The sequence below is a fragment of the Bufo bufo genome, chromosome 2 (assembly GCF_905171765.1).
Source record: "Bufo bufo chromosome 2, aBufBuf1.1, whole genome shotgun sequence".
In the NCBI taxonomy this organism is placed as follows: Eukaryota; Metazoa; Chordata; class Amphibia; order Anura; family Bufonidae; genus Bufo; species Bufo bufo.
Genome location: NC_053390.1, coordinates 101,750,821 through 101,822,909, shown reverse-complemented (window position 1 = coordinate 101,822,909; position 72,089 = coordinate 101,750,821). Strand labels below are relative to the sequence as shown.

The window sequence follows — 72,089 nt, the reverse complement described above, 5'->3', positions numbered from 1 at the left end:
GGGTGGATAAATGACATTATCCTTAATTTTTCATCACCAATACGCATGATTGTCTTGCTGGTCAGGCCTCTTGGTCTTGCCTGTAGCTGAGCTGTAGCTCCTCAAAATCTTTTTATACCTTGCTGTCTTGTTTTATTTATAGCGACCTTAAAGGGAATCTGTCATCAGTTTTTACAATGCTAAACTGTTGACAGGCTGGGGAAGGGAGTGCAAACATAACTTTATGGAGCTTTTATTATCATGAGTGATGTGAATATGAACTTTTATTCTGACATATTCTACTACTTAAGTGTACTGGAGGTGGAGTTTCACTGTGAAGTACTCTCTGCATTAAAGTGGTTATCCAAGACCTATAACGCCCCTCGAAATGCCCGGGCCCCTCACAGATAGTACTTACCCTGCTCTGCGGAACCCACGTTGCTTCTGATGCCCACATGGCCGCCGTTGCATCTCTCCATCGCGCGGATGAAACATCAGGTGACGAGTGGATGGGAGGTTTCTGTATTTGGTTGGGGCTAGCCAATAGCAGGCCATGACGGGAATGAGCCTCCCTAGCATCGTGGGCATTATAGATCTTGGATAACCCTTTTTAAGCAGCTTTACAACTACTTATCTCTGCTCAGAGTAACAGCTGCAGTGGACTTTTGATTGGATGCTACATCTGTCACTCAGAGCAAGAATAAAGCTTGAAATCCAATGCTTTTAAATAAACACTCCCACAAAAATGTTTATTTACTGACCTGAGGCGCATGATGTGATCTTTTTACCAGTGTCTGTTACCAATGAGTAATCCCCTCCCTTCTGCTTCTCGGCTGGGTCATATGACCAGCAATCAGATATTCCAAATAACACAGCAGCTTATGTATGGACAGGAAGCCAGTTTCTTTATGTATTCCTATGGGAGCCTAAATGTCACTCTCATAGGAATGAATAAAGAAGTAGCTGACTTTCTGTCCCTTGTCAGTTGGAGAGTCAGAATGCTGGTCACATGACAGAGCTGAGGATCAGAAGGGAGGTTATAACCCACAAATACAGTCACTGGACAGAAGATTTCCTTCACTGCAGATTACATAATGTACCTTTCTAACAGGTCAGGTATTTTTTGCAAATCTGACATGTGTCACTTTATGTGGTAATAACTTTAAAACGCTTTTACTTATCCAGGCCATTCTGATACTGTTTTCTCGTCACATATTGTACTTCATGACAGTGGTAAATTTGAAAGACCAGGCCACTTTTTACACTTCTGACCTACACTACTTTCACCGTTTATTGCTCGGTCATGCAACTTACCACCCAAATGAATTTTACCTCCTTTTCTTCTCACTAATAGAGCTTTCATTTGGTGGTATTTCATTGCTGCTGACATTTTTACTTTTTTTGTTATTAATCGAAATTTAACGATTTTTTTGCAAAAAAATGACATTTTTCACTTTCAGTTGTAAAATTTTGCAAAAAAAACGACATCCATATAGAAATTTTGCTCTAAATTTATAGTTCTACATGTCTTTGATAAAAAAAAAATGTTTGGGTAAAAGTTATAGCGTTTACAAACTATGGTACAAAAATGTGAATTTCCGCTTTTTGAAGCAGCTCTGACTTTCTGAGCACCTGTCATGTTTCCTGAGGTTCTACAATGCCCAGACAGTACAAACACCCCACAAATGACCCCATTTCTGAAAGTACACACCCTAAGGTATTCGCTGATGGGCATAGTGAGTTCATAGAACTTTTTATTTTTTGTCACAAGTTAGCGGAAAATGATGATTTTTTTTTTTTTTTTTTTTTCCTTACAAAGTCTCATATTCCACTAACTTGTGACAAAAAAAAAAAACTTCTATGAACTCACTATGCCCATCAGCGAATACCTTGGGGTCTCTTCTTTCCAAAATGGGGTCACTTGTGGGGTAGTTATACTGCCCTGGCATTCTAGGGGCCCAAATGTGTGGTAAGGAGTTTGAAATCAAATTCTGTAAAAAATGACCTGTGAAATCCGAAAGGTGCTCTTTGGAATATGGGCCCCTTTGCCCACCTAGGCTGCAAAAAAGTGTCACACATCTGGTATCTCCGTACTCAGGAGAAGGTGGGGAATGTGTTTTGGGGTGTCATTTTATATATACCCATGCTGGGTGAGAGAAATATCTTGGCAAAAGACAACTTTTCCCATTTTTTTATACAAAGTTGTCATTTGACCAAGATATTTATCTCACCCAGCATGGGTATATGTAAAAAGACACCCCAAAACACATTCCTCAACTTCTCCTGAGTACGGGGATACCAGATGTGTGACACTTTTTTGCAGCCTAGGTGGGCAAAGGGGCCCATAATCCAAAGAGCACCTTTCGGATTTCACTCCTCATTTTTTCCTGAATTTGATTTCAAACTCCTTACCACACATTTGGGCCCCTAGAATACCAGGGCAGTATAACTACCCCACAAGTGACCCCATTTTGGAAAGAAGACACCCCAAGGTATTCCGTGAGGGGCATGGCGAGTTCCTAGAATTTTTTATTTTTTGTCACAAGTTAGTGGAAAATGATGATTTTTTTTTTTTTTTTTTTTTCATACAAAGTCTCATATTCCACAAACTTGTGACAAAAAATAAAAACTTCCATGAACTCACTATTCCCATCAGCGAATACCTTGGGGTCTCTTCTTTCCAAAATGGGGTCACTTGTGGGGTAGTTATACTGCCCTGGCATTCTAGGGGCCCAAATGTGTGGTAAGTAGGTAAATGACCTGTGAAATCCGAAAGGTGCTCTTTGGAATGTGGGCCCCTTTGCCCACCTAGGCTGCAAAAAAGTGTCACACATCTGGTATCTCTGTATTCAGGAGAAGTTGAGGAATGTGTTTTGGGGTGTCTTTTTACATATACCCATGCTGGGTGAGATAAATATCTTGGTCAAATGCCAACTTTGTATAAAAAAATGGGAAAAGTTGTCTTTTGCCAAGATATTTCTCTCACCCAGCATGGGTATATGTAAAATGACACCCCAAAACACATTCCCCAACTTCTCCCGATTACGGAGATACCAGATGTGTGACACTTTCTTGCAGCCGAGGTGGGCAAAGGGGCCCATATTCAAAAGAGCACCTTTCGGATTTCACAGGTCATTTTTTACAGAATTTGATTTCAAACTCCTTACCACACATTTGGGCCCCTAGAATGCCAGGGCAGTATAACTACCCCACAAGTGACCCCATTTTGGAAAGAAGAGACTCCAAGGTATTCGCTGATGGGCAAAGTGAGTTCATGGAAGTTTTTATTTTTTGTCACAAGTTAGTGGAATATGAGACTTTGTATGAAAAAAAAAAAAAAAAAAAAAAATAAGCATTTTCCACTAACTTGTGACAAAAAATAAAAAATTCTAGGAACTCGCCATGCCCCTCACGGAATACCTTGGGGTGTCTTCTTTCCAAAATGGGGTCACTTGTGGGGTAGTTATACTGCCCTGGCATTTTCCAGGGGCCCTAATGTGTGGTAAGTAGGTAAATGACCTGTGAAATCCTAAAGGTGCTCTTTGGAATATGGGCCCCTTTGCCCACCTAGGCTGCAAAAAAGTGTCACACATGTGGTATCGCCATATTCAGGAGAAGTTGGGGAATGTGTTTTGGGGTGTCATTTTACATATACCCATGCTGGGTGAGAGAAATATCTTGGCAAAAGACAACTTTTCCCATTTTTTTATACAAAGTTGGCATTTGACCAAGATATTTCTCTCACCCAGCATGGGTATATGTAAAATGACACCCCAAAACACATTCCCCAACTTCTCCTGAGTACGGCGATACCAGATGTGTGACACTTTTTTGCAGCCTAGATGCGCAAAGGTGCCCAAATTCCTTTTAGGAGGGCATTTTTAGACATTTGGATACCAGACTTCTTCTCACGCTTTGGGGCCCCTAGAATGCCAGGGCAGTATAAATACCCCACATGTGACCCCATTTTGGAAAGAAGACACCCCAAGGTATTCAATGAGGGGCATGGCGAGTTCATAGAAATTTTTTTTTTTTGGCACAAGTTAGCGGAAATTGATATTTTTAATTTTTTTCTCACAAAGTCTCCCGTTCCGCTAACTTGGGACAAAAATTTCAATCTTTTATGGACTCAATATGCCCCTCACGGAATACCTGGGGGTGTCTTCTTTCCGAAATGGGGTCACATGTGGGGTATTTATACTGCCCTGGCATTCTAGGGGCCCTAAAGCGTGAGAAGAAGTCTGGAATATAAATGTCTAAAAAATTTTACGCATTTGGATTCCGTGAGGGGTATGGTGAGTTCATGTGAGATTTTATTTTTTGACACAAGTTAGTGGAATATGAGACTTTGTAAGAAAAAAAAAAAAAAATTCTGCTAACTTGGGCAAAAAAAATATCTGAATGGAGCCTTACAGAGGGGTGCTAAATGACAGGGGGGTGATAAATGACAGGGGGGTGATCAATGACAGGGGGGTGATCAATGACAGGGGGGTGATCAATGACAGGGGGGTGATCAGGGAGTCTATATGGGGTGATAACCACAGTCATTGATCACGCCCGTGTAAGGCTTCATTCAGACGTCCGGATGCGTTTTGCGGATCCGATCCATCTATCAGTGCATCCGTAAAAATCATGCGGACATCTGAATGGAGCTTTACAGGGGGGTAATCAATGACAGGGGGGTGATCAATGACAGGGGGGTGATCAGGGAGTCTATATGGGGTGATCACCACAGTCATTGATCACGCCCCTGTAAGGCTTCATTCAGACGTCCGGATGCGTTTTGCGGATCCGATCCATCTATCAGTGCATCCGTAAAAATCATGCGGACATCTGAATGGAGCTTTACAGGGGGGTAATCAATGACAGGGGGGTGATCAATGACAGGGGGGTGATCAGGGAGTCTATATGGGGTGATCACCACAGTCATTGATCATGCCCCTGTAAGGCTTCATTCAGACGTCCGGATGCGTTTTGCGGATCGGATCCATCTATCAGTGCATCCGTAAAAATCATGCGGACATCTGAATGGAGCTTTACAGGGGGGTAATCAATGACAGGGGGGTGATCACCACAGTCATTGATCATGCCCCTGTAAGGCTTCATTCAGACGACCGGATGCGTTTTGCGGATCCGATCCATGTATCAGTGCATCCGTAAAAATCATGCGGACATCTGAATGGAGCTTTACAGGGGGGTGATCAGGGAGTCTATATGGGGTGATCACCACAGTCATTGATCATGCCCCTGTAAGGCTTCATTCAGACGTCCGGATGCGTTTTGCGGATCCGATCCATCTATCAGTGCATCCGTAAAAATCATGCGGACATCTGAATGGAGCTTTACAGGGGGGTAATCAATGACAGGGGGGTAATCAATGACAGGGGGGTGATCAGGGAGTCTATATGGGGTGATCACCACAGTCATTGATCATGCCCCTGTAAGGCTTCATTCAGACGTCCGGATGCGTTTTGCGGATCCGATCCATCTATCAGTGCATCCGTAAAAATCATGCGGACATCTGAATGGAGCTTTACAGGGGGGTAATCAATGACAGGGGGGTGATCACCACAGTCATTGATCATGCCCCTGTAAGGCTTCATTCAGACGACCGGATGCGTTTTGCGGATCCGATCCATGTATCAGTGCATCCGTAAAAATCATGCGGACATCTGAATGGAGCTTTACAGGGGGGTAATCAATGACAGGGGGGTAATCAATGACAGGGGGGTGATCAGGGAGTCTATATGGGGTGATCACCACAGTCATTGATCATGCCCCTGTAAGGCTTCATTCAGACGTCCGGATGCGTTTTGCGGATCCGATTCATCTATCAGTGGATCCGTAAAAATCATGCGGACGTCTGAATGGAGCTTTACAGGGGGTTGATCAATGACAGGGGGGTAATCAATGACAGGGGGGTGATCAGGGAGTCTATATGGGGTGATCAGGGGTGATTAGGGGTGATCAGGGGCTAATAAGGGGTTAATAAGTGATGGGGGGGGGGTGTAGTGTAGTGTAGTGGTGCTTGGTGCTACTTTACTGAGCTACCTGTGTCCTCTGGTGGTCGATCCAAACAAAGGGGACCACCAGAGGACCAGGTAGCAGGTATATTAGACGCTGTTATCAAAACAGCGTCTAATATACCTGTTAGGGGTTAAAAAAAACACATCTCCAGCCTGCCAGCGAACGATCGCCGCTGGCAGGCTGGAGATCAACTCTCTTACCTTCCGTTCCTGTGAGCGCGCGCGCCTGTGTGCGCGCGTTCACAGGAAGTCTCGCGTCTCGCGAGATGACGCGTATATGCGTGACTGTGCGCAGCGCTGCCACCTCCGGAACGCGATCCTGCGTTAGGCGGTCCGGAGGTGGTTAAGGACCAGTTCAGGTCTGAAGTCACTTAGTGAGGCTTACATAATAGAAACCACCCAAAAATGACCCCATTTTACAAACTACACCCCTCAAGGTATTCAAAACTGATTTTATAAACGTTGTTAACCCTTTAGGTGTTCCACAAGAATTATTGGAAAATGGAGATGAAATTTCAGAATTTAAATTTTTTGGCAGATTTTCCATTTTAGTCATTTTTTTCGCTAACAAAGCAAGGGTTAAGGGTTAAGCCAAACAAAACTGAATATTTATTGCATACAATATTTGAGAGAGAATCTAAATCGCACATCCTCATTACTATGCTTTTGATATAACAACTGTTCTAAATTTCAGCATGATAAAACATAGCTATACAGCACTATTATCAATCATTTGCTATGCACTATTAGGAGGCATTAGTATACAGTTTGATCAAAGAGCATAGGCCCACTTACCACGACAAGGTTGCCTCTTTTAAGTGGGGACCTACTCTAACTTTGGCGCAGTGCAGCGACCGTCACGCCCCCACACCGCTCCAGCAGGCAATGGGACCCAGTAGCCACACAGCACCCACTGTGCAGCAAAGCCACCCAGGCCCTGGGTCCCATTACTCCACCAGCACAGCACAAAAGCAGCAATGGCCACCGTCCAGCACCGCATGTGAACTGGGGCAAAGAGCTCACCTGTTCACAGCCTCTCAGGAACACCAACTGAGATTTGGTAGGAATTTTAAACCCTTTGCAGAGTTCTGCTAATTAAAAGCACCTGAGCCGAATGGGGAGGAGTGCTGATCCAGAGGGGGGGGGGAGAAAAGTCTATACAATGTATACAATATGTGAGAGAGAATCTAAATCGCACATCCTCATTACTATGCTTTTGATATAACAACTGTTCTAAATTTCAGCATGATAAAACATGGCTATACAGCACTATTATCAATCATTTGCTATGCACTATTAGGAGGCATTAGTATACAGTATATGAATATTTATTGCCCTGATTCTGTAGTTTACAGAAACAACCCATATGTGGTTGTAAACTGCTGTACGGGCACACGGCAGGGCGCAGAACGAAAGGAACGCCATATGGTTTTTGGAAGGCAGATTTTGCTGGACTGGTTTTTTGACACCATGTCCCATTTGAAGCCCCCCCCGATGCACCCCTAGAGTAGAAACGCCCCAAAAATGACCCATTTTGGAAAATGCATCCCTCAAGGAATTCAAAACTGATTTTACAAACTTTGGTAACCCTTTAGGTGTTCCACAAGAATTAATGGAAAATGGAGATGAAATTTCAGAATTTCACTTTTTTGGCAGATTTTCCATTTTAATATTTTTTTTTCCGCTAACAAAGCATGGGTTAACGGCCAAACAAAACTCAATATTTATTGCACAAATTCTGTAGTTTACAGAAACACCACATATGTGGTTGTAAACTGCTGTATGGCTACACGGCAGGGCGCAGAAGGAAAGGAATGCTATATGGTTTTTGGAAGGCCGATTTTGCTGGACTGGTTTTTTGACACCATGTCCCATTTGAAGCCTCCCCTGATGCACCCCTAGAGTAGAAACTCCAAAAAAGTGACCCCATTTAAGAAACTACACCCCTCAAGGTATTCAAAACTAATTTTACAAACTTTGGTAACCCTTTTGGTGTTCCACAAGAATTAAACGAAAATATAGATGAAATTTCAGAATTTCACTCTTTTGGCAAATTTACCATTTTTATCCATTTTTCCAGTAACAATGCAAGGATTAACAGCCAAACAAAGCTCAATATTTACTGCCCTCATTCTGTAGTTTACAAAACCACCCCATATGTGGTCGTAAACTGCTGTATGGCCACACGGCAGGGCACAATAGGAAAGGAACGCCATATGGTTTTTGGAAGGCAGATTTTGCTGGACTGGTTTTTTGACATCATGTCCCATTTGAAGACCCCCTGATGCACCTCTAGAGTAGAAACTCCAAAAAAGTGACCCAATTTAAGAAACTACACCCCTCAAGGTATTTTAAAACTGATTTTGCAAACTTTGCTAACCCTTTAGGTGTTCCACAAGAATACATTTTAGAATTTCACATTTTTGGCAAATTTTGCATTTTAATCAATTTTTCCAGTAACAAAACAAGGGTTAACATTAACAGCCAAAAAAAACCTCAATATTTATTGCCCTGATTCTGCAGTTTATAGAAACACCCCTTTTGTGGCCGTAAACTGCTGTAGGGGCACACAGCAGGGCACAGAAGAAAAGGAGCGCCATTTGGTTTTTGAAAGGCAGATTTTGTCGGATTGGTTTTTTGACACCGTGTCACATTTGAAGACCCCTGATGCACACCTAGAGTAGAAGCTTCAAAAAAGTGACCCCATTTTGGAAACTACGGGATAAGGAAACTACGGGATAAGGTGGCAGTTTTGTTGGTACTATTTTAGGGTACATATTATTTTTGGTTGCTCTATATTACACTTTTTGTGAGGCAAGGTAACAAAAAATAGCTGTTTTGGCACCGTTTTTGTGTTTTTTTTTATTTACAATGTTCATCTGACAGGTTCGATTTTTTTATACAGCAGGTTCTTACGGACGCGACGATACCTAATATCTATACTTTTTTTAAATTTATTAAAGTTTTGCACAATATAATTTTTGAAACAAGAAAATCATTTTAGTGTAGCCATAGTTTTTTTTTTTTTTAGGTCCTGTGGTATTCTTATAGTGCAGGTTTTTACGGATGCGGCGATACCTAATATGTATACTTTTCTTAATTTATTTAAGTTTTACACAATAATATCATTTTTTGAACAAAAAAATCATGTTTTAGACTTTTTGATCGCTTGCTTTTACACTTGGCTTTCAAAATGTCTTTTTTGTGGCACTGTTTCAATTTTTTTTTTTTTACGGCATTTACCTGATGGGTTGGGTAATGTGATATTTTTATAGAGCTGGTTGTTGCAGATGAGGGGATACCTAATATATTCTATTTTTTATTTATTTATTTATTTATATCACTTTAACACAATAATAGCATTTTTGAAAAAAAAATTATGTTTTAATGTCTCCATGTTTTGAGAGCTATAGTTTTTTTTATTTTTGGAGCAATTTTGTTATGTAGGGGCTCATTTTTTGCGAAATGATTTGACAGTTTTATTGGTATCATTTTGTGGGACATACGCTTTTTTGATCACTTGGTGTTGCACGTTTTGTAATGTAAGGTGACAAAAATTTATTTTTTTTACAGAGTTTTTTTAATTTTTTTATGGTGTTTATCGGATGGGGTGGATTATGTGATATATTTATAGAGTCGACCGTCACGGACGCGGCAATACCAAATATGTCTATAAGCACTTTATTTTTTTTATTTCTTTATTTTTTATTTTACACTTTGTGTCCCCCACAATGTCATACAAGACCTCTGGGCGACCTTTGACTTCATTTTTATTTTTTTTTTCACTATTGATTTCTCCTGTAAATGGGGCTGTCATAGTAGCCCCAGTTACAGTGGAAATACACCCCCCAGAGAGGCTGTACAGCGCAATTCATGGCTTTAAAGACCAGACAGCTCCTGCACTCTCCCGCCCCGGCGGTCATATGATCACCGGGCCGGGACAGGAAGCGCATTGTGCTTCCTGCTTGGTGAGCGCTGTGTTTGCAGTGAACTAGAAGGCAGGGACACCTGGTAACTGTCCCTGCCTGCTCTCTGGGTTGCCCTGCTGTCACTGACAGCAGGCAACCTGCTCTGCAGCTGCACGATTAGCGTGCAGCTGCGATCTCTGAATGGACGTTCCAGAACATCCATTCAGAGTTAAACATCCACCCATAGGATGTTTATATCCTATGGGCGGATGTGAGGTGGTTAATGAAAGAATAAAAATGGTCTGTCGGTACCCTGCTTGTTGGTCTGAGTATAGGTCTGTTCATGTTATGGTGTTTCTGTCCTTGTTCCAGTCTGCCTGTTGTGGTGTTCCAGAGACCTATGTTTTTGTCTTAATTCCTGTTCAGACTGCGGTTTTGTGTGTTTCCTGATCCTGCCTGTGTTCCTGAGTCCAAGGATCAGCTGCCAAATACACCAGGACCATCACCAGGAGGTAGCGGTCTGGTCATTAAAGGGGTTCTCCGGGAAGTAACAAAATAAAAATACTTAAATATTACTTTATTATAAACACATTCCCAAAAACTAGTTATAATGGCTTGTTTTGTCTGGGGAGCAATCATTAAGAGAAATAAAATGGCAGCCATCCTATTAGTACACACAGAACCTGTCTGTGATGAATACCACCCCTCATGCCCCGACTGACATCAGACATCAAATACATCGAGCTCACGAGATACGGTATGGACTCTGGTTACCAAGACATGACGTTACACCCTCCTGGAGAAACAGGTAAGGTCAGTCTTGGTACAGTTTTCACAGATTCCTCCTGTCCACACGGGCACAGAGAGGCAACAAACTGAGAGAGCCTTTTCACTGTTATGCAAGCGGGTGTGGACCCACTGCGCCACTGACTGGGTATACTCCGGAGGGGCGTAACTAAGCAGCTACCTGGTATTCACTAGAGCCAACTGATGGTTGGGATAGGCTTGGGCCGTAGGGTAGCTGCCAGGTGCCACTCCAGAGTAGTCCCCAAGTCAGTGGCAGCTGACCAGGGGGTCAGAGTGCTCGGTTCAAGCACCAAGGGGACATACGAGGCCTGGAGGTACGGGTCAGGACAGGAGGCAATCAAGCGAAGTCAGCAAACAAGATCCGAGGTGAGGGGCAGGCAGCAAACAGGCAAAGTCCATAAACGAAGTCCGAGGTCAGAGGCAGGCGGCAGAAAGCAAAGTTCAGGAGTACAATAGCAGCATTTGGTACACAGGAAACCAGACAAGATAAACACCTTTGCACGGGGACTAGACAAGCTAGACACTGAGGTTGCTCAGGCAACTTCCTGTAGTAGGAAGTGCCTTTATATACATGCTGCAATCCGGCCATTGGCTGCTGAGACAGCGGGCGTGTATGTGTTGCCACATAGGAAAGAGAGACACACCCACTCAAGCTTCAGCCGCAGTGCAAGTTTCCAGCAGCAAGGAAACACTGACATAGATCACATGTAGCAGAGTTAAGTTAGTTGCTGCCCGTGTTTGTCAGCTGGGCGGCAGGAGGAAAAAGAGGGAGCCCGGCGCCCGTGCCTGCTGATACGGGCAGCGGCGCCGACACAGGCCGCTGGGCTAACATTCACTAGACAATACACTATACACACAAGGATATATACAGTGATCTGAGGTTACAAATACAGGTGGTATGGAACAAAAAGGAATAAACAGAGGAAAGTCAGTTTACCAGATGGATGAGTTCTTTTGGGTTGTGATGAGTCCTTTTCTGTAGTCACATGGAGGGCAGTGATGTTAGCAGGTTGCAGGTTCCTCTAAACACATGGCACGATGTGACCCTCCTTCAGAAAAAAGACACGCCCCCTTGCTGGCACTAGCCTTTTTAACTGTAGCCGGCCCTTCCTCTTCCTGCCTCTGGGAAGGGTTCACCCCCACTCTGCTGGGCTGGTAGCACATGAGCCACAAAACCAATTAGGGCTCATGGCTCCAGACCAGAATGTCGCAGGGAGGTGGTTCTGGGACTAATGGATCTGCCTGGGTTCCGGCTACCAGTAGAGTCCAAGGATGGTACCGTTATTTGGCTTCTGTGGGGAGATATGTATATCTCCCCTCCCTGGCATCCCACTGCCAGACTATGACCAGGGGACTGTTCATCGTGGCCACAGGGACAAATATGTATCTGGTTTGTATCCGATGGCCGGGCGATTCATAATTCCTTATAAATCGCCGTTCTATGCTGTCTGATAAATTTTGATTGAACTGGGGAATGGCCCAGACCCCTGCAGAGAGGTTTTTCCTGTTACATTAGCTGGGTTCCTGGCTGGCTGAATGGAGGTGAGAAATTGTAAACAAAGGTGGCCTGCAAGAAGTTCTCTGCCAGATGGCTGGGCTTTGAAGCAGGGCCCTCCTGTGGAGTTCACTACCTCTGCTATCTTACAGCTGATGGCTGGTGTGGGAACATGGCTGACAGTAAATATTAATCCATATTCCTCACACTGTCCTAATAACACAGGAGTACAGGTTACTTCACAATACTGAGCTAAAGAGCTGCCTCAACCTCCTCTCTGCTCTGCTTGTCAGGTATTATAATCCAGATGATAAAATCTTCAACAGAATCTCTGTAAGAATGGAGTTTATTAGGAGACAAGTACTACAGAGAGGAGATGGGCCTGTGAATAATGGGCATCAGGACTTTAATGCAGTCTCCATTACCAGAGCCCTACATTACCACAATCTGTCCTGGCAGTCCTCTCTGTACTTTATGTCTCCTCATGAAATTTATTCCTACAGAGATTTAGCTGAAGAGCATATTAAACTGTATTCAGGATCATAATCCCTGACAAGCAGAGCAGAGAGGAGGATGAGGCAGCTCTTTAGATCAGTGTTGTGAAGTAACTTGTCCTCCTGTGTGATTAGAACAGGTTTTGTGTGTACTAATAGGATGGCAGCCATTTTATTTCTTTTAATGATTGCTCCCTATACAAAAAAAAGCCATTATAACTAATGAAGGTATTTGGCAATATATTTATAATAAAGTAATATATAAGTATTTTCATTTTTTTAATTCCCAGAGAACCCCTTTCATCCAAAGGGAAGTCCACATCCCTGTATAGGGGTTAAAGGGTGAATACTGGGGAGGCGCCACAATAACGCCCTTACTCACTTATATAGCACTAACATATTCTTTAGTGCTCAGACGACCATATGAATGAGTCCGCAACTGATCCACAATTTAGCGGAATGGGACCAGACCCATTCATGTAAATGGAGCCACAAAAGATGCAGACAGCACACAGTGTGCTGTCCGCATCCGTACTTCCGTTCTGCAGCCCCGCCAAAAACATAGAGCATGTCCTATTCTTATCCGTAATTGCAGACAAGAATAGTTATTTCTATGATAGGGCTGGCAATGACAAATACATAGGGCCAGATTTATCATTAGCTCAAGTCAAGTCAAAATAATGGAGTGAAAAAGTGGCAAATTTTTGCGCAATCGCTAAAACTGCAGAAAAAAAATTGACCTGAGGGAATGCAGTTTTGGCATCAGAGAACTTGCAGAGGAGCCATCTTGAGAAGATCCTCATAATGTAGGATTCAAAACAGCCATAACTAAGGGGAAAACTCAAGGAAAACAGTGTAAGTGAAGAAACTAAAGATTGCTTTATGCATAATGCTACTGCAGCAGTAACATAGGATAAAATTTATTTTTTTATGAAAATATGACAGTTATCCTTTAACCACTTAAGGACCTATTTCACCTTAAGGACTTGGCCATTTTTTGCAAATCTGACCAGTGTCACTTTAAGTGCTGATAACTTTAAAACGCTTTGACTTATCCAGGCCATTCTGATATTGTTTTTTCGTCACATATTGTACTTCATGACACTGGTAAAATGAAGTTAAAAAAAATCATTTTATTTATAAAAAATAGCAAATTTACCCCAAAATTTAAAAAATTTGCACATTTTCAAGTTTCAATTTCTCTACTTCTATAAGGCCTCATGCACACGACCATATTTTTTCACGGTCCGCAAAACGGGGTTCCGTTGGTCCGTGATCCGTGACCGTTTTTTCGTCCGTGGCTCTTCCTTGATTTTTGGAGGATCCACGGACATGAAGAAAAAGTCGTTTTGGTGTCCGTCTGGCCATGCGGAGCCAAACGGATCCGTCCTGAATTACAATGCAAGTCAATGGGGACGGATCCGTTTGACGTTGACACAATATGGTGCAATTTCAAACGGATCCATCCCCCATTGACTTTCAATGTAAAGTCAGGAGTTAATATACCATAGGATCTGAGTTTTCTCCAATCCGATGGTATATTTTAACTTGAAGCGTCCCCATCACCATGGGAACGCCTCTATGTTAGAATATACCATCGGATTTGAGTTACATCGCGAAAACTCAGATCCGACAGTATATTCTAACACAGAGGCGTTCCCATAGTGATGGGGACGCTTCTAGTTAGAATATACTACAAACTGTGTACATGACTGCCCCCTGCTGCCTGGCAGCACCCGATCTTTTACAGGGGGCTGTGATCAGCACAGGTGCGGCACCTGAAGGGGTTAATTGTGTGTATCATAGCCCCCTGTAAGAGATCAGGGGCTGCCAGGCAGCAGGGGGCAGACCCCCCTCCCTCCCCAGTTTGAATATCATTGGTGGCCAGTGTGCGGCCTCCGTCGGCCCCCCTCCCCCCCTCTATTGTAATTTCATTGGTGGCCAGTGTGCGGCCTCCGTCGCCCCCCCCCCCTCCCTGTATTGTATTATCATTGGTGGCCAGTGTGCTGCCTCTGTCGGCCCCCCTCCCCCCCTCTATTGTAACTTCATTGGTGGCCAGTGTGCGGCCTCCGTCGCCCCCCCCTCCTCCCTGTATTGTATTATCATTGGTGGCCAGTGTGTGGCCTCCCCTCTCCCCCCCCCCGCCCGATCATTGGTGGCAGCGGAGATTCCGATCGGAGTCCCAGTTTAATCGCTCTGGGGCTCTGATCGGTAACCATGGCAACCAGGAAGCTTCTGCAGGCCTGGTTGCCATGGTTACTTAGCAATATTACAATATTAGAAGCATCATACTTACCTGCTGGCTGCTGCGCTGTCTGTGTCCGGCCGGGAGCTCCTCCTACTGGTAAGGGACAGATCATTAAGCAATGCGCCGCACTTACCAGTAGGAGGAGCTCCCGGCCGGACACAGACAGCGCAGCAGCCAGCAGGTAAGTATGATGCTTCTAATATTGTAATATTGCTAAGTAACCATGGCAACCAGGCCTGCAGTAGCGTCCTGGTTGCCATGGTTACCGATCGGAGCCCCAGAGCGATTAAACTGGGACTCCGATCGGAATCTCCGCTGCCACCAATGATCTGGGGGGGGGGAGGGGAGGCCGCACACTGGCCTCCAATGATATTAATACAATAGAGGGGGGGGGGGCGGGGGGGGGCTGCACACTGGCCACCAATGATATTACAATAGGGGGGGCCGCACACTGGCCACCAATTATATTACAATGGGGGGGCGGGGGAGACCACACACTGCCCACCAGTGATATTACAATAGGGGGGGGGCGGGGGGGTGCACACTGGCCACCAATGATATTCAAACTGGGGAGGGAGGGGGGTCTGCCCCCTGCTGCCTGGCAGCCCCTGATCTCTTATAGGGGGCTATGATATGCACATTTAACCCCTCAGGTGCAGCACCTGAGGGGTTAATTGTGCGGATCACAGCCCCCTGTAAGAGATCGGGTGCTGCCAGGCAGCAGGGGGCAGTCATGTACACAGTTCATAGTATATTCTAACTAGAAGCGTCCCCATCACTATGGGAACGGCTCTGTGTTAAAATATACTGTCGGATATGAGTTTTCACGAAGTGAAAACTCATCTCTGAAAAAGCTTTTATGCAGACGGATCTTCAGATCCGTCTGTATGAAAGTAACCTACGGCCACGGATCACGGACGCGGATGCCAATCTTGTGTGCATCCGTGTTCTTTCACGGACCCATTGACTTGTCTTATTTTAGGTCTTATTTTTTTGACGGACAAGAAACACGGATCACGGATGCGGCTGCAAAACGGTGCATTTTCCAATTTTTCCACGGACCCATTGAAAGTCAATGGGTCCGCAATAAAAACCTGAAAATGGCACAACGGCCACGGATGCACACAACGGTCGTGTGCATGAGGCCTAATACATAGTAATACCTCCAAAAATACAGGGTGGGCCATTTATATGGATACACCTTAATAAAATGGGAATGGTTGGTGATATTAACTTCCAGTTTGTGGAACATTAGTATATGTGAAGGGGGAAACTTTTCAAGATGGGTGGTGACCATGGCGGCCATTTTGAAGTCGGCATTTTGAATCCAACTTTTGTTTTTTCAATAGGAAGAGGGTCATGTGACACATCAAACTTATTGGGAATTTCACAAGAAAAACAATGGTGTGCTTGGTTTTAACGTAACTTTATTCTTTCATGAGTTATTTACAAGTTTCTGACCACTTATAAAATTTGTTCAATGTGCTGCCCATTGTGTTGGATTGTCAATGCAACCCTCTTCTCCCACTCTTCACACACTGATAGCAACACCGCAGGAGAAATGCTAGCACAGGCTTCCAGTATCCATAGTTTCAGGTGCTGCACATCTCGTATCTTCACAGCATAGACAATTGCCTTCAGATGACCCAAAAGATAGAAGTCTAAAGGGGTCAGATCGGGAGACCTTGGGGGCCATTCAACTGACCCACAACGACCAATCCACTTTCCAGGAAACTGTTCATCTAGGAATGCTCGGACCTGACACCCATAATGTGGTGGTGCACCACACCAGGTGTCTTTACAATTTAAAGGGGTTGTCCGTTAAAGGGGTTGTCCGAGTTATAAAAAAAATACCTATTTTTTTTTTACTTTATTTGGGGAAAATGACATTTTTGTTTATTTTTACTTGAAACTTTTTTGGGGGGAAAACTTTATTTTTTAAACTTTTTTTTCACTTTATTTTTTGTCCCACTTTGGGTCTTGAACTTTGGGGGGTATATTCCTTTACAATGCACTCCAATACTTCTGTATTGGAATGCATTGGCTGTATGAGTAATACTGTGTGTATTACTCATACAGCTTCCGGGGCCTTTATCTCACAGGCTCTTCACCGGAAGGCAGCGCGATGCCTTCCTTAGACATCGCGCTGCCTTCCATGCCATCGGGTCCCCCCCACAGCCGCATGAGGACCCGATGGCACTGCCGCACAGCCGCAGCAACCGCAGGTAAAGCCGCAAACCGCAGGTCTGAATTGACCTGCTGTTTGCGGCGATCGCCGATACTGGGGGTCACATGACCCCCCCCCCCCTTGGCGTTGTGACAGCATGCCCGCTGAATGATTTCAGCGGGCATCCTGTTCCGATTAACCCCCGCTGCGCCGCAATCGCTGTTTAAACCCATGACGTACCGGTATGTCATGGCTCCTTAAGGACTCGGGAAACATGCCGTACCGGTACGTCATGCGTCCCTAAGGGGTTAAAGGACTATTAATAAATCTGACTTTGGACATATGTAAAAGTGGAGTAAGATTAATAGATCTGGACTATAGGGTTTTGACTCACCAGCCACTTTAGGTTCAGAAAGGTGTCTTTACAATTTAAAGGGGTTGTCCGAGTTCTAAAAAAATTATATATATCACTGTAAATCTGATGGGCAGCAATATATAACTGAGCTAAGCAAGTTTTAGGTAAAAAAAAAATAATTCTCTTTCCTCATTTACCTGGTTCTCTTCTGACCCTTTGTTTACATGCAATAACAACAATCCCTGCCCCTTCCCTTGCTCTGCAAAGGGAGTGAGTACAAGTGCTGCCCCGAGTGACATTTCTGCCTGCTGGGAGACTCAGCAGCATGTTGTATGTGTTGGACTACTAGTTCCAGCTGTACAATGACACTGCTGATACACACAAGATCTTCTCCCTACCTATTCTTGTGCAGAACTCCTCTAGTCTGTGAGCTCCTGTGCCCAGCAATTTGTCTCCTCAATGCCTGCAGCTACTCAATAAAGCCTTCAGCACTGAGTCTGTGCTCCTGAAGGGGTTAATCTTTCCTGAAGTATCCAGTGGGAGGGAGACACAGGGCAGAGAGCAGCAGCAGACGGCAGTGAAGGGGGGCATGGCCAGCACCGTGATGTCTCGTGTACAGACTCATATCTGCTCTGTGCACGAAACATCATATGAGCAGGGAGAGAAGCTGACATCACAGGTCATGTGACTCTCAGTGAAATCTGAGAAAAGAGCAACTACAGATGCAGTAAGTGCATGGTAAAGCTGTTACATTTGATTAGTTAGAAACATACAAAGAACAAGAAAATAACTCGGACAACCCCTTTACCTACCAATCATAGTAATGCAGAGGTGTAGCCTACAGCAGTTTGGGCATATAATCAGTAATAGAGAAGAGATTGGGGTCTTTTTCATCTTCGAGAAAGCATTTGACCGTGTCGATTGGGGCTACATTAACACGGTCCTCCATAAACTTTGGTTTGGATCAGGGGCATTGCTAGTGTCTCAAAAGATCCAGGGCCCAAGTCCCAATGAATATGGCCCAGTTCTCTAAGTCGACACCCCCTCCCCCCACACACCACATTTTGCTGCACTTGCTATACAGCAGCACATACCTGTCACATCTAGATCCTCCCAGGTGACGTCTCCTCCGATGTAGATCTTCCCTCTCATCATCTTCTCCATTTGGTCCGGACAACTTCTTTCAGTCGTGCCTCGTCTCTGCAGAGTGCGACACCCAGACATCTTAGCTTCCTCACTTTTCTATCACCATCCCCCAACCTGGAGCCCCCACAGTGTTATCCTGCTACTCATTGTGCTCCCTAATACCCCCAAATACTATCCTGAAGAAATATGAATGCCTCCATAGTAATAGTGCTCCTCCAAGTCCCACCAATAGTAATTCCTTTCCAGAATGCCCCATTAGTAATACTGCCCCCTACAGTGCCCCCAACAGTGATAATGCTCCCCAAGAGTGCAACTATTAGTAGAAGAGCTCTCCAGTATTAATAATGCCCTCACAGAGCCACCAGTAGAAATAAGCCCCCTTATTGTTCCCCAGTGGTAATAAAGCTTTCTACAGACCCCTCAGTAGTAATAAGGCCCCCTTAGTGCCCTTAGTAAAAATAAAGAGGATCTATAAGTCCCTCCTATAGAGCCCCCAGTAGTAATAAGAACACCTATAATGTCCCCTGGATTTGCAGTACCTCCTGTAGTTATATTCCTCCTTTCACCATACAGTCTCATGTAAGTAACATCACACCATATCTACTGCCCTCTCCAAAATACAGTCCTATGTAAAGAACATCACTATCCTCCCTTCAGCCCCTCCAACATACAGTCTTATGTAAATAACACTATTTCCCTCCCTCCGCCATAGAGCCCCATGTAAATAACATCACACCATCTCCCCAGCCCCCTCCAATTTACAGTCCCATGTAAATAACATCCCTCTCTATCTACAGCCCCCTCCAAAATACAGCCCCATGTAAATAACATCACCTCCTCCCCAGCCGGCTTCAACATACAGTCCAAAGTAAATAATATCACCCCTCCCCCTCCGCCTCCAACATGCAATCCCATGTAAACATCACCCCCTCAACATTCAATCACAGGTAAATAACATCATTCCCCCCCACCAGCCACCTTCAACATACAATCCCATGTAAATAACATTACTCCCTCCCTCAGACTCCTGCAACATTCAGTCCCATGTAAATAATGTCACTCCCTCCCCATCCCCATCCGTCATACAGTCCAATGTAAATAACATCCCTCCCTCCCACAGCCGCCATCAACATACAGTCCCATGTAAATAACATCTCATGCTCCCCCAGCCCCCTGCAACATAAAGTTCCATGTAAATAACATCACTTCCTCCTACAGCCACTATCAACATACAGTCCCATGTTAATAACATGACCCCCTCCCCAGCCACCTCCAACACACAGTCCCATGTAAATAACATCCCTCCCTTCAGCCCTAACATACAGTCCCAGTTAAATAACCATAACTCCCAGCATTGCTCTGCCTCTCCCTTCACTAACCTCTCCTCCTGTAGCAGACATTATCACAGCTTCTTCCCCCAAGACTTCTCCTCTTGATTGCCGTCCTTTCCTGCACTGGTCACATGATGGTGACATCGTGGCAGGTCCTTCTCAACTACTGCCTGTTTTACTGGTCACATGACCAGTGATGTCACCACAGGTCCTTCAGATCTTCCACTGCATTAGATTCAATTGTATTGCCGTCCTGAGGATGGCAATACAGTTGTATCTAGCTAGCAGGCAGGACATTCGGGGCCTGGGACAAAATATCAGGGGCCCAGGCCCCAAATGTTTTTACCTAGCAACACCCCTGGTTTGGATACAGATCTTGTGTCTCACAATGATTTCTGTTAACAAGGGGGACAATACAAGGTTGTACTCTGCCACCCTTGTTGTTTGCAGTAATACTGGAGCGTATTGTGTCACATATTCAGAATAATAGTAACATAAAGGGATTTATAAATGACAGGAGACAGGATAAGCTGTTTCGAAACAGTCTTGTTAACCCTTTCTACCCCGGGCCAGTTTTCACCTTAAGGACCAGGCCATTTTTTGCAAAGGTGTCACTTTATGTGGTGATAACTTTAAAACGCTTTTACTTATCCAAGCCATTCTGAGATTGTTTTCTCGTGACACATTGTACTTCATGACAGTGATAAATTTGAGTCAATATAATTCACCTTTATTTATTTATAAAAATCCAAAATTTACAAAAAAGCATTAGCAATTTTTAAAATCTCTATTTCTCTGTTTTTAAGACAGATACCTCATAAAATAGTTATTACTTTACATTTCCCACATGTCTACTTCATGTTGGCATCATTTTGTAAATGTAATTTTACTTTTTGTTGGATGTTAGATAAGGTACAATTCTAAATGGAATTTTTTTAAATTTTAAGAAAATTTCCAAAACGCGATTTTTAAGGGACCAATTCTGTTATAAAGTCACTTTGTGGGGCTTACATGACAGAAACCACCCATAAAACCATAAAACTACATAAACTACGCCGCTCAAGTTATTTAAATATGATCTTACAAACTTTGTTAACCCTTTAGGGGTAACAGCAAAATAAAACTCAATATTTATTACCCTGATTCTACTGAAACACCCGATATGTGGTCGTAAACTGCTGTATGGGCACACAACAGGGAGTGGAAGGGAAAGATCACCATATGGATTTTGGAGGGCAGATTTCAGTCGGTTAACTTTTAGTTGCCTTTGAAGCATTTGAAGAGACCCTGAGGCCCCCCTACAGTAGAAACTCCCAAAAAGTTACCCCATTTTGGAATCTACAGGATAAGGTGACAGCTTTATTGGTACTATTTAAGGGTAAATATTACCCTTTTTTTGAGGCAAGGTAAAAAATGGCTGTTCTGGCATAGTTTTTACTTTGTTTTTTTACAGTATTTGACAGGATAGATTATGTGAGCAGGTTGTTACAGATGCGACAATACCAGATATGTGTTTTTTTTTCTTTCCAGTTTTACATAATAAAGCTTTTTTTTTTTAATCAGGTTTTCCGAAAGCCATATTTTTTATTTTTCTGTCAATTATCTTGTATAGGGGCTCCTTTTTTGCTGGAAGAATTGGTACAATTTTTGGGTACATAAGATTTTTTGATTGTTCTAAATTACACTTTTTTGGGGCAAGGTGAGCAAAAAATGGCTATTATGGCACTTTTTTTTTTTTTTTACAGCATTCACCTGAGCGGGTAGGTTATGTGACTATTTTATAGAGCTGGTTTTTACCAATGCAGTGATACCTAATATGTCTATTTCTTATTTTTTTAAATTTCAGTTTTAAACAATAAAAGGCATTTTTGAAGAAAAAAAATCATGTTTTTATCTCCGTTTTCTAAAAGCCATATTTTTTTTTCATTTTTCTGCCAATCAGCTTGTGTAGGGGCTCATTACGGAAGCAGCAATATCTAATATGTCAATTTTGTTTAAAAAAAATTAAATTTTCTATTAAAAATCGCTTGATGAAGTGAAAGGGGCATTTTTTTTTTACTGTAAACTTTTATTTTTTTAAATTCTTTTAAAACCCTTTTTTTTTTTTTTTTTTTACTTGTTACTTTCTATTTCAACATTTCAGGGTCTGATCCCTGTTTCAATGTAGTACCATACATGCCATATTATACTACATTCAAACTGTCAGTTTCACCCCTCCCTCTGCAATCCTCCTATATGCTGCCGGCAGACACAGCGATCGCAGCCAGGCCCCTGCATTGATCAGGCATGCACAGCTCTGATGCCCGCCCAATCATCATGATGTACTAGTATGTCAATTTGTGGGAAGTGACTTCCCACTGTGACTTACTAATACATCGTATATCGCCAAGAGGTTAAAGGGATTTTCTGGGTCAAAGGGAATTTCTGGGAATTTAATATTGATATCCACAGGATAGGTCATCAATATCATAGAGCTGCCTTCTCTTCATTGTTTACCTGCTCTCCGTTGCAACCACAGCGGTGAGCAGGTGTAATTACAAGAAGCTGTCCCATTTACATCTATGGGATAGCTCATTCCTATACAACTGAATAGGAAGGAGCCGTCCTGTAGGGGTGAATGGGACGGCTTCCTATAATTAGACTGCTCACCGCTGCAATGTTGACAGCAAACAGGTTACCAATGAAGGGAAGGCAGCGCACGCCTTCTCTTCAAACAGCTGATCAGCGGGGGGTGCCGGGTGTCGGACCCCTACTGATCTGATATTGATGACTAGTGTTGAGTAAGTCAATTTAGCCGAACACTTTTCGATTTTAATGCTGTCTCCATACAGCATTAAAATGTATTGGCTCCGTGGAGCCAAACTTAGTTTCTCCTGAAGTTGCACCAGACTTAATGAAATTAATTTGGTATTCATTTCTGCATCTTTAAAAACATTTAAAATTAGGAATCCGAAGTCAGGTTTGGTACTGGCTGGTACCTCGGTACCAAACCCGACTTCGGATTCCTAATTTTAAATGCTTTTAAAGATGCAGAAATGAATACTGAATTAATTCATTGAAGACTCGTGCGACTTCCAGTGAAATAAAGTTTGCCTACAGGTAGGCAATACATTTTAATGCTGTATGGAGACATGTTTCTGACAGCGTTAAAACAAAGTTTTTGAATGAATCAACTTTGGATCTATGATCCGAAGCTGGATTCACTCAAGCCTATGGATATTAAAATCCCAGAAAACCCCTTTAATATTGAGTAAACCCGTAGCTTCTTTAAAACTAGTAATACAAATACAACATCTGGTAGGCTTTCATGTATTTAAATCAACTGGAATAAATCAGCAGTCTTGCCGCTGGGAGAAAGAAATGAATTGATAAATGCCTCTCCCCTTCCAGTAGTACCAGTGATTAAATATCTAGGAATTAATGTCTTCAAAAATCCAACGGATTATGTAAATCTTATGATGCATCTTTAGAAGGGTCTTACTCTTTCCTTAGCTGCCAGAGCAACTTTGATTTAAATCATAAGGCCACCCCAAGTTTTCAATTATCTTCAGAACCCACCAGTCTGGTTGCCAAATATACGTTATATTATTATTATGTATATTATATGGCAAAAATTTGCAAGTTAAATTGTATGCATTAAAGGGGTTGTCCAGCTTCTTATCAGTTTTTAAAATCTCCCCCCTCTGTGTCAAACCTGTGACTTCAAACATACTTACCTGCCCCCACTGCTCAGTTCCAGCTCCTGCAGTCAGCGCTCTCTGCACTATGCCATGGTCCCTGCATGTAAACTTCCAGCATGGATGGGGTCACGTTTTCTGCTGCAGCCAATGACTGTTCACAGTGGTGACTTGTCCTGTAAGCAACACGTCGCAAATTTTAAAAAATGTCCAATAAAACAAGAAGGATTGACTATACCAATATGATGTTGCTTCTCTACTGCAGTTGTTAATTAATTCTTATATGCAGCCTTTAAAGTATTTTTAAAGTTTTGGTAGAGGATTATGACTTTGTGGATTTTAGCCTCTTAAGGACACAGGGCGTACCTGTATGCCCTGATGTCCGAGTCCTTAAGGACACAGGGCGTACAGGTACGCCCTATGTATTTCCGATCACCGCCATGCGGCAGGTGGTGATCGGAACAGAGTGCCTGCTGAAATCATTCAGCAGGCACTCTTTGACAATGCCGAGGGGGGTCCTGTGACCCACCCGTATCAGCGATCGCAGCAAACCGCAGGTCAATTCAGACCTGTGGTTTTCTGCGTTTCCGGGTGATTCGGGTCTCCGGTGACCCGATAACCCAGAATAGGATGGTGATCGGTGGTGTGATAATACAGCACTAATCACCATCTTTAGGTCCTGAGAGGTAGCGGTGACAACACCTCTCAGGATCGCTTCCTATTTGCTGTACGGGAGGGGCGGGGGTTAACTTCCCCCAGCTCTGCTCTCCTCCTCCACACTGCTTCCGTGGAGAGAGGAGCCCGTCCGTCCATCTGAGCCCAGCACCCCCACGTGAGCCACTCAAAGTTTGCAGGGAAAGGTTAGATTAGGCAGGGATAGTTTTAGGGGGAAAAAAAAAGTTTTATTTATTGGCTTCACCCTGATCGGGTGTCTGGGGTCCACAGCACACTCAGCTGTGCGACTCTAGACCCCCAGGACTGCTGAAGCTTGCCCCCCTGCACATACATTTTTGGGGGGCGCAAAAGCATTATTTTTTTATTTTTTTTGTGCGTGCGCTGACTGTGGCCGGCAGTCTTAGCGTCCGGCCACTGTTAGCGCATCGCCCACCGACCGCTGATCAGCGAGTTTGAATCATTTTATAAAAATTTTTGAGGCTCTCATTTTTTTTATTTAGTTTTATTTTATTTTTTCTGTTATAAACTTAACAGAAAAAATAAAATAAAACTAAATAAAACACCCGTCCCCCCACACACACTAAATAAAGTTTTACACACAAGCGCACACACTCCCCTATGGCCCGCCAGACGTTCTCGGGTGAGGAGGCATACGCCCTGCTTGCCTCCGACTCCGAGAGCCCCAGTGATTACGAGGATGGCCCCACTTTCCTCTTGTCATCCGCATCCTCCTCATCATCTAGTGATGATGATGAGCCCCCAAGGCGGCAGAGACGCCGCCAGGCGCAGCAAAGGGACCCCCATGCCAGGGACCCTGTGTCCCACACTAGTATGAGCCACCCGGGGGCTCTTACTAGTTTTCCAGCCCACCAGATAAGTCCACCTGAGCCCCCTACAGGTGAACTTGTCTGGTGTACCCCAGAGGATTTTGAGCCCGTGATTCCTGACTTTGTTGGCCAAACAGGAATCCAGATTCCGACAGTGGGCTTCACTAAATATGACTTTTTTAGTATTTTTTTCAGTGACCACTTTGTTAATCTGATGGTGGAGCAAACGAACTTGTTCGCCCAACAGTTCATTGCTCAACACCCGGACTCCTTTTTGGCTAGGTCTGGTGGCTGGATTCTGGGCAGTGCAGCCGAGATGAGGATGTTTTGTGACCTTGTGCTGCACATGGGCCTAGTCAAAAAAAACTGTCAAGAAGTACTGGAGTGGGGACATCCTCTACCAGACCGCACTCTACTGTATGGCCATGACACGATCCCATTTTGAGGCCATTCGGAAATGCCTGCATTATACAGATAATGCAGCATGTCCTCCCCGAGGTGATCCTGCCTATGACTGCCTGTACAAAATCAGGCCGGTCATCGATCAGTTCAGGGACAAATTTTGGGAGGCCTATGTACCTGGAAGGGAGGTCGCTGTTGATGAGTCTGTCATTGCTTTCAAGGGGAGACTCATTTTCCGCCAGTATGTTCCCTCTAAGCGGGCGAGGTATGTCGTGAAGCTGTACAAACTTTGTGAGAGTACCTCAGGGTACACTTACATGTTTTGTGCGTACGAGGGGCGAGATTCCCGTATTGAACCCCTAGAATGTCCCCCCACTCTAAGTGTTAGCGGGAAACTTGTGTGGGACCTTATGCACCTACTGCTAGATAAGGGTTACCACCTGTACGTGGATAACTTTTATACTAGTATCCCCTTGTTCCAGTCCATCGCCGCCAGATCCACGTCCGCTTGTGGGACCGTGCGGAAAAATCAACGCGGCCTCCCTACCCACCCCCTCCAGATACCTATCCCAGGGGTGAGACCCGTGCCCTTACCAGTGGAAACCTGTTGCTGGTCAGATATAAGGACAGGAGGGATGTGTCACGGCTGAGGATGGGGAATACCCTCAGCCGTGCGGTATCAGCAGATGGAGTGGTCGCTGCGCGACCAGGACAACAGGATTAGGGAGCTGGTGACCTCCTAATCTCATCCCTAACCTGACCCTGACTCCTAGCTACATGAGCCGACCTTGATGGTAGGAGGGCTCATGCTCCGGAACCTAGAAGTCCCTGCTAGCCCTCAAGATGGCCCTAAACTAGGAGCTGGGTAGACAGCCCGTTCCTCCTGGACACGGAGGAACAGGAGTCTAAAGTGGTCAAGTAACACAGACAAGGAAACATAAACAGACATATGGCAGTGACAGGTAAGTGAGCCTAGTACCACACTTACCTGCCACAGACACACAACCTGGAACCCAAGTGCTGCTGTCCACAAACACCAAAGACAGAGCACACCACACACATCACAGGAAACCATATGCTGCAAAAAGAAACGACCAAACAAACATCTACCACACACCATACATGAAGTAAACACACATCTTCATAAACATAGTGAATCACAATTTATGACCACAAGGGTGGCCCTCACTGGTAGATGGAAATGTGACCAGGAGAGTTCCTCCAGCTTACAACAAGGCTGGAGTACCCCTCAGACATCAGGTCTAAACTGAGGCTTTATAGCCCATGCAGCCACACCCACAACCGGACACACCCAGTGCACACACACACTAGGAATGAAGTTAACCCTTCCAAGCCAGGGAAGGGAAACACACACATAAAGGAGAAGTGTCCAAAACACGAGACACACTGTGGCTGTTGCCGCAAGCAACGACATGGGTGGCACTCATGTCCTGGGAGTCAGCCCGAAGGCCGGGACACTGCCACCACATGTACACAACGACTAAATGTTGCCACGGACAACCACAGTGAGGGGAAGATGTCAGTGCACACCAAACATAAGACAGAGTGCACACAGACATACATAAGTGCATACATACAGACACACAAACTCCAAAGGGACCGCACACATACCTGTTGTCCGCGGCAACCGCACTTGAGGCAAACTACATCAAGCCCCAAGCTGCGGTTGAAACAACAACCCAAACCGCGGGCAACTGTATGGGGCTCCCAAGGAGTCACGGCCATAACCGTGGCCGTGACAGGATGTCCTTGTACTGTCCACTATTCACGGTAACGGCATCATTCCTGTCCCTCAAGCACGATTGCATCGTCGACTACAATCGGTATATGGGAGGAGTTGATCTCTCTTATCAAGTCCTCAAGCCATATAACGCAATGCGCAAAACCCGGGCATGGTACAAAAAAGTTGCGGTCTACTTGGTACAATTTGCCTTGTACAACTCTTTTGTGCTGTCCCAGAGCGCTGGCAACACAGGGAAATTCCTGCAGTTCTATGAGGCAGTCCTCAAAGCCCTGTACTTTTCTGACCAGGAAAGAGCAGGCCGGAGTACCTCGGGAACTGGAGGCGCCCGGATCATCACTGGCCAAATAGCTTTTTTTTGGCACCTACATCACAAAAAGTGTAATAGCAAGCGATCAAAAAGTCAGATGCACCCCAAAATAGTGCCAATAAAACCGTCCTCTCATCCAACAAAAAATGAGCCCCTAACTAAGACAATCGGCTAAAAACTATTAAAAAAAATGACTCTCAGACTATGGAGATACTAAAATGATTTTTTTTTGTTTAAAAAAGGATATTATAGTTGTAAAACCTAAATAAATTTAAAAAAGTAGACATATTAGGTATTGCTGCATCCGTAAGAATCTGCTCTATAAAAATAACACATCACCTAATCCCTCAAATGAACACAGTCAAAAAACTACTCTAGTTTCTACTCTAGGGGTGCATCAGGGGTTCTACTCTAGGGGTGCATCAGGGGGGCTTCAAATGGGACAGGGTATAAATAAACCAGTCCAGCAAAATCTGCCTTCCAGAAACCAAATGGTGTTCTTTTCCTTCTGCGCCCTGCCAGTTTACGACCACATATGGGGTGTTTCTATAAACTACAGAATCAGGGAAATAAATATTGAGTTTTGTTTGGCTGTTAACCATTGCTTTGTTACTGGAAAAAATTTATTAAAATGGAAAATTTGCCCAAAAATTGAAATTCTGAAATTTCATCTCCATTGGCCAATAACTCTTGTGGAACACCTAAAGGGTTAACAAAGTTTGTAAAATCGGTTTTAAATACCTTGAGGGGTGTAGTTTACAAAATGGGGTCATTTTTGGGTGGTTTTTGTTATGTAAGCCTCACAAAGTTACATCAGACCTGAACTGGTCCTTAAAAAGTGGGTTTTGGAAAATTTCTGAAAAATTTCAAGATTTGCTTCTAAACTTCTAAGTCTTGTAACATCCCCAAAAAATAAAATGGCATTCCCAAAATGATCCAAACATGAAGTATACATATGGGTAATGTAAATTAATAACCATTTTTGTAGGTATTACTATGTATTATAGAAGTAGAGAAATTGAAACTTTGAACATTGACATTTTTGGTAATTTTTGTATTTTTAAAAAAAATTAAAATAATTTTTTTTGACTCCATTTTACCAGTGTCATGAAGTACAATATGTGACAAAAAAAAACTATCTCAGAGTGGCCTGGATAAGTAAAAGCGTTTTAAAGTTATTCACACATAAAGTGACACTGGTCAGATTTGCAAAAAATAGCCCGGTCCTTAAGGGGTTGTCCGGGATTGGAAAAATTGGAGTATGTGTACAACAATGCCCTAAATGTTACAATCGTGCCTGTCCTACCTTTACCAGACATTTCTAATGCCCAGTTTTCAAATCTCCAACTCTCAGCTGGAAGTGCTGTGTTTCCAAGACTCAGTGATGTACCAGGTCCCTTTCTGCCGAGCGAGGCTTCATTTTCCACTTCGCAGGGAGCCCAGTGACGTCACCCTCAGCCACATGAATTATTATTGGAGCCATGTAGAAATGGTGAAAATACCTAAAAACATATGGGGGGACCTTGATTCAGCTGTTAATAGTAAGTACACTTTAAAAAATATATAATAATTTGATCCCGGACAACCCCTTTAATGTCTATACAGTCCTGGAAGGAGATTTTTGTGAAAAATTGAAAGAAGAGGAATTCCACACCGGCTATATATGCCAAAGAGTATGATAATTGCTTAAAAAAAAATCACTACATATTTTTTAAATTTAGAGATGAGCGAATCGATTCTAACAAATCAATTTGTATCATTAGAAGAGATTCTTCATCTTTGGGGGGCTGTCTCTACAGGTGAAGAAGTGTCCAACTTTGGCAAGATTGACTGTACATTTAGCCCTGCCCTGACAAGTTCCTGGTCCTCTGATTAACAAAGGCAGAAGCTCGGCTTAAGAGCTGTGACTGTGCAGGAGCTGCTCTGGCCCTGTCAATCTTGCAGAAGGTGGGAGCTTCATACCAGTGACGGATCAGCCTTCACAACTAGATGGTTCTATTTAATGCCATAGCCACATGCTTTCTGTCAAATTGGTTACTGGGGCTCTGCCCTGTTCTTTAGTACAATATTATTTAATAAAGTGATTTATTGTTTTATTTTACTGAGTTAATAGGCAGTGATATTTACTAAGAGAGATTTGCCTATTTACTCCACTGTTTCCTGTGAATTTGGTTCCATAAAATTCAAACATAAATAAGAACCATTCATTCAATAATCATCCAAAGATAAGCCAAACTGTGAGTCCTTGTTGACCCAGCACAAATTAGGTGACTAATAAACATCATGGCTAAGGTGTGGAGGAGGTGGGCTGCTGTTCTTTTTTTCAATCTAGTAAGCCCACTCCTGAGAAACTTCATTATTTATAGCTGCTTTCTTCCAGCTCAGCCTACAGACATTCAATCAGAATCTTCCCTCTGGATCGCACCTTTTAGCTAAAATCTTGGGAACTAATGTGAATGCTTTTTTCCCCTCGGGGCAAATCCTGCGGACAGTTTCCTGCCTGGTGGTGGTTTGGTGCCCTTGCTATTGTTGGTGTAATTGGTGCAAGACAGGTCCACTGATCTGGGTGCAGACGACGGACCACAATGATGGGGCCAGTTTTATAATCAATAACATTTCTTTACTGGCATTAACGGTGGCAAAGTTCATATAGACATCCTCACAGCAGTAGGCATGGTTTTATCATGCATGAACTAGCAGAACTTACACGTCTTGTAGTGGTTCCCATTCTTACAGTTCTAAAGGCTGCAAATATGGGCCTACTTGTTATCTCTCTGCATCACTCACCCAGTGTATTCTTTTCTTTCTCATTGATCCAGCCTCAGGAGAGCAACATCTCTCTTTTTCTATCTCTCTCAAAACCTCTTCTTCTCAAAACACAGCACTATGAAAACCCAACTGCAGAGCGTAGACCCTTAGCAGTGCTATATATTCGTTTTTTAGAATATTTGTCATTTTTTTCCATCTGAAGTCATGATTCCTCCCTGCTTAAGTTGCTTGTGGGCCAGAAGCAGGGAGGAATCATGTTTTCAGATGGAAAAAATGACGAATATTAGAAAAACTAATATATAGCACTATATTCTATAGTGCTATATATTAGTTTTTGACCCACGCCTGTATTGATCGCGCAATATTCGCATATTACGCGATCATTACCTTGCCGATTTCAAGTAAAAAAAAAAAAGAATGTAGAATATAACGAATATTCTAATTTGCAAATATTCTACAAAATATTGGCAAAATATCACAAATTCTAATATGACCCCTGCCGCTCATCACTAATGACTAGAGATCAGCAAAGTTTTTAAAAATTCGATTTGCCCGATTCGCCGAAGTTTGCCAAGAAATTTGATTCATTAATTTGTCTCGAATCGCTATAAATCAGGTATACCCATATGTCACGGTGGGAGAGGGAATGTGTGGAACGGGCTGCTGCAATGAGCCTGCTCCACATACAGGACTATCAGTTACAGCAGTGGCCCCATGACACAGTAGGGAGGGTGTCAGCAGCAGCAGCAGTGATGTACACAACGATATATGACACTTGCCTGAGGCACTCACTAAAATATAAGATTAACTCTGAATGTCGGTGCACTAAAACGTGACGCACATGGCGATATATTACACCTGCCTTTAATACTGAGGCACAGTGACTGTACATCTCCAAGCAGAGAGACCGATGTGGCCCCAAAGCACTGACCCACCAGAGGAGTAGTAAAACCCTCAAATTCAATATAAGCTTCTGCCAGCAAACTGCCTGCAACTGCTTAAGCCGGTGTCCCTACCTTGTTAACCGCCAACAGCGTAATTGTTGACTCCTGCTAGATTCTATCTAATGCCATAAAGAAATATATAGAGAAAACAGAGGGTGTGCCACAATCCCCACAATCTGTCAGCCTCCCTCAAATTGAAGAGGTAAGCCCTGCCATTCTAAAAATTCATTTAAAAAGATCTGGATTGTCTTGCCACGTGACCAGCATAGTTTTTTTTTGGGCAGTACAGTGTCACAGATGAAAAAGGTGTAATACTACAAACTGACTGACCACACATTGTAATCACAGGGAACGACCTGTTTAAAACGTAGCCTTTAATCTAATTTAGATATAAAATAACAAAAACTCCCACAAAACATACATAGAAAAGAACAAAAAGAAGATATATCCTTGATGACATGGAAGATGATACTTGTGATCGTCCAGAATAATACGGGTCAGAGATGGACGGTATGGACAGAGGTGGAGTCTAATCTGTCCCTATTCCTGGCCCTGGGCTAAGTAGCCCTGCCTGAAAACGGAATAGCCGCCCTGATAAGGACGATCCCGTATTCTGGAACCTCCTTGTAACACCTGAATAGACCCTGTAATCCTGATGGTTCCCTACTGTGGGGTCTGCTCTAGGCACACAAAACAAAAAAACAAGTATAGATAACCAGTAAAGAGAGCAGCGAACCAGCCACATTCATAGATGCTCAGTGGTGTGGGTGGAAGGCCGCCATCAATAGATATGTCATAAAGGATGCACAGGCAGCCCAGGATATGGCTATCTGTGACTGTGCATCATCATAAGGACGAAATCACTGTGCAGACCCCACACACCACTATCGATGTACGACGTCAAAACACAATGAGTCGCCGTTCACATTTGTACATATCAGTGTATACTAAAGATATGTATACACGTACGGCACCAGAAGCACTACATATATCAGTATGCAATCAGGTGCCAGTGTCCCAACGCGTTTCACCCTGATTGATATTCGGGTTCCTCAGGGGTCATATATCAAAGTACAATGCTGTTGTTTGGCATCAAAGAGAGGTAACCAAACCGGTGGTAGGGTCCTCAATTATGATAACACCTTTTGACCATATCATTCACTGGTCGCCTTACGTTCAATCACCCAGTAGCTTTACGTGATCAAACACAGGGACCAAAACAGGGGGCATATGGAATACGTCCGCCAGTGTGGATATATGTCCACATAGATATCCTGGCGTAAGTGATTACCACAGAAATAGTGGTCAAAGTGACAACCACCTACAAACAGTCACAAATGTGTGATGCCAAGTGTGATGTCATGGCCAACAGGTAAAAAGATACTACTTGCGTGCCCAGATGCGGTCACAGGTGGCCCAGGCTGTCTGTGGAGATGATCGTATATCCGCTGTCACTCTAGCCATAGCCCGCATATACAAGATGGTGGTGCCTCACTGGTCCTGTGTGACCACACATTGGACATAGTTTTAGGTTATGCATTTAAATTTTTTTCATATGCAGTGGCCCGAAGGGTGAGGTGGAGAGGATGAGATTGGTGGCTGAAGTGAGAATGGAAGTGGTAGTTCTTACAGTGACAGTCTTGCTTCAGCATGCCCTGGGCCATGCACACAGTGAAGGGATGTGAAAACGCTTTTTTCCCCTCGGGGGCACATCCTAGGGACAGTTTTCTTCCTGGAGGTGGTTTCGGGTGCTCTTGATGTTGTTGGTGTAATAGGTGCAAGGCAGCTCCACTGGATCTGGGTGCAGACGATGGTCCACAATGATAAGGCCAGTTTTATAATCTATAACATTCCTTTACTGGCAATAAGTGTGGCAAAGTTCAATTAGACATCCTCACAACTCACATACTAATCCCTGTCAGAGTACAAGATTTATTGTTTTATTTTAGTGTCTTATAGGCAGTGATATTTACTTAGAGTGAGTCGTCTACTTACTCCACTGTTTCCCGTGAATTTGGTTCCATAAAATAAACAAACATAAATAAGAACAATTTATTCAATAACCATGCAAAGATAAGCCAAACTGTGAGTCCTTGTTGACCCAGCACAAGTTGTGTGACTAAATCCCAAAAATAAACATGATAGGCTGCTGTTCTGTTTTTCAATCCAGTCAGCCGCTCCTGAGAAACTATGTTATTGATAGCCGCTCTCTTCCCTCTCAGCCTGCAGACATTCAATCAGGATCTTCCCTCTGGATTGCACCTTTTAGCCAAAATCTTAGGAACTAATGCGAGGCTTCAGATGACCCCACCCAAAAATGGAAGGGGCGGGGATATAGAGGAAAAAAGATCCACACCAAAGTCCTCACAATGTGTCATCCTCCCTCAAATTGAGGAGGGAAGCCCTGCCATTCTTAAAATTCATAAAAAAAAAAAATCTGGATTGTCTTGCCACGTGACCAGCATACCCATGTTAATTTTTTTGGCAGTGCAGTGTCACATATGTTTGTAGGTGTAATACTACAAACTGACTGACCACACATTGGACACAGTTTTAGGCTATGCATTTTAAATGTTTCCATATGCAGTGGCCCGCAGGGGAGGGGTGAGGTGGAGAGGATGGGAGTGCTTCAGCATGCCCTGGGCGAATGCTTTCTTCCCCTTGGGACACATCCTGGTGAACGTTTTCTGCCTGGTGGTCATTTGGGGTACCCTTGATGTTGTTGGTGTAATGGGTGCAAGGCAGGTCCACTGGATCTGGGTGCAGATAACGGTCCACAATGATGAGGCCAATTTTACAGATGTAGACAGCACCAAAATCTGTGGGATAGCTCACCATCCCAACTGTGTAACTCAACACCACCTTTAAGATTTAGAAGCTTTACACTGAATTAAACGAAGTGAGATACTTTAGTAGGATAACGCATCAGGTTTGACTTTAATGCAGGCTACATCTGTATACTCAATAACAGTTCTTTACTAGCAATAAGGGTGTCAAAGTTCATAAAGGCATCCTCACAGCAGTAGGCATGGTTTTATCATGGATGGACTAGCAGAACTTACATGTCTTGCAGTGCTTCCAGTTCTTACAGTTCTACAGGCTAAAATATGGGCCTAGTTGTTATCTCACTCATCCAGTGTATTCCTTACTCTCTCCCTCGTTGATCCAGCCACAGGAGAGCATACCTCTCTTTTTCTATCTCTTTCAATCTCTCTTCTTTTCAAAACACAGCACTATGAATACCCAACTGCAGAGTGTAGTCCCTTAGCAGATCTGCAACGTTCCCCCATTCTAAGCCTGGGTGCGTGAGCTACCTATTCTACCAGAGAATTGTGCTATGGAGTAAAAAAGCTTTACCCAGGTTATCTCCACAGATTTTTTCACACACCTTCTCTCAATGGCTGATATGCTCCAATATAATCCTCAATTGCCTCCTCAGAGGCTGGTTTAAGTTTCACTCTAGTTCCCTTTTTACTAGCTGGTTTCTCTCCAGGACTGCTTCAAGCTTCCCCTTCTCTCTCTTTCTGTTATCCACTACCCACACCAAGCTGTAGCTACCCCTCCAGATGGTGTAGCAGCCTCACCTAGCAACTGTCTCCCATTGCCAATGAACTCCTTTTGCAGGCTGTTGAAGCAAAACACAGCATACATATAATTAACCCCTTATGCAGCGGGTCACTGGCACACTGCACCTATTATTACATGTTTTCTCCCTAAGGTTTTGGTGAGTTGATTTTGATTTCAGTGGTGAAATTCTCAGCCCATGAAAAATAAATGTGCACTTTGTACATGTTGTGAATTCCTAGAACTGCATTTCCCTTAATAATCATATGTTGTGTTGTCATAGTTAAACAGCCACAGATATCACTATCACAAAATGTATACATGGCTTCGAGTTACTTTCAGACTAAATAAACGAAGGAGCTGGATGAGTCAAGTAGGCTGCAACATTAACTTTTGCATGGAAACATACACACTCAGTCCCCTACAAGCCATGAGTGTGCATTTTCATATGAGCTTCTGGCAATCTCTCAAAAAGACTGAAAAGCATGTTATGATGCACTGGCATGCTCACAAGTCCTCTTCTCAGCTGGAAAAACTGTACTTAGCAAAAGTTATGCCAAGAATTTCACCGTGCAAAGTATAAACCAGTATTCTTCTACCTGTGGTTCAACTATAGTTCCCAGCCTGTGGTTGTCACCGCATGCTGAGAGTTGTAGTTTTAAAACAGTTTGAGAGCAAATTGTTGGGGACTTCTGGTATAGGCCATTGCACAAGTAAATTGTACATTAGGTGAAGTTAAAAAAAGCATAGACTATTATATACATAATTGCATATGAAATCAAGACATAAAATAATTCATTTAATAGTTTCTTAAACTATTACTGGGGATGGATATTGCTAAGTAGGATCCTATACAGGTTTTTGTTATGGGGCTCCATAATAACAATTGATTAATTTGTCACAAATCGCTATAAGGCCCCTTTCACACGAGCGAGTTTGCCGCGCGGGTGCAATGCGTGACGTGAACGCATTGCACCCACACTGAATCCTGACCCATTCATTTCAATGGGTCCGTGTACATGAGCATGTTTTTTCACACATCGGTTCTGCGTTGCGTGAAAATCGCAGCATGTTCTATATTCTGCGTTTTTCACGCAACGCAGGCCCTATAGAAATGAATGGGGCTGCGTGAAAATCGCATTGCATCCGCAAGCAAGTGCGGGTGCGATGCATTTTTTTCACTGATGGTTGCTAGGAGAAGTTGTTTGTAAACCTCCAGTTTTTTATCACGCGCCTGAAAAACGCATCAAAACGCATTGCACCTGCGTGGAAAAAACTGAACAACTGAACGCAATCGCAGACAAAACTGACTGAACTTGCTTTCAAAATAGTGCGAGTTTCACTGAACGCACCCTGAACGCATCCGGACCTAATCCGTCACGCTCGTGTGAAAGGGGCATAAATCAGGTATACCCAGGCCATGCTGCGGTGAAGAACTGCATGGTCAATTAGCCCGCAGCTGTCTTTCATTTAATAATGAAGACCTCGCTGTATAGTCCTTCTTCATTGTTAATGGCCGTGCGGCACCTTTAAACAGGGGTTGTTGCTGGTATGGGGATTGGCTGGTTAGGTGGGGCCACAATATGCATATTATTGCTGTTCTTGCCTGCAATCTCCTGCAGGTTATTTGACAGTAAACACAGAATATTAATCAGCTCTGACATACCCACTACTCCAGCCCCAGCGATCTCCTGCCCTACAGATGAGAGCCAATTTTCTGCCACCTGCTTTTCTTCCTTTTCCACATCATCTAATAACCCTACTCAGAGAAAAATCTACCCTGTAAAGCAATTTTTTTTATTAAGTTCTAAGCTATCTTGCACTGTCTTGTATCAAGTGAAGGAGAAAGGTAAAGAAGGACACATCTATACAGTAAAACCAAAAAAGGGGTTTAGTCAGCACATACCAAACCGCAGAAGCACATTGCTATGGCAGGGAACAACATTGAAAGACAGAAACATGCAATGCGACAATTAACTGCAATATAGAGTACAAAATTGCATAATAATAACAAGTGCTACACTATAAGTGCGAGATACTTGGCAAATCGTTTTGTACAAAATTATTTGAGCCCGTCTGCCGAGCGTCAAGGCGATCTCTGTTAGACGGGTTCCTACGCTAAATTCTACCTGTTAGGTGCCATGACGGCTACCATACACTTCAGGGAGTGTAGGTTCCACATTCCTACGCTAAATTTTACCTGTTAGGTGCCATGACGGCTACCATACACTTCAGGGAGTGTAGGTTACACAGCAGGCCCACTCCACGACATCACCGGCGCCAAATGGCTACCAAGGACTGCAGTGAGAGTCCACAAACTATCCCACTCCTGGTGCCATGGCTTCAGTGAGTGAGGGGGAACAGGCCTGACTATGTACTAACACTAATTAAAATCAGCCTATAGGACTGTGTCAGATTGAGGTTCTCATGGCCCAAAAGAGTAAAATATTCTAGAGGCCTAACTCCCTATTAGCAATTAAGTTTAATAGATTTTAAAAGAAATAGACCCTGGCCACAGTGACAAGTGATTGGCTCCAAAGGCAGTTACTGTAAATTTATTTTATTTTTTTCCTGGATGTTTGGGACCCATTAAAGGGATTCTGTCACCTCTCATAACCCAAATTCGGATTTTAAACCAGTCATGCTCCACAGCTTACCTTGAATCGGCTGTGCTGTTCTATATTGTAATCCGTCCAGTAGTTTTGCAGAAAAACGACTTTTATAATTATGCAAATTAACCCTGTAGGTGCCCAGAGGGGCGTTATGTTCCCCTTTGTGTGCCCAGTAACGCCCCTCTTACAGTCCCCAAAACGCCTTCCTCCAGAATCCCTAACCGCCCACAGCGTCTCATCCCTCTCCTCCCCTTCCCTGACGGCCGAACGAAGTCTCGCGCAGACGCAGTACCCACTGAGGGCTGCGCCAGTGCGATTTGCTGGAGACTGAGGGCAGGAGCTTCATCGTCGTCACTGGGCATGCGCCGAGCCCAGTGACGTCCGATGCTCGCTCTTCCCTCAGTCTCCAGCAAATCGCACTGGCGCAGCCCTCAGTGGGTACTGCGTCTGCGCGAGACTTCGCTTAGCCGTCAGGGAGGGGGGGGAGAGTGAGGAGACGCTGTGGGCGGTTAGGGATTCTGGAGGAAGGCGTTTTGGGCACTGTAAGAGGGGCGTTACTGGGCACACTAAGGGGAACATAACGCCCCTCTGGGCACCTTCAGGATTAATTTGCATAATTATAAAAGTCGTTTTTCTGCAAAACTACTGGACGGATTACAATATAGAACAGCACAGCCGATTCAAGGTAAGCTGTGTAGCATGACTGGTTTAAAATCTGAATTTGTGTTATGAGAGGTGACAGAATCCCTTTAAGGTATCAGAACCCAGCCTCACAGCAGGGTCCTCTGGAACTCTGGTGGTCCAGACCCTGCAACTGTAAGTTTTACTCTGAAATACTGCATTTTCAGAGAAAACAAGGAGCCAAGCATAAGAAGTGGTGTCCGCTGGGCTAAGCTTGACTGAATGGTCTCTTCCTGTACACAAATATGGAGAGACCTGTCAATCAAGCCATGCCTTGTGGTTCTGCTTGTGTCTGACTCTTTTCAAAACTGTGTTTTCTCTGGTTATCCATAAACCATAGATGTTTGCAATGAAGGAGCCTATGGCTGGTTCAGGCTGCTGGTGGTTAGGACATTATGAATTTACCAACAGGTTCCCTTTAAGAAGATAAACAGCAAATCACTCTTCTCTGTGTGTGTTTATGAGAGGCTGAAAGCTTTTACCAGGGAAGTATATACATCTGTATGCCAATACCATTCACTGCTTGAGGTGGGAGTGAAATTCTTTATGACATTTTTTGCCCAGACCAATAGTTCATCCCACTCACTGACATTTCAGAACACTGCTCTTAAGTCTACTTGCCAGTTCTTGTTTGCAGCCTCTACTCATCATAACAACATTTTCTGTTCTGATTAAATGCACATGAAATACAACATTCACAATTGTTATGCAATCCGCAAATTGTGGATCCGCAGACATGGATAACAGCAAAATTGCGGAACGGTTGCGGGCTCATTCATGCGGTTGTCTGAATGAGCCCTTAGGGGCAGAGGTGACTAGGAGCAGCACAACATATGTGCAGGGTCGGCTCGCCTGAATATAGATGCTCAAAAGCATAGGTAGGTTTAGAGTAGGACCTGCCTGACTGAGACCACCTTGGCGTTGGTAGGTGGGCAGAGATGTGTTTTGTACAAAATATATTGGCTGAGAGTCTCAGATTTTATCATATCACAGTGAGGGCTTAGTCCATATATAATGTTTGCATCTATTGTGTTAGTGTATTATTTTCCATGATTTTTTAGGATCACACCATAACATAAAATGTCAAACCATGTCAAAAAATATATTTTTAAAGAACCTATAGACTTTCATCTGCCAGATCTATGCCAAAAAGTGTACTTTTCACATTTATTCGGCTTGTACAAAACAGTACATACCTTTGTCTTAACTATTCATTTTATGTGTGCCTTTAGGCATGATATCAAAAAATTCTCCAGATGTGGTTCCACCCAGACATCTCAACTAGGGTGTATTCTCATGTGTTGAATGATACCTGCAGTGTGCCACATGGCCGATAGCCATGTAACAAAACCGTGATAACCCAGTTTATCTTCATGATAATTGCTGATCCATGCAATGCAAAATCCTGTCTGAACAAACCCCAAGGCACAGTGTACTTTGACACAGTTTGTGATGCATTTCTTTCAGCCAGGATCGGATCATAAATCTAGGGATAAAATACGGTAAGTGAAGGTTTTTTTCAATTATTATTTTTTTTTAGCCAACCGGTAATTCCCCTTAACCTCCAAAAATAATAAAAAATATAACATAATAAGGGACAGATTTATAAAAACTGGTGCAAAGGAAAACTGGCTTATTTACCCATATCAACCAATCAGAGTTCAAATTTCATTTTTCAAGGCTCCTTTTGAAAATGAAAGGTGGAATCTGATTGGTTGCTATGGGCAACTAAACCAATTTTCCTTTGCACCAATTTTGATAAATTCCCCACATCCCTATAATGCTGTGAGTTCAGAACAGTTAAAACCATGTTTGGGTTGTGAGAAAAATCGATGGATAACATGGTTGGAACTAGTAATGAGCAAAGTATTCATAAATTCGATATGGTTGCTTTGCCGAATTTTACCAAAAAATCTGCTTTGTGACAAAACGGATTTCTTTGCAAGTAGTGGTTGCAATGTCATTGTACCCCTCAGATGCCATGTTCATACACGATCACTACATCTGATATTAATAACAGAGTGTAACTTGCGGTCCACACGGGCACACACGCTCGTGTGCACAAGCCCTTAGAAAGATGGATGTCCATTAGCAGTAGTGATGGATGAGCATTGGCCGGGACGTTTCGCGAACTGGCACACTAAACATATGGGACATAGTGGGCAAGTCCAAACTGCAATGAATTTATTATACACACAGATAAAATAAAAAAAAATAAAAAAAGTCCAGATCCTCGATCCAACGCTTGATAATATTAGGGCGATGATCGCTTGCAGAATTCACAGTGCACTGTTAATCATCACGATTATGTCCATTCTTTTGGAATCGGGGTCATATCTTGATTTTCAAAATATGACCCCGATTCCAAAAGAATGGACATTATCGTGATGATTAACAGTGCACTGTGAATTCTGCAAGCGATCATCGCCCTAATATTATCGAGCGTTGGATCGAGGATCTGGACTAACAAATATCGAAAGTCCTAGTCCCGTCTGCCTGCTACGTCATCTCCGGAAGCATCAATCACCTTCTAAATACACGTGGGACGCCGACTGAAAAACAGCTGGGACGCCGATGTTCAGCCGGCCCTGGAAAGCTTCACGATACCGTTGAGCAGCCGGGACAAGGAAAGGTAAGCCCACAGAAGTAAGTTATCATTACCGGTTTTAAGATTCAGATGACCAGCGAACAATACTTCATAAAAGGACACAATTACATCTAAAGTGATATCAACAAATTGCCATTCTGGTTATACCACTGACCCCACCGCAATTGTGAGATATTTTGTCCTCATTGTTGCTACAAAGGATACAACTAATGATTTTATATCCATTCTACAACCTAACCAATAACCGTGGACATATCTGAGGACGCCAAGTTCTAATAGGAGCCAGTTGCTGGTTATATGGTATTAATGGTGTATAATACACTGCTCAAAAAAATAAAGGGAACACAAAAATAACACATCCTAGATCTGAATTACTTAAATATTTTTCTGAAATACTTTATTCTTTACATAGTTGAATTTGCTGACAACAAACCACACAAAAATTAAAGGTCTGGATTTGGAGTCACACTCAAAATTAAAGTGGAAAAACACACTACAGGCTGATCCAACTTTAAAGTAATGTCCTTAAAACAAGTCAAAATGAGGCTCAGTAGTGTGTGTGGCCTCCACGTGCCTGTATGACCTCCCTACAATGCCTGTGCATGCTCCTGATGAGGTGGCAGACGGTCTCCTGAGGGATCTCCTCCCAGACCTGGACTAAAGCATCTGCCAACTCCTGGACAGTCTGTGGTGCAACGTGACGTTGGTGGATAGAGCGAGACATGATGTCCCAGATGTGCTCAATTGGATTCAGGTCTGGGGAACGGGCGGGCCAGTCCATAGTATCAATGCCTTCGTCTTGCAGGAACTGCTGACACATTACAGCCACATGGGGTCTAGCATTGTCTTGCATTAGGAGGAACCCAGGGCCAACCGCACCAGCATCTGGTCTCACAGGGGGTCTGAGTATCTCATCTCGGTACCTAATGGCAGTCAGGCTACCTCTGGCGAGCACATGGAGGGCTGTGCGGCCCTCCAAAGAATTGCCACCCCACACCATTACTGACCCAATGCCAAACCGGTCATGCTGGAGGATGTTGCAGGCAGCAGAACGTTCTCCACGGCGTCTCCAGACTCTGTCACATCTGTCACATGTGCTCAGTGTGAACCTGCTTTCATCTGTGAAGAGCACAGGGCAAATGCCAAACATCCTGCACGGTGTTGGGCTGTAAGCACAACCCCCACCTGTGGACGTCGGGCCCTCATATCACCCTCATGGAGTCTGTTTCTGACCGTTTGAGCAGACACATGCACATTTGTGGCCTGCTGGAGGTCATTTTGCAGGGCTCTGGCAGTGCTCCTCCTGTTCCTCCTTGCACAAAGGCAGAGGTAGCGGTCCTGCTGCTGGGTTGTTGCCCTCCTACGGCCTCCTCCACGTCTCCTGATGTACTGGCCTGTCTCCTGGTAGCGCGTCCATGCTCTGGACACTACGCTGACAGACACAGCAAACCTTCTTGCCACAGCTCGCATTGATGTGCCATCCTGGATAAGCTGCACTACCTGAGCCACTTGTGTGGGTTGTAGACTCCGTCTCATGCTACCACTAGAGTGAAAGCACCGCCAGCATTCAAAAGTGACCAAAACATCAGCCAGGAAGCATAGGAACTGAGAAGTGGTCTGTGGTTACCACCTGCAGAACCACTCCTTTATTGGGGGTGTCTTGCTAATTGCCTATAATTTCCACCTGTTGTCTATCCCATTTGCACAACAGCATGTGAAATTGATTGTCACTCAGTGTTGCTTCCTAAGTGGACAGTTTGATTTCACAGAAGTGTGATTGACTTGGAGTTACATTGTGTTGTTTAAGTGTTCCCTTTATTTTTTTGAGCAGTGTATTTTATGTTGCAAATTCCACTGAGCTAGCTGCTGGATACTTACCGCAACATTGTGCAATACTCTGCATTTCCAGCCACCTTTTATCCATTGTTATTAACATTTTAACATTATACTTTTTATTTTTATTTTTATTTTAATTTTATTTTATCTGTGTGTATAATAAATTCATTGCAGTTCATTGCAAGTCCAGCCCACTATGTCTCATATGTTTAGTGTGCCAGTCTTCTAGTATCAGTTATTTTATGCATTTTTTGAAGGGTGAATCATTACAGATCTGAGCACCTTTCCGTGATTGTGAGGAGGTGAGCTATTTCCCTTCTAACTCTATATGAACAGTGACATACCAGAGGGGGATCATTGGCAAAAAGGATGTATTTTAATCAGGGCCATTTTTATGCGTCTTAAAGAGAAACTCTCAAAAATGTACCCAGCTGGAGCCTAGAAAAAAATTATTTTAGGCCACGGAAGTACAGGCCCCAAAATTTAGGCATTCACCTAACAGAAAAGAACTTGTGATGATGTGGCTGGAAGCAGGGCCGGTGCAAGGATTTTTGCCGCCCTAGGCAAGATAAAAATTACCCCCCCCCCTTATCAGATGATCTGCCCATATCATGACATCACATATGTTCCACCCCTTTCTCAGCATTTAAATTAAAAGAACTGCTATGTTTCCCTTAGGGTTAATCAAGCTTCTTGTAGCTGTCTCCCTGACAGCCGCTAGAGGTGCTTCCGCGATTCTCACTGTGAAAATTACAGTGGGAAGACGCGGAACATAGTTTTGAATGCGTGCGCATGCGCATTCGCAGCTGAGAGGAGGATCGGGGAGAAGAGTTCCCAGTGCCGGCGCTGGAGAAAGGTAAGTGGCTGAAGAGGTTTTAACCCCTTCAGCCCAGTGGGAGGGGGACACGAGGGTGCCCCACTCCTAACAACTATATAGTGCCAGGAAAATGAGTTTAGTACTTTAACACCAGTACTGCACAGTGTCTTTTCTCTGCAGGAACAGGCTATAGACACCAGTACCACTACATTAAACTGTAGTGGTTCTGGGACTATAGTGTCCTTTTAGGCTCCATTCACACGTCCGCAATTTCGTTCTGCATTTTGCGGAACGGAATTGCGGACCCATTCATTCCTATGGGGCAGCACGATGTGCTGCCCGGACACGGAATTGCGGATCTGCACTTCCGAGTCCGCAAAAAAATAGAACATGTACTATTCTTGTCCGCAATTGCGGACAAGAACAGGCATATTCTATTAGTGCCGGCAATGTGCGATCCGCAAAATGTGGAACGCACATTGCCGCTTTCCGTGTTTTGCGGATCCGCGGCTCCGTGTATCCGCAAAACACGTTGCGGACGTGTGAATGGAGCCTTAATGTGAGGTAAATTAGTTTCCAATGTAGTATTAATAACTAAACAATTAAATAATAAACATATTGCATTGTCTACTTACCACCAGGACAATAAGATGATCTGGTCTCTGGTTGCAGTCTGGCTTTTGGTCTGGCTCTGGGGACTCCCTTGTCACTCTCTTCTCCCCCCCTCCTCCCTTGTCACTCTCTTCTCCCCCCCCTCCTCCCTTGTCACTCTCTTCTCCCCCCCTCCTCCCTTGTCACTCTCTTCACCCCCTCCTCCCTTGTCACTCTCTTCTTCCCCCCTCCACCCTTGTCACTCTCTTCTTCCCCCCTCCTCCCTTGTCACTCTCTTCTTCCCCCCTCCTCCCTTGTCACTCTCTTCTCCCCCCTCCTCCCTTGTAGAGATGTCGCGAACATAAAATTTTCCGTTCACGAACGGCGAAGCGAATTTCCGCAAATGTTCGCGAACGGGCGAACCGGGCGAACCGCCATAGACTTCAATAGGCAGGCAAATTTTAAAACCCACAGGGACTCTTTCTGGCCACAATAGTGATGGAAAAGTTGTTTCAAGGGGACTAACACCTGGACTGTGGCATGCCGGAGGGGGATCCATGGCAAAACTCCCATGGAAAATTACGTAGTTGATGCAGATTCGGGTTTTAATCCATAAAGGGCATAAATCACCTAACATTCCTAAATTGTTTGGAATAACGTGCTTTAAAACATCAGGTATGATGTTGTATCGATCAGGTAGTGTAAGGGTTACGCCTGCTTCACAGTGACAGACCAAACTATGACAGACCAAACTCCCCATTTAACGCACCGCAAACAACCCCAAACAATCCATTTGCACAACCGCAAACTCCCCATTTGCACAAGGTTGGATACCAAGCTAGCCATGTCCCGTTCCTTGTCCTCACTGACGTCATTGAAGGTCTCTTCCTCCACCCAGCCACATACAACATCAAGGGTCCCCGAAAGGTGACAACAAGCCCACTGGGACGCCTGCTGTGGTTGGTCTTCCACCTCCTCAAAGCCACCTTCCTCCTCTGACTCCTCTTCTTCAGTCTCCTCTCTCTGCGTTGCCGCATGTCCAGCAATCGACGACGACAAGGCTGCTTCTGGTGGTGATGGTGACCACAACTCTTCCTCTTCATGCTCATCTACGGCCTGATCCAGCACTCTTCGCAGGGCACGCTCCAGAAAAAACGCATATGGGATGAGGTTGATGATGTTGCCTTGGGTTTGACTGACCAGGTTTGTCACCTCCGCAAAAGGACGCATGAGCCTACAGCCATTGTGCATGAGCGTTCAGTAACGCGGCCAAAAAATACCCAGCTCCGCAGAGGCTGTCCTCTTTTTTTTTAATTAAAAAAATCTGTTCTTACCAGTTTAATCTCTGTTTTGTCCCCTATCAGGGGCCGGTGTGGTGTGTGGAATAGATTTTAGGAACCGAGAGATGGAAAAGGATGCTTGGTCACTCCTCTTACTTCCAATTCGGGGCACTGCGCGTGCGCCATGCAATTTATTGTGCTACCAGATATGAGTGGTATGTTAAGTAGTACTATTCCAATCAGTTTAATCCCTGTTACGTCCCCTATCAGGGGACGTGTATGGAATAGCTTTTAGGAACCGGGAGATGGAAAACGATGCTTGGTCGGTCCTCTTACTTCCAATTTGGGGCACTGCGCGTGCGCTGTGCAATGTACTGTGCTACCAGATATGAGTGGTATGTTAAGTAGTACTATTCCTATCAGTTTAATCCCTGTTGCGTCCCCTATCAGGGGACGTGTATGGAATAGCTTTTAGGAACCGGGAGATGGAAAAAGATGCTTGGTCGGTCCTCTTACTTCCAATCTGGGCCACTGCGCGTGCGCCGTGCAATTTACTGTGATACCAGATATGAGTGGTATGTTAAGTAGTACTATTCCTACCAGTTTAATCCCTGTTACGTCCCCTATCAGGGGACGTGTATGGAATAGCTTTTAGGAACCGAGAGATGGAAAAAGATGCTTGGTTGATCCTCTTACTTCAAATTTGGGGCACTGTGAGTGCGCTGTGCAATTTACTGTGCTACCAGATATGAGTGGTATGATAAGTAGTAATATTCCTATCAGTTTAATCCCTGTTACGTCCCCTATCAGGGGACGTGTATGGAGTCGATTTTAGGAACCGAGAGATGGAAAAAGATGCTTGGTTGGTCCTCTTACTTCCAATTTGGGGCACTGCGCGTGCGCCGTGCAATGTACTGTGCAATCCCAATATGAGTGGTATGTTAAGTAGTACTATTCCTATCAGTTTAATCCCCTGATAGGGGATGTGTATTGAATAGAGTTTAGACAACTGCAAAGAGTTGTCAATAGTTGACACACTCATGACATAAATTTTTTTCCTCTATGCGTCAATCTTGGTGTAGTGATGACTGTGCTCGTGCGCACGTTTGGGAGATTGCAGTCGAAGCCGATTTTTCAAAGCCTATGGTCATGCTGACAGTGACAGTTAAGTGACCCAGAAAACAATGATTCTGCAGTGTGGGCGCATTGTTGGCCTAGTAGGCTTTAATGATGACCTTAGTTGATCACAAAGAAAATTAATTTTTTTTCAATGCAATATTATTCAGCCGATCGCTTTTGGTCTGTTCAAAATGAAGCAACGACCTTATTTCATCTGGGGTGTGCCAACATTGCCATTGCCAACACACTCATAGAGGTGATCGCTTCATTGTGATACGCAAGCTCCTTCACCAGAAGGTAACGATCACGAAGGGGGATTGACACATGTATGTGCCTTTTTTTTTGTTTTGTTTTTGCAGCCACAGTGCAGCACCAGAGGCCAGAAAAATTAGGCATGTACACATGCCTGAAAAATTAGGTATTGTTGCAGCCGCTATTGATGTTTTCCAGGCAGAAAGTGCACTAAAACATTGCGGCTTGAACCCTAGTTTGTGGCGGAGAAGTCACGCAAGTCATCCGGCATTCAGAGATAAAATACAGCAGCGTGTGGACCATTTTATAGCCCAAGTCATCTCATCAGGCCTTTCTTAGTCAAATGCATCCCCAACTGTCAGTCCCTTCACGATCCATGCCTCATTCATCTTAATAAAGGTGAGGTAAGCTAGACTTTTTTGACCTAGGCGGTATCTCGCAGGCCTCAATTAATATTTGTTCGAAGCAGTTACAGTATATCAATTTCCGCAATCAATATTTTGTGGCAGCAGGTATATCAAACCCCTAATCAGTATTTTGTGGAAGCAGGTATATCGCAGGCCTCAATCAATATTTGTTGGAAGCAGGTATATCAATCTCCTTAATCACTATTTTGTGGAAGCAAGGATATCACAGCCCTCAATCAGTATTTTGTGGAAGCAGGTATATCAATCCCCTTAATCAGTATTTTGTGGAAGCAGGTACAGTCTTGTGAAAAAATTAGGACACCCTTTGAAAGCATGTGGTTTTTTGTAACATTTTTAATAAATGGTTATTTCATCTCCGTTTCAACAATACAGAGAGATTAAAGTAATCCGACTAAACAAAGAAAACTGAAGAAAAGTCTTTTCAAGATCTTCTGTAAATGTCATTCTACAAAAATGCCTATTCTAACTGAGGAAAAAGATAGGACACCCTTGCCCCTAATAGCGAGTGTTACCTCCTTTGGCTGAAATAACTGCAGTGAGACGGTTCTTGTAGCCATCTACCAGTCTTCGACATCGGTCTGAGGAAATTTTACCCCACTCCTCAATGCAGAACTTTTTCAGCTGTGAGATGTTTGAGGGGTTTCTTGCACGTACAGCCCTTTTCAAGTCACCCCACAGCATCTCAATGGGATTCAAATCTGGACTTTGACTTGGCCATTCCAGGACTCTCCATTTCTTCATTTTCAGCCAATCTTTGGTTGATTTACTAGTATGTTTTGGGTCATTGTCATGTTGCATGGTCCAGTTTCGCTTCAGCTTTAATTTTCTAACTGATGGTCTCACATGTTCTTCAAGCACCTTCTGATACACAGTAGAATTCATCGTGGATTCTATGATGGTGAGCTGACCAGGTCCTGCTGCAGCAAAGCAGCCCCAAACCATGACACTTCCACCTCCATGCTTCACAGTTGGTATGAGGTTCTTTTCTTGGAATGCTGTGTTTGGTTTACGCCAAACATGTCCTCTGCTGTTGTGTCCAAATAATTCAATTTTGGACTCATCTGTCCAAAGAACATTATTCCAGAAGTCCTGGTCTTTGTCAACTTTATCGCTGGCAAATGTCAGTCTGGCCTCGATGTTTCTCTTGGAAAGCAAAGGTTTCCTCCTTGCACACCTCCCATGCAAGTTAAACTTGTACAGTCTCTTTCTGATTGTAGAGGCATGTACTTCTACATCAACAGTAGCCAGAGCCTGCTGTAGTTCTCGAGATGACACTTTAGGGTTTTTGGATACCTCTTTTAGCATCTTGCGGTCTGCTCTTGGGGTGAACTTGCTGGGGCGACCAGTCCTGGGCATGTTGGCAGTTGTTTTGAAAGCCCTCCACTTGTAGACTATCTTCCGGACAGTGGAATGGCTGATTTCAAAATCTTTTGAGATCTTTTTAAATCCCTTCCCAGACTCATAGGCTGCTACAATCTTTTTTCTGAAGTCCTCTGACAGCTCTTTTGCTCTCACCATGGTGCTCACTCTCACTTCAACAGTCAGGAGCACACCAAACTAAATGTCTGAGGTTTAAATAGGGCAAGCCTCATTCAACATGCAGAGTAACGATCTACTAATTATGTGCACCTGGTGTGATATACCTGTGTGAGATCTGAGCCAATTTAAGAGGGAATACATGTGAGGGTGTCCTATCTTTTTCCTCAGTTAGAATAGGCATTTTTGTAGAATGACATTTACAGAAGATCTTGAAAAGACTTTTCTTCAGTTTTCTTTGTTTAGTTGGATTACTTTAATCTCTCTGTATTGTTGAAACGGAGATGAAATAACCATTTATTAAAAATGTTACAAAAAACCACATGCTTTCAAAGGGTGTCCTAATTTTTTCACATGACTGTATATCGCAGACCTCGATCAATATTTTGAGGAAGCAGGTATATCAAACCCTTTATTCAGTATTTTGTGAAAGCAGGTATCTTGCAGGCCTCCATCAATATTTTTTGGGAGCAGATATATCAATCTCCTTAATCTGTATTTTCTGGAAGCAGGTATATCGCAGGCCTCAATCAATATTTTGTGAAAGCAGGTATATCAAACCCCTTAAACAGTATTTTGTGGAAGCAGGTATCTCGCAGGCCTCAATTTATATTTGTTTGAAGCAGTTACAGTATATCAATTTCCGCAATCAATATTTTGTGGCAGCAGGTATATCAAACCCCTAATCAGTATTTTGTGGAGGAAGCTATATCGCAGGCCTCAATCAATATTTTGTGGAAGCAGGTATATCAAACCCCTTAATCAGTATTTTGTGAAAGCAGGGAGCTCGCAGGCCTCAATCAATATTTGGTGGAAGCAGGTATATCAATCTCCTTAATCAGTATTTTGTGGAAGCAGATATATCGTAGGCCTCAATCAATATTTTGCAGAAACAGTTATATTAATTTCCTTAATCAGTATTTTGTGGAAGCAGGTATCTCGCAGTGCTCATTCGATATTTTTTGGAATCAGGTACAGTATATCAATCCCCTCAATCAAAATTTTGCGGAAGCAGGTATATCAAACCCCTAATCAGTATTTTGTGGAAGCAGTTATCTCGCAGGCCTCAATCAATATTTGTTCGAAGCAGGTATATCAATCTCCTTAATCACTATTTTGTGGAAGCAGGGATATCACAGCCCTCATTCATTTTTTTGTGGAAGCAGGTATTTTAATCCCCTTAATCAGTATTTTGTGGAAGCAGGTATATCGCAGGCCTCAATCAATATTTTGTGGAAGCAGGTATATCAAACCCCTTAATCAGTATTTTGTGGAAGCAGTTATCTCGCAGGCCTCAATCAATATTTGTTGGAAGCAGGTATATCAATCTCCTTAATCACTATTTTGTGGAAGCAGGGATATCACAGCCCTCAATCATTTTTTTGTGGAAGCAGGTATTTTAATCCCCTTAATCAGTATTTTGTGGAAGCAGGTATATCACAGGCCTCAATCAATATTTTGTGGAAGCAGGTATATCGAACCCCTTAATTCGTGTTTTGTGGAAGCAGGTATCTCGCAGGTTTCAATCAATATTTGGTGAATACAGGTATATCAATCCCCTTAATCAGTATTTTGTGGAAGCAGGTATCTCGCAGGTCTCAATCAATATTTGGTGGAAACAGGTATATCAATCCCCTTAATCTGTATTTTGTGAAAGCAGGTATATCGCAGGCCTCAATCAATATTTTGTGGAAGCAGGTATATCAATCCACTTAATCAGTATTTTGTGGAAGTAGGAATATCGCAGGCCTCAATCAATATTTTGTGGAAGCAAGTATATCAAACCCCTTAATCAGTATTTTGTGGAAGCAGGTATCTCGCAGGTCTTAATCAATATTTGTTGGAAGCAGGTATATCAATCCCCTCAATCAGTATTTTGTGGAAGCAGGTATCTCGCAGGTCTTAATCAATATTTGTTGGAAGCAGGTATATCAATCCTCTTAATCAGTATTTTGTGGAAGCAAGTACATCGCAGGCCTCATTCAATATTTTAAGGAAGTAGGTATATCAAACCCCTTAATCAGTATTTTGTGGAAGCAGTTATATCGCACCCCTCAATTAATATTTGGTGGAAGCAGGTTTATCGAACCCCTTATTCATTATTTTAAGGATGCAGGTATATCACACCCCTCAATTATTTTTTTGGCCAGAAACAGTTAAATTTCACCACTCTTTTTATTTTATTTGGGGCAACAGGTTTATCGCAGCTTTCAATCAATATTATGTGGAAGAAGGTATAACACGCCCCTCAATCAGTTTTTTTGAGGGGAACAAGTATATCACACTCGTTATTGAGTAGCTGCAGGCACTGAGGAGATAAATGCTGGGCAAAGGAGCTGGCAGACTAGAGGAGTTCTGCAGAGCATGGCACAAGAACAGTTAGGGGGAAGATCCTGTGTGTATCAGCAGTGTCATTGTACAGCTGAGACTTGTAGTCCTACACATATAACGTGCTGCTGAGTATCCCAGCAGGCAGACATGTCACTCAGGGCAGACTTATTCACTCATTTTGCAGAGCAGGTGGAGGGGCAGAGATTGTTGTTATTGCAGATAAACAAAGGGCCAGAAGAGAACCAGGGAAATGAGGAAATATAGGTTTTTTTTTGGGCTAAAACTTGCTTAGCTAAGGGTACTTTCACACTAACATTAGAAGAATCCAGCAGGCAGATCCGTAAATCCGTATGCAAACAGAGATCAATTGTTTCTGGATCCGGATGCAGATCCGTCTGACAAATGCATTGAAATACAGGATCCACCTCTCCGGTGTCATCCGGAAAAACTGATCATTTTTTTTTCTTCACATTTTTAAGGGTCTGAGACCGGAAAACTGGATCAATCAATGCGCCAATTTCCTGAACACTTGGTACCGGATCCGGCATTAATACATTTAAATGGAAATTAATGCCGGATCAGGCATTCCAGCAATGCATATTTTCTCCGGCCAAATACCGTAAAAGGGACGGAACGGAAGAAATCCTGAATCTGCATACTGAATGGATTGCTTTCCATTCAGAATGCATTAGGACAAAACTGATGCGTTTTTTTCTGGTATTGAGCCCCTATGACAGAACTCAATACCGGGAAACTTTAACGCTAGTGTGAAAGTTGCCTTAGTTATTATATATTACTACCCATCAGATTTACAGTGCTCTATATACATAACTCGGACAACCCCTTTAAAGATACAGGAGGTTTATGTGTATCTGAGAGAACTGTATATACTGTATGTTATGATCAAGTAGAGGAAAAAATTATGGGGTCACTTTGTAATTTGTATTTCTGAAATAAATACCTTTAGAAGTCTCTAATTGGAAATTATTTTGCAGCTAAAGAAAGTCCTTAATCTTTTAACTGAATTCACTTACATGTACATCATTTGTGTTAAAGGGGTTATTCCATGATTATTGTAAAAAATGAAAATCACACATCATCTAGTACATGACAATCTCTTTCTAACAAAGCTAGAACCAGCCCTGTAACTCACATGGGTCCAGAGATTTCCCCATTCATTGCTCAAAGGGTGTGTCTTTTCTGCTGCAGCGACGGGGGCGTGTCTCAGCTCTCCTTATCACAGCTCAGGAGGCAGTTGAAGGATGCAACTGAGCATGTGCGGCAATCTCAGTGAGCAGGTCAAAGAAAAAGTACAAACAGCAGGTGGCGCTATACAGATTCATTTTATTGAATAGGGGCTGCATGGTGGCTCATTGGTGCCTAGCAGCGCTGGGGTCCTAAGTTCGAATCCAACCAAGGGCAACATCTGCATGGAGTTTGTATGTTCTCCCCGTGTTTGCGTGGGTTTCATCCGGGTACTCCGGTTTCCTTCCACACTCCAAAGACATACTGATAGGGACCTTAGATTATGAGCACCCATTGGGGACAGTTGGTTGCTAATGTCTGTAAAGCACTGCGGAATATAGTAGCGCTATATAAGTGCATAAAATAAATACGTCAGTGGCTATACCAAATTTTTTGATTACATGCAATTATAAAAGTACCGTAGTTTTCGCCCTATAAGACGCACCTGCCCATAAGACGCACCTAGGTTTTTGAGGAGGAAAATAAGAAAAAAAATATTTTGAACAAAAAGGTGTGCTTTTGGTGGGTTTTGAACTAATGGTGGTCTGTGGATGACACTGTTATGGGGGATCTGTTGAGGACACTGTTATGGGGGATCTGTGGGTGACGCTGTTATGGGGGATCTGTGGGTGACACTGTTATGGGGGATCTGTGGGTGACACTGTTATGGGGAATCTGTGGATGACACTGTTATGGGGGATCTGTGAGGGACACTGTTATGGGGGATCTGTGGGTGACACTGTTATGGGGATCTCTGGATGGCTCTTATTGGGGTCTCTGGATGGCACTGTTATGGGGATCTGTGGATGACACATATATGTGTCATCCACAGATCCCCTCCATAACAGTGTCCCTGTAGTGTGAATGACCCCCAATACAGGGGGTGGGGGTCGCATCTGGTTTTATAATGACAGCGGGGCCCGAGCAGTGACTGTATTCTACTACACAGGCCCCGCTCACTGTATATACCGTAATCTTATCTATAATTGTAGGCATTGTTAATATATACAAATTCTGGGTATCAGCCTGTATTACTTACAACAAGCGCTCGGTAGCAGAGAGGAGGGAGGTGGCAGGCCGGGAGGACGGGCGCTGGCAGTGTGAGTCACTACGTCACGCGCCTGCGCCGCCCACTTTATGAATGAAGCAGGCGGCGTGGGCATCAGTTTTTTCCCCATTGCATATGTTAAACATAGGGATGTGAACCGAGCCTAAGCCTGTCTAAATCCCATAGAGTTCAATGGTATTCTACAGTACAATCAGCAGGAAAAAAAAAAATACTAAATTCAAATTAATTCCTTTTCCCAAATTTACATATAAACAGGCTCACAGTGCAGCTGATGAATCTCCCCATGGGCCTCTGAGTACACTGACTGCATTACATATTCAGTGTTCAGGATCTGAACTAGCCTACGTGATCAGATAAAAAACTGGGTGTATTATTAAGCTTAACAGTTTATTGTTATAGATGGATCGGGTGGCTGAGATGACCTTTATGCAAAGAGTCAAGGACTCCAGAACAGTCTGTGGCACAGGCTAGGCAGAGGGCAACTACTGAAAATAAATGTCTGTTGGTGCAGTTTCACGGCCGCAATGCACGAACACCAACCGTGGGACAGCCACAGTGGATCGCGGACCCATTCACTTTAATGGGTCCATGATCCGCCCATTCCGCAAAAAGATAGGATATGTTCTATCTTTTTGCGGAACGGAAATACTCTGACTCCGACGCCGTAGTGCTTCCATAGGGTTCCGTTCCATGCTTCCGTTTCGCACCATTCCGCATCTCCGGATTTGCGGACCCATTGAAGTGAGTGGGTCCACATCCGTGATGCGGAATGCCCACGGAATGGTGGTCTGCAATACGGAAACAAGCAGCACACGTGTGCAGGAAGCCTTAGAGTACCAGCCTGACACTGCACCTAAAAATAAGTAACATTTAGAACTAGAGATGGGTCGAAGTTATGGAGCGTTCAGCGCCTCTTAATAACTTTGGCGGATCCACCGCCAGCACAGGGGCTTTATTAAGACCGGCGTCTAAAATGCCAGTCTTAATAAATGTGCCCCATGGTCTTTTATAAATGACCTACAAGGTTCCATCCAGGAGAGGTGATCTGTCAACCGCTCTTTGAGAAACCAGGAACCAACTTAATGTAGAATATTATTTATTGTTAGTGAGGGCAATGCCTCAAGGAATTTTGTCCATCTTAAAAGCAACAAAGTAATAACTGGGAATTCTTGTCACTGGTTATTTGTTTTTCCCTCATCATTGAGTGATCCCAAATTTTTCCTCTACTTAATCTGGAAAAATCTATGCCTTTATTTAAATTCATTTTCATTCATTTGGTTGAGGAATTTTTCACAATGTCTGAATGTTCAGCTAATAAACATTGTTTTGTGTCCTATCTGTTATTTGTGCTCTACAGTAAAAACAAAAAAAACTTGGTATGGGTTCTCTAAGTATGGTAATTCCATAATTTTTGCCTGGGGTTGTGTCATATACTTCAATTACACTAACCAAAGAGAGGCCTATGTAATGCAGCCACGTGCAGGTTAGGTGCATGAATCCTTTTACAAATTTTTTGTCAATTTGTCAATTTTTTATTGGAGTGCTCTGCATAACCCTTTCTGTAATTTAGGCTGGAATCCCATCAGCTTCCAGAGCATTGTTTTTTGCCTGCTTTCCCAGCCCACTGTACATCTGCTGTTTTTCAGCTTGAATTACCCTAGCGTGCCTTGCGTGCTATACATCAGTAATTCCACCAGTTTGCATTAAGCTACTTCGCTTCTTTAATCCTCATCATCCATTGTATTATCTCCATAAATCATGGCACAAATTCTGTGGCAGACAAACTCATCCCACCAGAACAATCAATGTCCTAAAACACATAGCTTTCATCATTCAAATCCTTTCACATTTTGCTATTTGGTGTTGTTTGCATATCATTAAATTAGATACATGCCATAAAAATATAAGATGACATTGGTTAGCACATGAGAGACGAGTAGCCAACTGACTGGCTTTCCTATTATCATTTTATTCATATAATCCCATGACTAATGTAAAAAATTAAAATCAGACATGATATAGTATATGTCAATCCCTTTCTAAAAAAATCTAGAACCAGCCCTGGAGAACTTAGATTGTAACCCCACTGGGGACAGCTTGATGCTAATGTCTGTAAAGTGCTGCGAAATATAGTAGTGCTATATAAGTGTGTAAAATAAATAAATAAGCCCTGTACCTCACATGGATCCAGAGACAGTGGCGTACATAGAAATCACTGGGTCCCATAGCAAGAATCTGATTTGGGCCCCCTAACCCCACCCACTACCCACCCCTGGCCCATCCCACCTCCTGTCCTGGCCCCTCCCCTGCCACACCCCCATTTGCTAATAAATAAATGTATACATGACCTACTGAAACAGTTAGGGATAAATCTTTATTTTTTTATTAACCAACTTTGTTGCAGTAATTAAAAAATATATACTTCATTAAAGTGTATGTATTTTCCAATAAGGATTTGTTCTGTGAAATAAAACAGAAATCAAATATTATAGACAAGACTACTTTCACACTAGCGTCATAGGGGCTCAGTATTGGAATAAAATGCCTCAGTTTTGTTCCCATTCATTGTCTATTGGGGACAAAACTGAACTGAACAGAACAAAATGCTCCAAAATTCATTCCGTTCCGTTTAGTTGTGTTTCCAGACTGGAGAGCGAAACCGCAACATCTTGTAGTTTGCTTTCCGTCCTGGGAAAAACTGAATCTCTGACACAATCTGCCACAATAGAAAATGAATCCGTCCCCCATTGACTTTCAATGGTGTTCATGACGGATCCGTCTTGGGTATGTTAATGATAATACAACCGGATCCGTTAATAACGGATGCAGATTGTTGTATTATCAGTAACGGAAGCGTTTTTGCTGAACCCTGCCGGATCCAGCAAAAACACTAGCGTGAAAGTAGCCTAAGCTAGATTTAATATATATATATATATATATATATATATATATATATATATATAAAATTATTGACTTACTTTGAAGATGACATGGTTCTGCATCTAAAAGCTCAAGTCAAAATAAGTAGCATGGCAGGGATCATAACAATAAAAAAAAGTTATGGTGATGTAAAAAAAAAAATTTTTACAAAGTTTTCATTTATTTTTACACTATTTAGACATAAAAAACCTATACATATGTGGTATCATTGTAATCGTACTGACCCAGAGAATGAAGGGCACAGGTCAGTTTTGCCACAAAGGGAATGCCGTAAGAACAAAACCCGTAATAAACTGTGGAGAAATTGCGTTGATGGGCTGATGACTTGTCTTGAGGCAGACGTGAGCGCACAGGACGCTACTCCGGTGCGCGCCTCTGTATGTGCACCTGCAGCCTTCCAGCGATACACTGGCCAATCAGCAGCAGCCTCTTTGCTCTGCTAAATGCTGATTGGCCAGTATGAAATTATGCAGCAGAGCAGACGCAGTGCCTGGCTGGGAGGGAGCCCAGATCATGGAGGTCAGAAAGGGAGCGGGGGGCCCGAGGGAGAACACAAGTGGGTGGGGCACAGGCCGCCTCAATGCCTGTATGAATAAACTGTCTGTGCAGAGACATAGGGGGCAGGGCCTTCCATGCGCTCCGGGCCCCCCTGTGCCGCGGGCCCCATAGCAACGGCGTGGTCTGCCTATATTGGCAGTACGCCACTGTCCAGAGATCTCCCTATTCATTGCTCTGCTAGATTTAAATCAAGATGACAGCTCAGGGGGAGTGTCTTTTCTGCTGCAGCTCAGCAGTGCCTTTTCGGTTGTCACCCGTGATGCAAGGGGGATGGTCACCGTTGCGACCTGCTATTGGCTGCATCCTACTGTCGCCAAATGTTTTGATCTGCGTGACAGGGAGATGCAGCTGGTGCCGGAGAGTGGGGTAAGTATGATCTATAGGGGGTGCATTGTGGAGGGCATTTATAGAATTAACCCCTTTAAGATCTATCAGTAAATGAAAGTGAGATATGTACTACAACATGTTATGGTTGGAGGATCTGGTTAAAAGCTGAATGTTTGGATTATTGCTTTGTTGTTGTCCAGTGGGGCAAAATTTATGTTAGGTGTACAGAATGGTGTAAGAAAATTGATACTTTTCCTCATTGATTCCCTACCGATGCAATTGTGATGCTATCCCGGTATCTGCTGGTCTCCACTTCCTGGTCCAGGCTCAACAAACAGTAAATCTCAGGAAAAGCCCCCATGGCCAGTAACTGGTTTAATGCTAAAGCCAGTGACTTTTGATCAGCACAGATTGAGAATTGGAGACCAGTGGCAGCCCAGTAAGTGTATGAAGATATATTCTTAAAAAAAAAAAAATTAACACTGTTATGAGTAGAGTTGAGCGAACCCGAACTGTAAAGTTCGTACCGAACTTTAGGTTTTTCGGCACCCGGACCCGAACATTTACGTAAAAGTTCGGGTTTGGGTTTGGTGTTTGGAGCTTTTTTGGTGCTTTTTGAAAGGCTGCACAGCAGCCAATCAACAAGCCACATACTACTTGCCGCAAAAGGCCATCACAGCCATGCCTACTATTGGCATGGCTGTAATTGGCCACCAACTGCAGCATGTGACCCAGCCTCTATTTAAGCTGAAGTCACGTAGCGCCACCCGTCACTCTGCTCGGATTAGTGTAGGGAGAGGCTGCAGCTGCTGTCAGGGAGAGATCAGGGAAAAATATTATGAAGAACTGCTTTTTTACTCAGCGATCTACAGCAAATGTGTTTTGTGGGTGCAGTGCACAATTGTTTTAAGCCTGCACTGAGCCAACTACTGCTGAAAACAAACTTTTTTTTACTTCAGTTTTTCAATATCAATACATAATCGGCAGCCATTTTATGCAACGATAGTGCACCAGCACAGGATATCTGCATGTCTGCTAGTCCAGAAATAGAGCGTTTTGCTTACTGTGCTTAAAAAAAACTTTTTTTTCATAAAGTGCACATCTAGGATTAGACATGCATAAGTGACTGTCACATTTAGGCCGCAAATAAGGCTTTTAGGATATTGTGGTGAAAAATCCCTCTGATATACTGCACATCTGTGATTACATGTGCATAGGTGACTGTCACATTTAGGCCACAAATATGGCTATTAGGATACTGTGGTGAAAAAAAACCTTTTTTTCCATATACTGCACATCTGTGATTACACGTGCATAGGTGTCACGGATGTAGTAGGGGAGAACACCAAAAGACAAACAACAAGGAAGGAGAAAGACACTAGGCCTCACCGCTATGGAAGGAAAAGGGTAACCACCTATAAAACCCTGCTCCTGGCCCTAACTCCTATCCGTATGGGCACCTCTCGATGGTAGAGATACCCATACATTGGAACCTAGAAAACCCTGGTGACCCTCAGATGCCCTAAAGATATTGACAGGGCAGAGACCACCTGTTCCTTCACTGGTGAAGGAACTAGCGTCTCACTGAGGCCTAGTAAACAAACGGGGGGGGGGGGGGATACAAAACACGACAAGCGGAACACTTAACTTCAGAGGATGAAGGATGAACAGGACTTCAACACGAACCACACTCCAGCTCTTCCAAGACTAAATGAAGCTATCCCAAGCAAGGAGTTATGGGAAGAGTCAAACTAAAAAGGGCGAGGTAAAGGTCACATGATCCACACCTGAACAGGAGGTGTGGACATGCCAGCAACACACAGACAAGGTGAAACCAAAAGAGGCTGTCAGATTACTAATGTGTAGATAATCTTTCAGACCTTCTGGGACCTGTCACAGATGTGACAATAGGTGACTGTCACATTTAGGCCACAAATAAGGCTATTAGGTTACTGTGGTAAAAAAAAAACTTTTTTTCATATATTGCACATCTGTGATTACACAAGCATAGGTGACTGTCACATTTAGGCCACAAATAAGGTTTTTAGGTTACTGTGGTAAAAAAAAAACTTTTTTTCATATACTGCACATCTGTGATTACACTTGCATAGGTGACTGTCACATTTAGGCCACAAATAAGGCTTTTAGGATACTGTGGTAAAAAAAAACAATTTTTTCATATACTGCACATCTGTGATTACACTTGCATAGGTGACTGTCACATTTAGGCCACAAATAAGGCTTTTGGGATACTGTGGTGAAAAAAAAACCTTTTTTTCATATACTGCACATCTGTAATTACACTTGCATAGGTGACTGTCATATTTAGGCCACAAATAAGGCTTTTAGGACACTGTGGTGAAAAATCCCTCTGATATGCTGCGCATCTGGGATTACACTTGCATAGATGACTGTCACATTTAGGCCACAAATAAGGCTTTTAGGATACTGTGGTGAAAAAAAAACTTTTTTCATATATTGCACATCTGTGATTATACGTGCATAGGGGACTGTCACATTTAGGACACAAATGCCGCTGTCATATATAGTTAAAAAAAAAATAGAGTGCAATACCCTACATCAGGGTTTATATTGGTGGTTAATTATTTTTAACATACTTAACCACTTTTTACTTTGCTTTGTGAACGCTAACTATGTGTCACAACCAGACAGCTGAGAAGCTCTGACAGGAGCCTTCCAGATCCTCCTCCTTGAGTTTCTTTGTTTTGGTTTCAGTTCCTCATCTCGTTAGTCTATCTCAGCTGTCATGCAGTTGGACTGATTGCTTCCCTTTAAGTTCCTCCCCATAATGCAGTAGTGTGCGGCTTATACAACTTCCTGGAGTGTGTGTGCATGCTGTTCCTTTTTCCCAGTCCTCTGCAAGATAAGTGCTGTTCCTTTATTTGTGATTTTCTGTCTGCTGGATTTCAGGAGACCCTGACTCCCTCCGTGTCTAGTGTAGGGAGCCGGTGGTCGTGTCCCCTCACTATTGTAGGGTCTTCAGGTATTAGATAGCCGAGGTACGTGGATATGCGCCCATCCACCTTTGGGGTGTTCGCATAGGCTGAGCAGTCAGGGAGAGTGGCAGGTCTCATGCAGGGGTCTCCCTTTTGTTCCTTAGTTGTGGATCCAGTGAGTCATTGATTATATTGCATTGTCTTGTTTCCTGTACACCATCCGTGACATTATAAGCCGCCAAAACCGTCTCAAGCATGGATCCGGTTTCACCTTTGGCTGAACGCTTCCAGGGTCTTTCATTGGAGGTAGCTGATCTCCGTAAGACTTTTTCTCAGTTTCAAGTGACCGGTTCAGCTTGCGTTCATGGAGTTTGTTCTGAGCCTAAGATCTCGCTCCCGGATACGTTCTCCGGGGGTAGTGAGCATTTTGTGCGTTTTAGAGAGGCTTGCAAACTCAATTTTCGCCTTCTTCCCCATTCCTCTGGTGATGAGGAACGGAGGGTGGGGATCATTATATCGCTGCTCAGGGGTAACGCTCAGTCCTGGGCCTTTTCGCTGCCGGAGGGGGCACGGCCCCTCCGTTCAGTGGATGAATTCTTTTTAGCCCTGGGTCAGATATATGATGATCCGGATCGTATTGCTCTGGCTGAGTCTAGACTACGTCTGTTATGCCAGGGTAAACAATCCGCAGAGATATACTGCTCAGAATTTCGGAGATGGGCAGCTGATACTGGTTGGAATGATGCTGCACTCCGAAGTCAATTTTGCCATGGTCTTTCAGAGGGATTGAAAGATGCATTTGCCTTTTATGAGAGACCTACCTCCTTGGATTCTGCTATGTCTCAGGCTGTTCGTATTGACAGGCGTCTTAGAGAGAGAGGAGAGATCTCTCCTTCCTGTCATACTCAGTCCCGGGACAGTGCAGCGATCTCATTCTGTGCGCAGGGGTCTCAGTCGCTGTCAGCCCCTTCTGAGCAGGAGCCCATGCAGCTGGGGTTGATTGCCTCTGACAATAGAGGATTCAGCCTGCATGGGAGGGTTTGTTTTTGTTGTGGAGGTATAAATAATTTGGCAAATGTTTATCCCTCTAGGAGATTCAGGCAGTCTTCTGGGAGTAATAAAGAAACAAAAAGGAAAAAATCCTTTAAAAATGTTCCGTCGGTTACTATTGGCAGGGTTGAGGCGGAAATTTAAGGTTTTCCGTTTGCTTGTAGTTCCCGTTTTGTCCTGCCTGCTATGGTGGCGCTAGAGAGCAAGAGCATTTTTTGTGAGATTTTTGTGGATAGTGGAGCAGCTGTCAATCTCATTGATAATCAATTTGCAATAACTCATGGTTTCCAGGTATGCACTTTGGGAAAGGATATTCCTGTTTTTGCTATTGATTCCGCTCCACTTTCTCAGAAATCATTAAAGGGCATAGTTCACAATATCCGTTTAATTGTGAATGATGCTCATGTTGAGGATGTGTCATGTTTCGTCCTTAGCGTTTTGCCTACTCCTCTAGTGTTGGGGCTACCCTGGCTCACTAAACATAACCCCACCATTGATTGGCAAGCGAGGCAAATAAATGGTTGGAGTGACTTTTGCAGAGAGAATTGCCTCATGACATCTGTTTCTGAGGTTTCTACTAAGACTGTACCACCTTTCCTCTCTGAATTTTCGGATGTCTTCTCTGAGAGTGGAGTTCAGGATTTGCCTCCGCACAGAGAGTACGATTGCCCTATTAATCTCATCCCAGGCGCCAAGCTGCCTAAATCTCGTTTATACAATCTTTACCAACCTGAGAGGGTCGCTATGCGTGCTTATATCTCTGAGAGTCTGAGAAAAGGACACATACGACCCTCGAAGTCACCTGTTGCCGCTGGTTTTTTCTTTGTTAAGAAAAAAGATGGTTCTTTAAGACCTTGTCTGGATTTCAGGGAGCTGAACAGTATCACTATTCGTGACCCTTATCCGCTTCCTCTGATCCCGGACCTGTTTAACCAGGTTGTTGGGGCTAAAGTCTTTTCCAAATTAGACCTAAGAGGGGCATACAACCTGGTCAGGGTCAGAGAAGGAGACGAATGGAAGACGGCTTTCAATACCCCTGAGGGCCATTTTGAGAATTTGGTTATGCCTTTTGGTTTGATGAATGCCCCAGCCGTTTTTCAGCATTTCGTGAACAGCATTTTTTATCATTTAATGGGAAAATTTGTATTAGTGTATTTGGATGACATTTTGATTTTTTCTCCTGAATTCAAGACTCATAAGGAACACTTACGTCAGGTCTTGCTCATCCTGCGGGAGAATAAATTATACGCGAAACTGGAAAAATGTGTGTTTGCGGTTCCAGAAATTCAATTTCTGGGGTTTCTTCTCTCCGCTTCTGGTTTTCGCATGGACCCCGAGAAGGTCCGCGCTGTGCTTGAGTGGGAGCTTCCTGAGAATCAGAAGGCGCTGATGCGTTTTTTGGGCTTTGCCAATTATTACAGGAAATTTATTTTGAATTATTCCTCTGTTGTTAAACCACTCACTGATATGACCAGAAAGGGGGTAGATTTTTCTTCCTGGTCGGTAGAGGCGCGTAAGGCCTTTTCTAATATCAAGGAGAGTTTTGCTTCCGCTCCCATCCTGGTACAACCTGATATTTCGTTACCCTTTATAGTTGAGGTTGATGCTTCTGAGGTAGGGGTGGGTGCGGTCTTGTCTCAGGGTTCCTCTCCTGCCAAATGGCAACCGTGTGCCTTTTTCTCAAAGAAACTCTCCTCCGCAGAGAGAAATTATGATGTGGGAGATAGGGAATTGTTGGCCATCAAGTTGGCTTTTGAGGAATGGCGCCATTGGCTAGAGGGAGCCAGACACCCTATTACCGTGTTTACTGACCATAAAAATCTGGCCTACTTGGAGTCAGCCAAGCGTCTGAACCCGAGACAGGCCAGATGGTCTTTGTTCTTTTCAAGGTTTAATTTTGTTGTCACGTTCCGCCCTGGGGTTAAGAATGTGAAGGCAGATGCCCTGTCACGTTGTTTTCCGGGAGGTGGGAATTTTGAAGACCCGGGTCCCATTTTGGCTGAAGGTGTGGTGGTCTCTGCTCTTTTTCCTGAATTGGAGGCAGAGGTGCAGGCAGCCCAGTCAGAGGCTCCTGATCTTTGTCCTCCTGGGAGGTTGTTTGTGCCTCTCGCTTTGAGACACAAGATTTTTAAGGAACACCACGATACGGTCCTTGCTGGGCACCCGGGGGCAAGAGCCACACTGGATCTCATCGCTCGGAGATTCTGGTGGCCTGCGCTTCGTAAGTCGGTTGAGTGTTTTGTGGCAGCTTGCGAGACTTGTGCTCGTGCCAAAGTCCCTCATTCACGGCCATCAGGTCCTCTCCTTCCCTTACCCATTCCTTCCCATCCTTGGACACATCTGTCCATGGACTTCATAACAGACTTGCCTCGTTCCTCGGGGAAGACTGTGATTCTGGTGGTGGTGGACCGTTTTAGCAAAATGGTGCATTTTATCCCTTTTCCTGGTTTGCCCAATGCTAAGACGCTGGTGCAGGCATTTATTGACCACATTGTCAAATTGCATGGTATTCCTTCAGACATAGTCATTGAAGTGAATGGGTCCTCACCTGAACTGCAAAAACTGCTGCTCGGATGTGAACCATAACTACGGTCGTGTGCATGAGGCCTTACTGTGAAGGTGCAGTGGCCACAGTGCAATATTTTATTTATTTATTTTAATGATGACAATAACCCATTAAAATTATTATTTAAGCAAAAGCTCATTTTTCTGATACAGTTTCACTATAATAGATGAATATAAGCAAATAGGAGTATTCGATGATTATTTCTTAGACTATGGATTTTCTACTTTAAACGGAATTAGTAATTTTGCCCTGGCTTGCATGTGACTGTATTTAACAAAATAAATACACATATCCATGTGCAGTGGTTTAAAGAGAAATAAAAGGGAGTGAGATTAACAAACTGTAGCTTTTGTTAAATATTAATATGCTTGTCTAGACATGCTGAAATAAAGAGCACATTATAGTCACGGGTTGAAGATTAAAATACATAATCTATGCAGGTCAGACCTGTAGAGCAGCTTGAGATACGTCCAATATCATTCTGGTACATTTTTAGTTGACAAAGGCAGATTGTAATCTGTGTTTAATCAGTGAAAAGTAAACAGCACGGAGGAGCCAAGATTCAGCAATATTCATTTTTGTGACATAAGAAATGTGTGAATGGTTCTTATGAAGAAAGGACATTTAGAATGCTACATAGATAAACTTTTGTTCTTTTTAATAAGTATGTAAATTTGTGTTTATGAGAACATTCAGTGTTTTCTGATAAAAAGAAAGCTTTGTGCACTAAGATCTGTGCCGCACAAACCCATAACATGGCACACCATAGTGCCCCAGCATGTGACATGGGCATGATTGCAAGAGGTTAATCTATCTCCACTCAATTTTGCTATCATCATCCACTCAGGCTGCAAATTAAACATAAATCACATGCAAGCAGTCCACGCACCCCAAAAACATGTTGGTAAATCCCAAACCACCAAAGTCCGAGACCACTATATTGGGTGACCATATTTTGGTTTTCAAAAGGAAGGACACTAGGGCAGGAAGTGCTCATTAGTATTAGTCCCTGCTCGATGGTGTCATCGCAATTCATGCGGTTCTCATCTTCTATGTGTGGTGACAAATCAATTAGAAGTATAAGTATGTGCGCAACATACTACTTTTATAATAAGACCAGACACACAGTTGGTTTCATGAAAGCATCTTCTCATCCCCCTGAGCCAGAACAAGAGAGACTCTTTATTCAAGTTACATTCACATAAATAGCAGACAAGACATCACAAAAGGAGTGTTCCTTAAGAAGAGACTATTGGCTCCTTAACCTGATAGGAGTGGTTTCAGCAACTTCAACTCTGAGTTCATAGGTAGATTTAAAAACTGCAATCCAATCCCCCTCCCTTTCCCCCAGGTGTCCTTAAGACAAAGGAATGCACACTTAGCTCATACATTTTGTAAAGGGAGACTATTAATCACCAACATTTATGCAAATATCGATAATTAATATTCATAAATGGGAGGAGCTGTCTAGTGATAACTCCGCCTATTTATGCCTTTATATAATAATAACAATACCTTCGCTATGCTTTACACTGATCGCTACGCTAGCTGCATGCGCCTTACTAACTCGCTACCGCTAACAAGTACACGCTACACAAAAGGGTACAAATATAACGGTATTTATTACACTACGCAATACACTAACAATACACTACGCACGCAATACTAACAATATAGCACTACAATATACAATCCTAAACTACACTACACATTCCCAATTCCGCCCATAAACTAACTAGACAATTCACACATACAAGTATATTAACAATCCACCCCACCTGACTATTCACTGTCCCTACGGGGTACGACGAAGGGTTAAAAAGGATTGTTTGCAGAGCAGAGGCATGCTCTACAGAGGATTTGTTTGCAGAGCAGAAGCATGCTCTACAGAGGAACCAGGGCAGGGAACCAGGGTAACCACCAGGGGTTAATCAGGGTTAGGGGTAACCCAGGGGTTAATCAGGGCCACCAGGGTTCAGGGGTCTATGGGGGGTGTAGGGGTAACCCAGGGGTTAATCAGGGCCACCAGGGTTCAGGGGTCTATTGGGGGTGATAACCAGGGGATGAGAACAAGGGGTGTATAGGGTAGGGTTACCAGGGGTTAATCGTTGGTGGGATAGGGGTTTGGGCTCAGGGGTGCAAGGGTTAGGGGATCAGGGATGTAATAGGGCTAGGGTTTCCAGGGGGGTATATCAGGGGTGTCCAGGGGTATCGTTGGTGGGATAGGGGTTAATAAAGGGGGTGATACTTATGGTTCAGCCAGGGGGGGTCTCTCCTGAGCGCCGATTGCGCTCTTCTTCAGAGAGGCCAGTCGGGGTCCTTCAGGAGGGGGGGGGGGGCCGGACACGGCCTGAGCGCAGGATGCGCTCTCCTCTCCAGGTCAGTGGGGGTAGGTGCGGCTGGGTCCGGTCAGTGGCCTTGTGGGGGCCGCGTTGTCCTGAGCGCCGATGCGCTCACCAAGTGGGGGCCCCGATCCTAACTCCCTTGGGCCGGAGGAAGGGGGGCCGCTTTGTCCTGAGCGCCGATGCACTCACCAGGTGGGGGCCCCGATCCTGAACCACGAGTGCAGGGGCGCGCCGGATATTTATCATCCACGTGGGCCGGCGCAGTGATATGACGTCACTGCGCCGGCCCGCACATCGGGGACGCGCTGCACACCAGGCGGGAGAAGCCTTTGATCTCCCGCCTGTGGCACTCTGCATTCCAGCCAGCGAGATGTTAATTTCGCTGCCGGAATGCGCATAATAGAAGGAGGGGAGGCTTCTCCCCTTCTCCTATCATGTATAATTGTCTCAAGCGGCGCTGGCGACAATTATATCAAAGGGCTCAGATTCTGTTGAATCTGAGCTCTTTGTTTCCATCAGGATGACTGGACCCTTGTCCGGTCATTCTGATGCAATTAGCCAGATTGCATCAGTGTGAATGCTTGGGGGACATTCATACCGATGCATCTGGTTTCAGGTGTAGGAGGGGGGGGATATATATATAATATACATGTGTATTGATGCTTGGGGCACATCCATACACATGTATACATTAATCATACATTCTAAGGGGGATTATATAAGGGGCCACATTCATATATATAAGGGGGCACAGCACAAGCCCCTACATTATAAGGGGGCACAAGCCCCTACATATATTAAAAGGGATCACATATATCCCACAGGGGCCTACATGAGCCCCTGTGGGCCACTAAGGGCAGATGTGCGCAGATGCTGGGAACATCCGCGCACATCCTCCTATAATGTGATTAATGCATGCATATATATCATACATGCACGCACGTGTTTGCATGCATGTATGTATATATATATGCATGCGTCTCAACCCTTCCTCAACACATTTGGTTTGCAGCAATCTAGTGGACAAAAATATGTACTATACAAAGTTCTCATTATATACAGTACAGACCAAAAGTTTGGACACACCTTCTCATTCAAAGAGTTTTCTTTATTTTCATGACTATGAAGGCATCAAAACTATGAATTAACACATGTGGAATTATATACATAACAAACAAGTGTGAAACAACTGAAAATATGTCATACTCTAGGTTCTTCAAAGTAGCCACCTTTTGCTTTGATTACTGCTTTGCACACTTGGCATTCTCTTGATGAGCTTCAAGAGGTAGTCCCCTGAAATGGTTTTCACTTCATAGGTGTGCCCTGTCAGGTTTAATAAGTGGGATTTCTTGCCTTATAAATGGGGTTGGGACCATCAGTGGCGTTGAGGAGAAGTCAGGTGGATACACAGCTGATAGTCCTACTGAATAGACTGTTAGAATTTGTATTATGGCAAGAAAAAAGCAGCTAAGTAAAGAAAAACGAGTGGCCATCATTACTTTAAGAAATGAAGGTCAGTCAGTCAGCCGAAAAATTGGGAAAACTTTGAAAGTAAGGGCTATTTGATTGTGCAAAACTTTTTGACTTTTTCACTCCATTATTCTGACTTGAGCTAATGATAAATCTGGCCCATAATGTTTACAACTGTTTGGTGGTGTTCCCTTCAGGACAGCCATTCTTTGCGACAAACTTTCACCTTTACTGACTCTAGGGGTAGTTTCCACTGGTTTATATTCCCAACACTTCAGACTAGTGTTCCATTCTGTTAATCTCCAATATCCACAATTGGTATGGTCATATCTAAACACAATTACCATAGACTGGGTCAGTTCCAGTCACACAGATGTACTTATCAGACCAAAACCAAGTGTCCTATCTGTCATCTGTCTTAGGCCTCTTTCACATGACCGTATGGCTTTTTCAGTGTTTTGCGGTCCGTTTTTCACGGATCCGTTGTTCCGTTTTTTGTTTCTGTTTCCGTTCTGTTTTTCCGTTCCGTTTTTCCGTATGGCATATACAGTAAACAGTAATTACATAGAAAAAATTGGGCTGGGCATAACATTTAATAGATGATTCCGTAAAAACGGAACGGATACGGAAGACATACGGATGCATTTCCGTATGTGTTCTGTTTTTTTTGTGAACCCATTGACTTGAATGGAGCCACGGAAGGTGATTTGAGGGCAATAATAGGACATGTTTTATCTTTCAACGGAAAGGAAAAACGGAAATACGGAAACGGAATACATACGGAGTACATTCCTTTTTTTGCAGAACGATTGAAATGAATGGTTCCTTATATGCACCGTATACGGAATGCATGTGAAAGAGGCCTTACAGTCCACTATACTGCAAACGTCAACTTAGTTGTTCCTGACTCATCTTGATAATATGACACAGTTGGAATTTGATTTGACTGTGATTTCCCCCTTATACAACATGAAACAAACAATATGACATGCAAAAACATTATGGCTCTTATAGTCCTGGCACTTGATTGCAATATGACACGTAGATCCAATCAGTCTCTCCGTCCAATTCGACAGCAGTGGCGGCGGTTATCAGGACTTGATGTAGATCCTCAAACCGTAGCTCTAGGACTTTCCGCACGTCTCTCGTTTCACCACTACCCAATCTCCTGATTGTAAAGAATGAATTTGCTTCTATACAGTCTGGATTCTAGAAAACAACTAAAACTTGGAGATACACATTAGACAATCAATTTGTGCAACAGACAACATAATTTGGAAAACTACTATGCTGCATCTGGAGCTGTTGGGGAAATAGAGACCTAATCTAGGGGCATTCCCAAAGAGTAATTCATAAGGACTAGGTGTGTACCGAATGGAGAAAAACCCCAGGGGTAGGTACTCTCACCTCAGTCAGTATCTTTTAGCTGTAGCCTTTGCTACAGGCCAAATCTCTGAATATCCTGGAAAGAGATCAGTACAGACACAGACATATTCACACTGTTCCACCTTTGTTCTGTATGTAGTCAATCTACAGTCGCTGAAATGGGTAAGATGACCTTGGCATATGCCTTCCTGGAACTCCAATAGTTCTCCCATCATTATTACAGCATTCACCTTCAACTAACCTAGTGGCAGCATTGTTGAACCCAGGAGCCATCCACCACAGAACCCAACCACACCTTCTCTCTCTTGATTTGCCCATGTTCTAAATCCATCCTCTTTAGGTAGATTATAGTGATGAGCGAGCATGCTTGGATGAATACTTATTTGGCTCGAGCATCGCTATGCTCGGCACATGGCGGTACTCGGCTGAGTACAACATGTGCTCAAGCGCCATGCTCGAGTCTCCTCCACGCACGTTTTGCGGCTGCTAAGCAGCCTATAAACGTGCAGGGAAGTACTGCCATCACTGTAATGCCAGTAGCCATGTTGGCTGCTGGCATTACAGTGATTGGCTGGCCGGAACGCATCATCAGGTGCTATATAGCACCTGATAGCGCGGGTTCGGCTCATTGCGAGTCAGGGGGATAATATCAGGGATAATAATTTTTTCCCCATAATCCACATTTTTGCTGTCAGCGGTGTAATCCGTGAATTGTGTGATCTGCGCTTCAATACATTATGTGGTTGTCAGGCCGAGATATAGGGAAAAATTTTAAACACAGAAAATAATTTTTCTCCCATAATCTGTCCACATTTTTTCTGTCAATGGTTTAATCCGTGAATTGTGTGATCTGCGCTTCAACACCTTGTGTGGTTGTCAGGCCTAGATATAGGGAAAAAAGTTAAAATACAGAAAACAATCTTTCTCTAATAATCTATCCTCATTTTTGCTGTCAATGGTGTAATTGGTGAATTGTGTAATCTGCGCTTCAATACCTTGTGTGGTTGTCAGGCCCAAATATAGGAAAAAATATAAATATAAATATAACTACATCAGAAAACAGTGTCTGTAAGGCAGATTCCAATAATCTAGGCCTAAAATAGTGTCCATATTCTGTGGTGTCTGTGACATATACAGTACGCCATCCGAAAAATGTTTATTTAAGACAAATTCCCCAAAATCTGTGCCTAATATAGTGTCCATATTCTATGTGTTTCTGTGACATATAGTGTCCTGCATCAGAAAACGGTGTCTTTAGCGGACTGTAAAAAAATCTGCGCCACTTCTAGTGACAAAACCATTAATATGAATAAGGTGAGCACTAAGGGACAGAGAAGTGGGCGTGATGCTGATGGTGCACGCAGAGGCCGTGGCCTTGGGTGCAATGAAACTGTGCCTGCTGCCAGTGCACAGAAAAAAAAGAAATCCACCGTACCCAGCTTCATGTCCAACTTAGCTGGGCGGCGCAGGACAACACTGTCCAAGTCGGACCAGTGCGAACAGTTGGTCGGTTGGATTGCTGAACATAATGCTTCCAATCGGTTAAGCACCACCCTCTCTTCCACCAAGTCCAGTTTCTGTAGCCAAGAGTCTGGTCAACCGAATTCTCACTCTGATCATCCTTTCTCCCACCATAGAGAGGCTTGCCAAACAAGTGATTCCACATTCGGATATTCCGAGGAACTCTTTCCAGCGCCACTATTAAATTTGGCCCTTGCGCCCAGTACGCTTGAAGAGGGACCTGAGATATTGTGCCCTGATTCCCAACCTCTTAAACTTTCACAGTATCAAGAAGACGACGGTGGTGAACAGCAATCATTCGTTCATGAGGTGGATGATGATGAGACACAGTTGTTAATCACTGAGGTTGTGGTTAGGTCAAGTCAGGAGGATGAGCAGAGTGAGGAAGTGGAAGAGGATGTAGTTGACGATGAGGTCACTGACCCAACATGGGAAGGTGAAAAGCCGAGCGAGGACACCAGTACAGAGGGGGAGGGATCCGCAGCACCGCAACAGGCTGGAAGAGGCAGTGGGGTTACAAAAGGGAGAAGTCGGCCCACACCAAACAGGCCCGCAACTGTTACACCAAGCACCCCCATGCGTAAATCTACCTTGTCAAGGGGTAGGTGTTCCACAATATGGTGCTTTTTTGAGGAAAGTGCAGACGACAAAAGAGTGGTAGTTTGCAATCTGTGCCGTACCAAAATGAGCCGGGGCGTGAACACTAGCAACCTCACCACCACCAGCATGATCCGTTACATGGCATCCAAGCACCCTAACAAGTGGGCCGAACGCCTGGGTCCACAATCTGGGTCTGCGGGTCACACCACTGCCTCCTCTTCCCCCGTGTTACGCACTGCTAGTCAATCCCCTGTCGAAGGCGCAGGCCCGGATGCCCCTCGCCCTGCACCTGGACCTCGCATGAACCATCAGCAACAACATCCACTTCCCTGTCCCAGCACAGCATCCAAATGTCCATAACACAGTCATTTGAATGCAAGTGAAAATGCCCACCCACCCACCCACAGGCCATAGTACTAAATGCGCAACTTTCGAAATTACCGGCCCTTTAAATGTTGACATTTTGACTTGTGGACACTAAGGCCTTCCGCGGCCTGATGTCGATGGCCATCCCTCGGTAGGCAGTCCCCAGCCGCCACTATTTTTCACGGTGTGCCGTGCCCGCCTTACACCAGCATGTGTCCCAGAACATCACCCGTGCCCTGACCAACGCAGTTACTAGGAAGGGCCACTTAACCACGGACACATGGACAAGTGCTGGTGGCCAGGGATGCTACATTTCCCTGACCGCACACTGGGTGAATGTTGTGGAGGCTGGGAGTGAGTCGTACCCTGTGATGGCACAGGTGCTACCCACTCCCAGGATTGCGGGCCCTACGTCTATCAGGGTCTTCGCCAGAAGCTATATTACTGTCTCCAACCCCCACATCTCCTCCTCCACCGCCTCCTCCTCCACTTCCACCTCCAGCAGCAGTCAGCCATCAGTCACTAGCTGGAAGCAGTGTAGCTGGGGAAGCGTCAACAGGCCGTGCTGTAGTTGATATGTTTAGGGGACAAACAGCACATCGCCGCAGAGCTGTGGCAGGGTATAAGGGACCAAACTGAGCCGTGGCTCTCGCCACTCAAACTACAACCAGGCATGGTTGTGTCTTACAATGGCCGTAACTTGGTGGCGGCT

The 72,089-nt window shown here is 43.9% G+C and overlaps 1 long non-coding RNA gene across 1 annotated transcript; it reads right to left on the bottom strand.

Annotated features, from left to right (window-relative positions):
- Positions 1 to 29,084: 29,084 nt before the first annotated feature.
- LOC120991630 lies at positions 29,085 to 51,213 on the bottom strand. Its single transcript, XR_005776740.1, has 4 exons — positions 51,203 to 51,213; positions 45,122 to 45,126; positions 44,560 to 44,564; positions 29,085 to 29,206 (listed from the first exon to the last, which is right to left on the bottom strand). It is a non-coding gene; the product is annotated as an uncharacterized LOC120991630 (long non-coding RNA).
- Between the last annotated feature and the right edge of the window lie 20,876 nt (positions 51,214 to 72,089).